The sequence below is a fragment of the Rattus norvegicus genome, chromosome 5 (assembly GCF_036323735.1).
Source record: "Rattus norvegicus strain BN/NHsdMcwi chromosome 5, GRCr8, whole genome shotgun sequence".
In the NCBI taxonomy this organism is placed as follows: Eukaryota; Metazoa; Chordata; class Mammalia; order Rodentia; family Muridae; genus Rattus; species Rattus norvegicus.
Genome location: NC_086023.1, coordinates 163,030,616 through 163,102,704, shown reverse-complemented (window position 1 = coordinate 163,102,704; position 72,089 = coordinate 163,030,616). Strand labels below are relative to the sequence as shown.

The window sequence follows — 72,089 nt, the reverse complement described above, 5'->3', positions numbered from 1 at the left end:
TTCTGAGGCCTAGATACCATTGTACTCACTTTCTAGAATAAATGGGTAGAATGTGAAATGCAGAATTAATGGATGGATTAGATGTCAGAGGTTTTTCTTTAAACAGAAATGGACTGCAACATCAAGGCATACATAGAACATTCCATATTACATATAGAATCAAATAGTTTGGGAAGTTTATTTATGAGAATATATATTCAAAAGCATAAATAGACAGACAAGATTAAATAATGTTTTATGTAAGTTTGCATGAGCGATAACATAATAAGAATTTCATAAATTCCATATGGCCTTTCATTACAAAATGATTAGATAATTGTGTAAAAATAAATAGCATCTGTGACAATTCATTCCAACAAAGTAGAATTATTTTCTTTGAACAAATTTTGCTTTCAAACTGAACGGAGAATTAAACTAACACTCCATGAATATTTAATACATTATTTTTCAGGAGTTTTACTTAATTGAAGATTTCAACCTTCTAATATTAAGTTTCATTCCTTCAGAATTTTACCTCATTTAAGGCAAGGCTCAATATACATAGAGTGAGAGAAGGCTCAGAACAATTTCAATATACTTATGAAGTTCCTGGGGCAAAATAGACAGTAGATGATAATGCAAACTCTGTACATCATGAGAACAGAAGGAACACCCTCAGTCCAATGTAGATAATAGCCAACATGCTAAATTTATCGTTATGAAAATGGAAGACAGCTGTCCTCATTCTACTCATTTCAGAAGAGAGACAAAGAATTGCAAAACTGCCACAGTAACTTATCACAGTGTAACGGTGCTTATAAATATCAACTAAAACCCAGACTATTTTCAATATATCAGAAAGGGATACATGGAAGCCAAGTTTTCTCACATTATAAGAAATATAATTCTTCAACTCAAGAATTTCAAATATACCAAGAAAAAACTAACATTTGATAATACACTTAATAAGTTATTAAAATAAAAGAAAACATTACTTGGTTTTACACATTCCTGAAAGATAGTCTGAGAAGTCAGAAGAGTGCTGAGTGTCTTCAAAGGTCTTGGAAATGCTGATGTTGCATGCAAATTGGAAAAAGGGCTATGTAGGTTGATGGGCATAAGGAATCACCAAAGGCTGTCACCAGATGCTGACACCTTTTCTGCAATTCCAACCTGTCTGGCAACTTATGTCCATCAGTGTAATAGTGACAAGGATATTTTTTAGGTAACAGAAATTTTATCACTTTGAACTGAGGTCAACCTACAAGGAAATACATAGATGGCATTGGAAGCTGGTCAAAAGTCACACTAAAGATCATAAGGAAAATGGAATTTATAACTGACACACTGTTACATGTAAAATACTAGAAATGCCTGTAAATGGTTCTCTCTCTACAAGATAGCATTGTGGTGCCTTCAGGCTAAATAAGACAATCATGGTTTCAATGCACACCTGCCAATTCAGAGACTGCTGGGTCAAAATCTGGAAGTGTGGGAGAAAAGGGGAGACAATAAAAGATGGAGGAAGGGGAGGTATGGAAATCCATACTGTCATGTACAGTGGCATATAGAATTATGAATCCAAGAGAGCATGGCTGCCCATCAAAACCCTGCCTCAGATCTCACATGAAACAGAAAGATAGGATTAAATTGTGATAACAAGGAAAGAGAATGAAGTGAGGGTAACTGTGCAAGTGTTTTGGGGGCACTTTTTGAAGAAAGGCCATTCACCTGAAAAAGCAAGGGATTTAGAAAACACAGATTAAAGTAAACTCCAGGAGCTTTGTGATATCTGCAATAGCAAAGCAAAGGGATCATGCAAATACTCTAACAAGTTTTTTTCTAATATTTTCAATATTCTAATAATTATAATATGCAAAAATGAGGATAATCCCTAGTCTGTGTGATAGAAAATTTAGTGACAAAAGGACTTTATGTACTTTGAAAGACATCAAAAAATAAAATGCAGTCACAAAGTTACAATATTTAAAACTCAACCTCTAGGGCAATAGTGGACAGCACCAGGTAGGTATGAAAAAATAAGTATAGAAAGGGATAAATGTTCAATGGAATAATCAGGACAGTTGTTTCATACCATGTTACCTTATGATTCTCATCTGTAATAACAGGCTGAGTAATATTGTCATCTTTGTAAGCAACAGATCACAAAATCCTGCTCCACGTACAAATGCTATGCTTTAATGTTAGCAGTAGTTAACATATAAAATGTGTGTGTATCATGACATTATTCCGTCCATGTCTATTACTAAAGAAATACACCTGCTATTTTATCAAGATGGAGCAACAAGTCACTCTAGGATGGAGAATATCCCATGGTTTTACATGCTTCCACCATGAAGTTACCATGAACACTTTAAAGAAGCTTCTACTTTAAAACTTGGAACTGATATTTCCTCAAACATATACCTACTTCTGAATGGCAATAAATCTGAACGTTGAGTCTTCCAGTCTAAGTTTGTTATCACATGTTAAAGCAAATCTTTTTTACAATAGACAAAATTCAAATAGCTATGTGTAGTGTTCAGACACAGAAAATCTTGATTAGTGCAAGTCCATAGCATTTTAATCTAGTATTTCCTAGGAAACCCTTTCAGAGATTGGTTTCCTCAACTTCAGATGTGTCCAGCCATTCTCACATTTATGTGCTATGACAGTGCGCATCTCTATTCCAGGTAATTTTTCCTATCCCTTACCAACAAAGAGGCTACACAATAATAACATACAATAACAATAGATACCCACAAATTAAAATCAGGAGAGTATGGAATGATATTTTTAAAGCCATGAAAATAAACAACTGCCAACTTTACTATTGTGTCCAGAAAAAGTGGGTATTAGTATTAATGGTGTTTAATACACATTTGAATGTAGTAAATCATTAAGAAACGTTTTTAAGTCAACAACCAACTTAGATAATAAATGGATGAAAATATGCACAATAGAATGAAATATGAAATATCCATGAGGTCACAGATAACAAGGTAGTTCTTGATGCTCAGGTCTGATTGTGAACCATCCTCATCTAGACTTCAGTCCTACACCATACCTTAAACCTGCACAGAGAGAGGTGGTCTCACAGGAGCAGTAACACACCTAAGAACAAATGCTAACAGGCTCAGAGGCTTACAGACTCACAGGAAGGACAAGTGCCTGTCAGAGACAACAGAACCAGCTATCACCAGAGATAACAAGATAGCAAGAAGCAAGTGTAAAACATAATCACCAGAAACCAAGGTTCTCTGGCATCATCAGAAACCAGTTCTTCCATCACAGCAAGCCATGGACACCCCAACACACTTGAAAAGCCTGATTCTTATTATAATGATGGAGGAATTTAGGAATGACATAAATAACTCCTTTAAAGAAAAACAGAAAACACAGGTCAATAGGCAGAAGCCATAAAAGGAAACACATAAGGGCCATAATGATATCGTGGAAAACACACACAAAAATATACACAGAATGGAACAAAATCATCCAGGATCTAAAAATGGAAATAGAAGCAATAAGGTAATTACAAAGGGAGACAACCAAGGAGATAGAAAGCCTATGAACAAAATCAGAACTCATAGATACAAGCATGATGAACAGAATACAAGAAAAAGAAGGGAAAATCATAGGCATATAATATACCACAGAAAACATTTGACACAAGAGTCAAAGAAAATGCAAAATGCAAAAAGCTCTTAACCCAAAACATCCAGGAAATCCAGGACACAATGAAAAGGCCAAAGTAAGTATCATAGGTATAGAGAGAGTAAAGATTCTCAACTCAAAGGACCAGTAAATATCTTCAACAAAATCATAGAAGAAAACTTCCCTAACCTAAAGAAACAGGTTAGAATAAATACACGAGAAGCCTACAGAATTTGAAATAAGTTGAACCAGAAAAGAAATTCTTCCTGTCATATAATAGTCAAAATGCCAAGTGCACAAAGCTAAGGAAGAACATTAAAACAGTAAGGGAAAAAGGTCAAGTAACATATACAGCAGACCTATCAGAATTACACCAGACATCTCAACAGAGACCTAAAAACCCAGAGGTCCTGGACAGATGTCACATAGACCTTAAGAGAACAAAAATTCCCTAAAGCTGCTTGATTAATATATTGTCACTGATAGAAGACAGTTGGTTCTACAAACTGAAATGATTGTCGCAGACAGTGTTTCCTTTTACTCGTTGGGGTTGCTGATTTGTGAGCATGCTTTCTGATTACAAAAGTGTGAGTAGCGACCTCTGTCAGGCAAGGCATCAGTGTGCACTCTTCTGTCCTGATTTAAGCTGTCTCGTGTAGTGCTATTACAGTTTGGTTCAATTAACTTTGTTTTTAAAAAAGTTGTTCACACATTTTTAGGGTGTCCTTACTTTAGTAAAGGAGAGGGAGGAGGAGAGACTTAGAACTTTTGAGGGGAAAATAAAAATCTATAACATACAACGTACAGTATCAAACTATTTTCCATGAATGACACAAGTATTCTGAATCAAAAAAATTGAACATTGTTTAAAAAAAAAAAAAAGAGAGAGAATAAAAATTCCAGACCGGGGGGGGGGGGGAGTCCCACACCCGTGGATCCCGGCCTGCAGCAGCTCTCTGCTCCCAGACCCCATGGGAGAGAGACCTCACCGCCTGGTCAGGTGGGCACTCCTGAGGCTGCAGAGCGGAAGAGACCACCAACAATGCCCACGCCTGAACACATCCCTGGCCTAAAAGGAAACTGTATAAGGCCTCTGGGTTCCCGTGGAGGAGGGCCCAAGGGCAGCAGGACCGCTGTGTCTGAGACACCACCAGAACCTGAAGAGATCTACCGGATAAACAGTTCTCTGCACCCAAATCCCGTGGGAGGGAGAGCTAAACCTTCAGAGAGGCAGACACGCCTGGGAAACCAGAAGAGACTGCACTCTCCACATATCTCGGACGCCAGAGGAAACACCAAACTCCATCTGGAACCGTGGTGCACTGAAGCTCCCGGAAACGGCAGCGCAGATCTTCCTGGTTGCTGCCGCCACAGAGAGCTCGTGGGCAGCACCCCGTGAGCGAACTTGAGCCTCGGGAACACAGGTAAGACCAACTTTTCTGCTGAAAGTGACCTGCCTGTTGAACTCAAGACACAGGCCCACAGGAACAGCTGAAGACCTGTAGAGAGGAAAAACTACACGCCCGAAAGCAGAACACTCTGTCCCCATAACAGGCTGAAAGAAAACAGGAAAACAGGTCTACAGCACTCCTGACACACAGGCTTATAGGACAGTCTAGCCACTGTCAGAAATAGCAGAACAAAGTAACACTAGAGATAATCTGATGGTGAGAGGCAAGCGCAGGAACCCAAGCAACAGAAACCAAGACTACATGGCACCATCGGACCCCAATTCTCCCATCAAAACAAACATGGAATATCCAAACACACCAAAAAAGCAAGACCTAGTTTCAAAATCATATATGATCATGATGCTGGAGGACTTCAAGAAAGACGTGAAGAACTCCCTTAGAGAAACACAGGAAAACATGAATAAACAAGTAGAAGCCTACAGACAGGAATCCCAAAAATGCCTGAAAGAATTCCAGGAAAACATAAATAAACAAGTAGAAGCCCATAGAGAGGAGACACAAAAATCCCTGAAAGAATTTCAGGAAAACACAATCAAACAGTTGAAGGAATTAAAAATGGAAATAGAAGCAATCAAGAAAGAACACATGGAAACAACCCTGGATATAGAAAACCAAAAGAAGAGTCAAGGAGCTGTAGATACAAGCTTCACCAACAGAATACAAGAGATGGAAGAGAGAATCTCAGGAGCAGAAGATTCCATAGAAATCATTGACTCAACTGTCAAAGATAATGTAAAGCGGAAAAAGCTACTGGTCCAAAACATACAGGAAATCCAGGACTCAATGAGAAGATCAACCTAAGGATAATAGGTATAGAAGAGAGTGAAGACTCGCAGCTCAAAGGACCAGTAAATATCGTCAACAAAATCATAGAAAAAAACTTCCCTAACCTAAAAAAAGAGATACCCATAGGCATACAAGAAGCCTACAGAACTCCAAATAGATTGGACCAGAAAAGAAACACCTCCCATCACATAATAGTCAAAACACCAAACGCACAAAATAAAGAAAGAATATTAAAAGCAGTAAGGGAAAAAGGTCAAGTAACATATAAAGGCAGACCTATCAGAATTACACCAGACTTTTCGCCAGAAACTATGAAGGCCAGAAGATCCTGGACTGATGTCATACAGACCCTAAGAGAACACAAATGCCAGCCCAGGTTACTGTATCCTGCAAAACTCTCAATTAACATAGATGGAGAAACCAAGATATTCCATGACAAAACCAAATTTATACAACATCTTTCTACAAATCCAGCACTACAAAGGATAATAAATGGTAAAGCCCAACATAAGGAGGCAAGCTATACCCTAGAAGAAGCAAGAAACTAATCATCTTGGCAACAAAACAAAGAGAAGAAAAGCACACAAACATAACCTCACATCCAAATATGAATATAACAGGAAGCAATAATCACTATTCCTTAATATCTCTCAACATCAATGGCCTCAACTCCCCAATAAAAAGACATAGATTCACAAACTGGATATGCAACAAGGACCCTGCATTCTGCTGCCTACAGGAAACACACCTCAGAGACAAAGACAGACACTACCTCAGAGTGAAAGGCTGGAAAACAACTTTCCAAGCAAATGGTCGGAAGAAGCAAGCTGGAGTAGCCATTCTAATATCAAATAAAATCAATTTTCAACTAAAAGTCATCAAAAAAGATAAGGAAGGACACTTCATATTCATCAAAGGAAAAATCCACCAAAATGAACTCTCAATCATAAATATCTATGCCCCAAATACAAGGGCACATACATACGTAAAAGAAACCTTACTAAAGCTCAAAACACACATTGAACCTCACACAATAATAGTAGGAGATTTCAACAGCCCACTCTCATTAATGGACAGATCATGGAAACAGAAATTAAACAGAGATGTAGACAGACTAAGAGAAGTCATGAGCCAAAAGGACTTAACAGATATTTATAGAACATTCTATCCTAAAGCAAAAGGATATACCTTCTTCTCAGCTCCTCATGGTACTTTCTCCAAAATTGACCATATAATTGGTCAAAAAATGGGCCTTAACGGGTACAGAAAGATAGAAATAATCCCATGCGTGCTATTGGACCACCACGGCCTAAAACTGGTCTTCAATAACAATAAGGGAAGAATGCCCACATATACGTGGAAATTGAACAATGATCTACTCAATGATAACCTGGTCAAGGAAGAAATAAAGAAAGAAATTAAAAACTTTTTAGAATTTAATGAAAATGAAGGTATAACATACCCAAACTTATGGGACACAATGAAAGTTGTGCTAAGAGGAAAATTCATAGCGCTGAGTGCCTGCAGAAAGAAACAGGAAAGAGCATATGTCAGCAGCTTGACAGCACACCTAAAAGCTCTAGAACAAAAAGAAGCAAATACACCCAGGAGGAGTAGAAGGCAGGAAATAATCAAACTCAGAGCTGAAATCAACCAAGTAAAAACAAAAAGGACCATAGTAAGAATCAACAGAACCAAAAGTTGGTTCTTTGAGAAAATCAACAAGATAGATAAACCCTTAGCCAGACTAACGAGAGGACACAGAGAGTGTGTTCAAATTAACACAATCAGAAATGAAAAGGGAGACATAACTACAGATTCAGAGGAAATCCAAAAAATCATCAGATCTTACTATAAAAGCCTATATTCAACAAAACTTGAAAATCTGCAGGAAATGGACAAATTTCTAGACAAATACCAGGAACCGAAGTTAAATCAGGAACAGATAAACCAGTTAAACAACCCCATAACTCCTAAGGAAATGGAAGCAGTCATTAAAGGTCTCCCAACCAAAAAGAGCCCAGGTCCAGACGGGTTTAGTGCAGAATTCTATCAGACCTTCATAGAAGACCTCATACCAATATTATCCAAACTATTCCACAAAATTGAAACAGATGGAGCACTACCGAATTACTTCTATGAAGCCACAATTACTCTTATACCTAAACCGCATAAACCCAACAAAGAAAGAGAACTTCAGACCAATTTCCCTTATGAATATCGACGCAAAAATACTCAATAAAATTCTGGCAAACCGAGTCCAAGAGCACATCAAAACAATCATCCACCATGATCAAGTAGGCTTCATCCCAGGCATGCAGGGATGGTTTAATATACAAAAAACCATCAACGTGATCCATTATATAAAGAAACTGAAAGAACAAAACCACATGATCATTTCATTAGATGCTGAGAAAGCATTTGACAAAATTCAACACCCCTTCATGATAAAAGTCCTGGAAAGAATAGGAATTCAAGGCCCATACCTAAACATAGTAAAAGCCATATACAGCAAACCAGTTGCTAACATTAAACTAAATGGAGAGAAACTTGAAGCAATCCCACTAAAATCAGGGACTAGACAAGGCTGCCCACTCTCTCCCTACTTATTCAATATAGTTCTTGAAGTTCTAGCCAGAGCAATCAGACAACAAAAGGAGGTCAAGGGGATACAGATCAGAAAAGAAGAAGTCAAAATATCACTATTTGCAGATGATATGATAGTATATTTAAGTGATCCCAAAAGTTCCACCAGAGAACTACTAAAGCTGATAAACAACTTCAGCAAAGTGGCTGGGTATAAAATTAACTATAATAAATCATTAGCCTTCCTCTTCACAAAAGAGAAACAAGCCGAGAAAGAAATTAGGGAAACGACACCCTTCATAATAGACCCAAATAATATAAAGTACCTCGGTGTGACTTTAACAAAGCAAGTAAAAGATTTGTACAATAAGAACTTCAAGACACTGAAGAAAGAAATTGAAGAAGACCTCAGAAGATGGAAAGATCTCCCATGCTCATGGATTGGCAGGATTAATATAGTAAAAATGGCCATTTTACCAAAAGCGATCTACAGAATCAATGCAATCCCCATCAAAATACCAATCCAATTCTTCAAAGAGTTAGACAGAACAATTTGCAAATTCATCTGGAATAACAAAAAACCCAGGATTGCTAAAACTATCCTCAACAATATTAGGACTTCAGGGGGAATCACTATCCCTGAACTCAAGCAGTATTACAGAGCAATAGTGATAAAAACTGCATGGTATTGGTACAGAGACAGACAGATAGACCAATGGAATAGAATTGAAGACCCAGAAATGAACCCACACACCTATGGTCACTTGATTTTTGACAAAGGAGCCAAAACCATCCAATGGAAAAAAGATAGCATTTTCAGCAAATGGTGCTGGTTCAACTGGAGGTCAACATGTAGAAGAATGCAGATCGCTCCATGCTTATCACCCTGTACAAAGCTTAAGTCCAAGTGGATCAAGGACCTCCACATCAACCAGATACACTCAAACTAATAGAAGAAAAACTAGGGAAGCATCTGGAATACATGGGTACTGGAAAAAATTTCCTGAACAAAACACCAATGGCTTATGCTCTAAGATCAAGAATCGACAAATGGGATCTCATAAAACTGCAAAGCTTCTGTGTGGCAAAGGACACTGTGGTTAGGACAAAATGGCAACCAACAGATTGGGAAAAGATCTTTACCAATCCTACAACAGATAGAGGCCTTATATCCAAAATATACAAAGAACTCAAGAAGTTAGACCGCAGGGAGACAAATAACCCTATTAAAAATGGGGTTCAGAGCTAAACAAACAATTCACAGCTGAGGAATGCCGAATGGCTGAGAAACACCTAAAGAAATGTTCAACATCTTTAGTCATAAGGGAAATGCAAATCAAAACGACCCTGAGATTTCACCTCACACCAGTGAGAGTAATGGATTTAGCTCAGTGGTAGAGCGCTTACCTAGGAAGCGCAAGGCCCTGGGTTCAGTCCCCAGCTCCGAAAAAAAAAGAACCAAAAAAAAAAAAAAAACAGACTGAAGGAACACCCATTCAGAGCCTGCCCCACATGTGGCCCATACATATACAGCCACCCAATTAAACAAGATGGATAAAGCAAAGAAGTGCAGGCCGACAGGAGCCGGATGTAGATCGCTCCTGAGAGACACAGCCAGAATACAGCAAATACAGAGGCGAATGCCAGCAGCAAACCACTGAACTGAGAATAGGACCCCCATTGAAGGAATCAGAGAAAGAACTGGAAGAGCTTGAAGGGGCTCGAGACCCCATATGTACAACAATGCCAAGCAACCAGAGCTTCCAGGGACTAAGCCACTACCTAAAGACTATACATGGACTGACCCTGGACTCTGACCTCATAGGTAGCAATGAATATCCTAGTAAGAGCACTAGTGGAAGGGGAAGCCCTGGGTCCTGCTAAGACTGAACCCCCAGTGAACTAGACTGTTGGGGGGATGGCAGCAATGGGGGGAGGGTGGGGAGGGGAACACCCATAAGGAAGGGGTGGGGGGAGGGGGATGTTTGCCCGGAAACCGGGAAAGGGAATAACACTAGAAATGTATATAAGAATTACTCAAGTTAATAAAAAGAAATAGCATGCACAAAAAAAAAGAAAGAAAGAAAAAAGAAAAAAAAATTCCAGTCCGGGACACTACACCGAAGAAAATTCTCAATTACCATAGATCGAGAAACCAAGATATCCTATGACATAATCAAATTTATAAAATATATTTCTACAAATCCAGCCCTACAAATTGCAATAAATGGACAATTTTAACACAAGGACAATAACCACTCACAAGGTTACATAAAGAGGACACTGAATTTTAATTCATACAGGAAATGCACCTCAGTGACAAAGACAGACCCTACCTCAGATTAAAAGGCAGGATATTTTTTTTCAAGTAAACAGTTCCAAGAAGCAAGCTGGGGTAGCCATTTTAATATTGGAAAAAAGTTGACTTTAAAAGAAAAGTTCTAAAAATAAGATGAGGAAGGACAATTCTTACTTATCAAAGGAAAAAATCTACCAAGATGAGCTCTCAATACTTAACATCTATGCCCCAAAAACTTGGGCAGCTGCATTCATAAAAGAAACTTTACTAAAGCTCAAAGCCCACGTTGGACATCATACAATAGTAGTAGGAGACTTCAACACTTCTCTGTCACCAATGGACAAATCATAGAAACAGAACCTAAATGGAGACACAGAGAAACTAAAAGAAATTATGAACCAAATGCATGTAACAGATATTTTTAGAAAATTTCATTCCAAAACAAAAGGATATACCTTCTTCTCAGCACCTCATGTTACTTTCTCCAAAACTGACCATGTAATCAGTCACAAAACAAGCTTCAACAGATACAAGGAGATTGAGATAATCCCATGCATCCTACCAGATCATCACACACTAAAGCTGATCTTCAAGAACAACAAAAACAACAGAAAGTGCACAGACACAGGGATGCTGAGAAGAAGGTACATTCTTTTGTTTTTGAATGAAATGTTCTTAACAACTCTCTATTCGTTGATAATTGGATCAGGGAAGAAAAAAGAAAGGAATTAAAGGCTTTTTAGAATTTAAAGAAAATTAAGGCACAAGATTCCTAAACCTATGGGACACAATGAAAGCAGGTCCAACAGTAAAACTCATAGCTATAAGTGACTCCATAAAGAAACTGGAAAGAGCATATACTAGAAGCTTAACAGCACATCTGAAAGTTCTAGAACAAAAGGAACAAATGTAATCAAAAGGAATAGACAGCCAGAAATAATCAAACTCAGGACGGAAATCAACCAAGTAAAAACAAAGAGAACTATACAAAAAAAAAGAACAAAACCAGGAGATGGTTCTTTGAGAAACTCAAGAAGATACATAAACCCATAGCCACACAAAAAGAGGGCACAGAGACAGAATATAAATTAACAAATACAGAAAGGAAAAGGGAGACATAACAACCGAAACCAAAGAAATTGAAAAAATATCAGATTTTTCTACAAAAGCCATTATTCAACAAAATTTGAAAATCTGGATGAAAAGGATCACATTCTGATCAAGTACCAAAGTTAAATCAGGATTAGATAAATCAATTCCTTATGCCCTAAGATTGGTAAATGGAACCTCATAAAATTGAATAGCTACTGTAAGCCAATGGAGACTGTCAATAGGATAAAACAGCAAGCCACAGATAAGCAAAAGATCTTTACCAACCCTACATCTAATAGAGGGCTAATAACTGACATATACAAAAACTAAAAAAAAATAGATTCTGGAAAACGAAATAACCCTATTAAAAATGAGGAAAGTAACTAAAAAGATAATTCTCAATTGAGGAGTTTCACATGGCTGTTAACACTTAAAAATGTTCAACATACTTAGTCATCAGGGAAATGCAAATCAAAACATTTCTGAGATTCCCCCTCACACTAGTCATAATTGCTAATGAGTCACTCAAGTGACAGCAGAAGCTACAAAGGATGAGGAGACAGAAGAAAACTCCTTCATTTCTGGTAGCACTGCAGGTTGGTATAACCACAGTGAAAATCAGTCTGGCAGTTATTCAGAAAATTGGACATAGTACTACCTGAGCAAACGGCTATACTAATGCTGGATATCTATCCAACATAAAACAAGAATGTATTCTCCACTATTTTCATAGCAGCCTTACTTATAATTGCCAGAAGCTGGAAACAACCCAGATTTCCCTCAACAGAGGAATATATAAAGAAAATGTGGTAGTTTTACACAATAGAGTCCTATTCAGCCATTAAAAACAATGACTTGATGAAATCAGCAGGCAAAGGAATGAAACTAGATAATATCCTGAGTGAGATAACATCACAAAAGAACAAACATGGTTATGTATTCACTGATTAGTCAATATTAGGGAAAAAAAGCTCAGAATATTCATGACACAACATAGACTATATGAAGATCAAGAAGAGAGAAGACCAATATGTTGAATTTCAGTCCTACTTAGAAGTGGTAATGAAATAATCAAAGAAGGCAGAGGCTCAATGGGACTTGGAAAGAATGTAGGAAGGAGAGAGGAAAAAAGGGAAGCAGGATCAGATGTGGAAGGAGATTGAGAAGATTACAGAGGATCAGAAAAATGAACAGAGTTGTGTAGCAATTGCGTATGGGAAATTGGGTGTAACCAACAGTAATTCCAAGACACCAGGAAAAAGAGGCTTCTAGTACCCAATGGGGATGACATTAGATGAATTACCCAACAAAGGGGAGAGAGACCCTATCCAGAGGTTAGGAATGACTCCCAGTTGAGGGATAGGGGCACATTCTCTTCACAAATTTTAGCTCAGAATTTCTCCTGTGTAAAGGAAATAAAGGGACAAAGAGGGGAGCAGAGACTGAAGGAAAGACCAACCATAGACTGCCCCACATGGGGATCCATCTCGTATACAGCCGGCAAACCCAGACAGTATTGTTGATGCCAAGAAATGCTTGCCGATAGTAGACTGCTATGGATATCTCCTGAGATGCCTTCCTGGTACTGATGGGGATGCTTGAAGCCAGCCATCAGACTGAACAGGGGAAACCCAGTGGAAGAGTTACAGAAAGGAATAAAGGAGCTGAAGAGGTTTGCAAGCCCACAAGAAGAACAATATCTCCACAAACCTGGCAGCCTCCCCCGCAGAGGTCCCAGGGACTAAACCACCAACCAAAGAAAACATGGAGGGATCCATGGCTCCAGCTGTATATGTAGTAGTTGATGGCCCTGTCTGGCACCACAGGGGTGGGAGGCCCTTGATCCTGTGAAGCCTTGATGCTTCAATATAGGGGAATTCTAGGTCAGAGGGGCAGGAATGGGTAAGTGAGTTGGGGGAGCAATGTCATGGAGAAATGGGGAGGGGTAGGAGAGGGCATTTGCAGAGAAGAAAACAGGAATGGGGATAACATTTGAAATGCAAATAAGCAAAATAATCAATAATTTAAAAAAGACAGTTCTCGTGAGGAATAAATGAATGCAAGAAAACTCTGTACAACACTGGAAAGCAATATCAGAACAAAAGCAATAGCCTTAGGTTACATTAAAGCAGCCCTATCTGCGCCTGCACCTACACTTCTGGTTTAATTTTTAATAGATAGAATAAATCTGGTTGTCAGTTCACTGAGTACAGATGGTCAGGCACTGGTGGTCAGGCCACTAAGCAACCCACCATACTGTTCTCCCTGATTGGCCGATTTACCCAGCCAATAACTTGGTCATTGAGTCAGGCCTATTCTTTGGTGGTTACCTAACCCCTCCCTTCATTTTGCTTCAACTAGTATATCTTCTGCCTGAGAAAAATTAAAAATTGTCAGCTTGATCAGACTTCCTGACTTGCTGTCTGTTCTTTGAGTCTCTTGTCCCTCATTCTCTCCTAGGGGAACCCCAGACCCAGGTCAACTGTCCTGCTAGTTGGGGCATTTGTCTATCTTTGTAGATTTTCTCAAAAAACAAGCTCATGGGTTCTTTGATTCTTCTGTTGTTTCTGTCTTCTTTTTTGCTTTTATTAATTTTATTAATTTTTTATATTAATCATTTTATTTATTTACTTTCCAAATGTTGTCTATCTCCTTGGTCTACCTTCCATGAATTCTTCACTGCATAACATTCTTCCCTTTGCATATGACAGTGCTCATCCACCCACCCACTCCTCTCTCACCCTGCTAGCATCCAACATAGCTGGAGCATCAAGTTTCTACAGAATTAAGATAATTGCTTCCCACAGAGGCCAAAAAAAGGCAGTCATAGTTTACGTATTTATTGAGGAAACTAGACCAGCCCAAATATTCTCTTTATTTTGTGGCTTAATTTCTGGGAGTTCTGAGGGTCTGGGTTAGTTGATACTGCTTTTCTTCCTATGGTGTTACAATCCCATTCATCTCCTTCAGTTCTTCTTCTAACTATTCCAGGTGGGACCCTGACTTCAGCTCAATGAACGGCTGTATCTGCATCTATCTCTTTCTGCTGCTGGTAAAGACTCTTGGATGACAGTCATGCCAAGCTCCTTTCTAAAAGCAACATGACATCAATTACAGTGTCATTGTTGATGCCAGCCCATGGAATTTGTCCCAAGGTGGGCCAGTCAGTGGATATCCTTTTATTCAGTGTCAGATCCACTCTGACACTGCATTTCCTTTGACTTGAACAATTCTGGTCAAGATTTTTGAAGATAATCAGGTACCCCCATTCCACAAAGGGGGCCAACTCTTTCTACTGGACGTGTTCTATTTATATCCCATCTACCTATTGTTGTACATTTTGGCTAAGGTCATCACCACTGGTTCCTTGGATCCTCCTACATCAATTGTGTCTGGAACTTTCTAGAGTTTTGCCCTGTCCCACACTCCAACACTGTTGCATACGTCTATTTAGTGCACGGCCCTCTGGGCTTCTCTCCTCTCCCCCCATACCTGATTTTTGCTCCATTTCCCTCCTTTCTCCCTCTTTCAGCTTGATCCCTCTCTTCTTTTGCCTCCTGTGATTATTTTCCCTCTTTTAACTGGGATTGAAATATCCATAGTTGATTCTTTCTTCTTATACAACATATGATCTATGAGTTATATTATGTGTATTGTGAACATTTTGTCTAATATCTGCTTGTCAGCGAGTGCATACGATATACATTCTTCTGTCCTGCGTTTCTCACTTGGGATATTCTCTAGTCTTATCTATTAGCATGCAAATATCATGATGTGCCAATTTTTCATAGTGAGTAGTGCTCCATTGTGCTGAAAAATACTATTTTCTCCAACCATTCCTTTGCTAAAGGACATCTGGGATGTTCCCATCATCTGACTATTACAAATAAGGCAGCTATGAACACATTTGACATGTGCCATTGTGGTATGTTGAGAATTTTTTATGTATTTGCCCAGGAATGGTACAGCTAGGTCTATAGGTACAAGTATTTCAAATTATCTGAGGAGCTGCCAGATTAATTTCCAGAGTGGTTGTGCCAGTTTGCAATCCTACCAGCAATGAAGGAATGTTCCTCTTTTTCCACAGCCTCACCAGCTAGAGCATTTAGACAACAAAAAGAGTTTAATGGGATACAATTTTGTAAGGCAGCAGTCAACATATCATTATCTGTGGTCGCTATCCTTGTATATAGGAGCCACCACCAAAATTCTACCAGAGAATCCCCACAGGTAATAAATAACTTCTTCAGAGTGACTGGATACAAAATTAACTCAAACAACTCATTAGCCTTACATTATACAAAGGGTAAATGGACCATGATAGAAATTAGGAAAACAACACCATTAACAATAGTCACAAATAATGTAAAATATCTTGGCATAACTCTACCCTAGGAAGTCAATGGTATGTACGACAAGAGCATTAAGTACCTGAAGAAAGAAATGGAAGAAATCCTCCAGAGATAGATCTCCCATGCTCGTAAATCATTAGACTCCACATATTAAAAGCAGCCATGTTACCAAAATAAATCTGCAGATTAAATGAAATCCCCATCAGAATCTTAACTCACTTCCTCACAGACATGGAAAGAGCAGTTCTCAACTTCATGTGGAATAACAAAAAAACCTAGGATAGCAAAAACAAATTTTCAGCAATAAAATAACTTCTGGGTAAATCACCATCTGACCTCAACCTTACTACACAGTAATAATAGTGGTTAAAAATTCATGGTATTGGTACAGAGACAGAACACTTAGGTCAGTGAAATAGAATCAAAGAACCAGAAACAAACCCATAAAACTATGGACACTTGATATTTGAAAAAAGAAGCCAAAACAATACAGTGGAAAAAAAAGAAAGCATCTTCAACAAATCATGGCAGTTTAACTGGTGATCTGCATGTTTAACAATACAAATTGATTCATATTTATCACCATGTTCAAAGCTCATATTCAAATAGTTCAAGGGTCTTAATGTATAACAAGATACACTGAATCTAAAAGGAAAAAAAGTGTGAAAGTTCCTCAAACATATTGGCACAGGGCAAAAAATTTCTTGAACACATCACCAATTTGTTAGGATCTAAGATCCACAATGGGCAAATGAAACCTCATGAAACAGAAAATGTTCTATAAGGCAAATAGTCTCTGAGTAAGAGAAATTTGCAACCATAGAAATGGGAAAAGGTCATTCCTAAGCCTACATCCAATGTGGCACTAATATAGAAAAATAGAGCAAAATATAATAAGAATTCAAGAAGTTAAATCCAAAAAAACATGTAATACAATTTAAAATGGGATCCAGAGTTAAATAGATTTCTTAAAAGTGCAATCTTGACTAGTCAAGGAACATTTAAAGAAATATTAAACATGAACAAGGTGAGGAATTCATGCTTCAAGGACCACATATCACCATGGACTTCTGCCACCACATACCGTGCCTCACGATTAGCTACAAGGTCTCAAAAAAAATTACTTAAATTTGCTGCCGTTCTACAAGCTATCTGGATAGTTTGCCATCCCATATGTAAGCTTAACCACTAGTAGTAGGAAGCATTAAACTGCTCTTATTGTCACAAGGAGAAAGCCACACAGAAACTCAACAAAACTGAAGATTCCACATAAAAAAGGAAATTTTTAATATCCTTGGTTATCCTTTCAGCAATATTTTAATATTTATTTGAGTAATAATTTCAAATTAAGTTTTAATCATTCCCTTTAAAATGTTGCCCTATCTCCTGGTCCTCTTTCCCAGATTTCTTCATTTCCTTACTCCCCCACTGCGATTTGAGAGAGGGCTCCCTCCTTCTTCCCTCAACCCTCCAGGTGTCCCCATTCTCTTACCTTCAAGTTCCTCCATGATTATGCACATCCTCTTTCACTGAGACCAAAAACGTAGGTCCTCTTTGACATATGTTCAGTGGGCCTGTATCCAACCTCTCTAAGATCTTTAGTTGGCAGAGTAGACTTTGGGAAGTCCTAGGATTCTGGGTTAGTTGACAGCATTGGACTTTGTTTTGGACTTCCATTCCCTACAGCTCCTTGAAGCTGGGTCATTGACACTCTCTCCACATCGAGTCCCTTTTTTCTGTCATGCATGGTCTCTTCAGGTTTCATCTTCAGAATGTTGAGCATGAGTTTGTTTATCTCCTGCTGTGTATCCCTCCCAGTTGTTTTTGCTTCTGTTTTTTAAACAGAACCTTCAGATAGACTTTTAATTTGTTAGTGTGAGAACTACCAAGTTCTATATGATGGCATTTAGTGCTATGAACTCTCTTCTTAGCTCTACTTTCTTAGTGCCTCAAAAGTCTGGGTGTGCTATGCCCACATTTTCATTGATTTCTAGAAAGTCTTCAATGTCTATCTCTATTTCTTTCCTGACCCAATCAGTGATCACCTGAGGTTTTCTCTTCCATCTCCTGGATTCTCTTTGTGATGCTTACAACTGTAGCTCTTGTTCTCTTTCCTAGGTTTACATTTCTAGCATTGTTGCAGTTACATTTCTTTATTGCTTCCATTTCCCATTCAGGCCTTGGACAGTTTCTTCATAGCCTTCTCCTGTTTGTGTTTTTCTTTACATCTTTATATTTATTTGTGTCATCTCTTAATGTGGCTATCTGTTTGAATGTATTTTCCTGTGCTTAATGATAGGAGCCCAGTATAGCTGTGCTCTGAGAGGCTCTGTCAGTCCCGGAAAAATACAGATGGGGATATTCACAGCCAAATATTGGAACAAGAATTGGGACCCCAATGTGGAAGTTAGGACAAGGACTGTAGGAGCTGATAGGGGTTGCAACCTCAAAGGCAGAACAACAATATCAACCAAACGACCCCCCACATCTTTCAGGACTTAAACCACAAACTAAAGTGTACAGATGGGGTACCTATGGCTTCAGCTGGATATGTAACAGAGGATTGCTTTATTTGGTATCACATGCTAAGGAGCCCTTTGGTCCTTTGGTGGTTTGATGACACATGATAGAAGAATGCTAGGCCACTGAGGTAGGCGTGAGTGGACTATAGGGGGAGCAAGTCATGTGGATGGGGGAAGGGAGTAAGGTATACAGGGCTTATAGAGGGAAAACTGGGAAGGGGGATAATATTTGAAATGTAAATAAAATAAATCATAAAAAATAAATGCATCTGAGGAAAGGCTTTTATTTCTTTCCTTAACTAATCTCAGATGAATTATTAATGGCAATTATGTTTAATGTATTCACATATGCAGAATCAGTTAGCTGTTGAAGTTATTTTGTGTGTGTGTGTGTGTGTGTGTGTGTGTGTGTGTGTGTGTGTGTACCAGTCTTATGTGGGAAAGAATAAAACTCACCACAACGGAAAACATGTACCTCTGCCCTTTCACATGTGTCCATGGGCTCAGAACCCTGTAATTTAAGGACAGACACCCGAGTCTGTGGTTGTGTTTCTGAGCTCTCTCTCCCATGCTTAGCTGGAATCCATTTTAACTTGCCATAATCATCACAACAGTTTTTGAATGACAGGAGTCTTCTGAGAATCCTAGAACTCATAATAATCATGAAAAGTGTTGATTTCTTAGCTATATTCTCTAAAGAGACTTGGATAATTCTGGAGTCTCTTTTCCCCAGCATATGCAGATGTGGACGGGTGTACATAATGAATTGTAGGGACCAATCTAGAAAGTATCTATGACCAAATGGTTAAAGAATGCATTAGTCTCACAATGTGAGAAGTTAGGCGGACGACCTTGGATGTAAGTGGGTCAGAACCCAGGCGCAGTGTCCTACTACATCCACTTCTGGTCTAGACTGGCAGCAAGCTTGATGAGAAGCTGTGCAGAGTAGGTCCTGCGCTCCTGACAGCTGCAGTTGTGTGGAAGGCAGCCTGCAACAGAGTTGGGGGAGTGGTTCCGATCGGGAGCGGGGACACACCTGCCTGATCGGAGGAGATTAAGAAAAAGACAAAATAAAAACAAAGGAAAGATCAAGGCAGCAAGGACACAAAAATCCAAACCGATAAAAAAGTATCTATGAAGAATTAGGACGGGAAATAATTAAAATGTTCCAAAGTAGGTGGGCTTAGAAGAAGTATGTAACCGGAAGCTGCTGAATGTTGGGCGGGTCCAGAAGGAGTTGCTCTGTGAAACGCGCGGAAGTGACAGGAAGTTCCGCCCCTCAAACTTTCTCAGTGTCTTTGCTGTCTCCCTTTCAGGAAGTCCTGGTGGGAGACTCGTCCCAGAGTCCTGGAGGTACCTGAAAACTTCCTTAAGCTGCAGTTGCTGTGCCGGCTTCCTAGGACATTCATCAGCTGGTCCTGTCACCCTGCCAGGTCAGAGGAGCTGATGCGACCGGGAAACAGGCAGGAGCGGAGCAGCGGTGTGGAGCGGGGGTGCATTTTCTGCCTCCACTCTTATAATTCTGTCGTGGATATCTTAGCATTTCAGGAAGTTTGAGATTCTGTGAACTGGGGTTGAAGGTGATGCTTTAATTAGTTTTGTGGTCGCCAGAATATTTTTCTAAAATAACCTCGTAGATCCTTGGCCGCATCTGTAGTTTGTACAGCAGGGTTTTCTTTCAAAAGCCTTAGTAAAGTTCTTCGAGTTCAAATTCATGGATGCTTTCTTAACTCCCCTGTTCCTCCGTTTGCCGTTCCATTTCCCTTTCTCTAGCGGACCGAATAGGTATTCCAAGAGAGCTTTGTAGATCTTTGACATATGAGGAACCAGTGCAGATTTGATTGAATTAGAAAATATTTGTTATAAAGCCGTTTCATATGGCTGTAAATGTAAACATTTCCTGAGTTAAGTTATAGTCTCCATTAATTTTACACTGAGGTATATGCAGGCTGTGATGTAAACACAGCATTCAGAAGTGTGACTTCATAGCCTTCATAGGTATATTTATAAATGGAAATCTTACTCTAGATTGAGACAGAATTAGACAGCACCTTTTGAATTACCCACTTAAGTTAAATGTCTCCTTGGTTCATGAAAAGCTCTCTGACCATGCACATTCATGGTTTGTTGAATTCTGCAATGTTCGTTCACTTCTTGCCGGTGTGGGAATGCTTAGACCCTGCACTCGGCTTTTTTCAGAGCCCTCTGGTTGGAGGAGTTCAACAGTCTGGATTCTGTGGGACACAATAGTTTTCTTGCAGTGTTTCTTTCTCTTCCTCAGTGCTGCTTGGAAAAGAACTGTGCATGAATGTTAACTGTGTGACTACCTGTTACATCTCATAGGGAAAACTGAAATCCTCAGAGAAAGAGGCATTTTCATGATATCTTCTCTTTCCTTCATACTTATCCTTTTGCTACTTGTTCATATCTTTCATGTTTGTCTCATGAAAAGTTCCAGGTTCTTTCTCAACAATATTTTCCCATTTTCAGGTCTCTATATGCTCAGCCAATCTCCATAATTGCAAATCAAAACTAGGAGCCCTGGTCGGTAAAGGCCAAAGAGACTTCTAACAAAGGATCCAGGTATCACCACAGAATACACTGTCAGTTTTTATGTCACCAATTTATGCTGCATAATTTCTTCTTCCTGATCTGAAACCCAAGATTCACAAATAACACTCTTTATTGTGAAGAAATATGTTTTCATCTATTCTGACTTCTACAAGGATTTTATTGTGAACTCCTTTGAAGATTATTTGATTAAATTTTGTTCTTTTTGTGATTGTATTTCTTAGGATTTTTAATTTGGAAGGTTTTGCTGGCCTCATGAGCAGCTATGTGTGGTTCAGATTGTTCTCCATTGATTGTGTGAGTAGAGACTTACTGTGTTCATGAGGAATCATTCCTACTTTTCAGGTACTCATTCATTCTTCACAAGAAAAGTTTTATTTCCTATGACCTCATGAAAAATGTATGTAGTGTTCTCTTGTGCATGTTTCATTCAGTTTATTGTCTACATATGATTTTGACTAAAAAACATGTTTTAATGAATAGTGACATTCAACTTACCTGTACTACTGTAAATACTAGTAGCTACTTTTCTGAATTCATCACTACAGTTAGCAATTATTTCCCTCAGGGCCTGAGCAATATTATTCCATGCTCTCCTGATTTTAATCTATGGATAAATATTTTTACTGCTAGGCTAGAATGCTATGTTCTTAAGAGTCCCAGTATCTGAACACTACATATTGCTATTTGAGTTTATCTACTTTAAAAAGACTGGGGTGAAACAAGTGTCAGTAAACTTTGACTGAAAGGCTCGAAAATACAGAATTATGTCTTTTCAGAATCAGGTGTGTATTTGAGGAAAAGTCAGTTCCAAGGGTTAAAGTTGAAGCCCTAGTGTTGATGATGACTTCATGATGGAAGGATGCAAAACCATGGGCTGTCCTTCCCATCCTAGAATGAGCTCTTGCTCTGTCTCCATGAAATGGAAAATGTACTTTTCCTGTTTTACACATAGACAAAATAGTTCCATGACACACATTCATTTTCTGTATTCACTATTGTTGGAGCTAAAGCCCAGCGTCTATCACTGGACCAGGAATTTATGATCTATTGCTGTTAGAAATGAAAACCATGCTCAGCCTGTGTCACAGGCTCAAATCATAAAGTAACATGCTTTGCAAAAATTCCCTGAGTACTCCATGGAAATTCATGTATTCCTCTGCCCACCTTTTATTACCCACTCAATGCTGTCCTCAAATGCCCGGGGCCTCAATTCTTACATATTTTAAATTTATGACAGCATTATTTTTTCCCTGCATCTCCATTTTCTGTGGTACATAAAATCCTGTTGTCAGTAACTTTTCTATCATATAAACTAGGGATTAGGCTCATTTTTTCATCCTTATTACAATTGTTCACAATATTTAGAGAGAAACATTCTGGTACTATATTTGCATTATCTGTTTTCTTTGCTATTGTTGGTATTTAGAGCTCTTAGAGTTTACTTTAATCTGTTGTCTAAGTCCCCTAGAACTTGCATTTTTAGGGGAACGGCTTTTGCACATGAAGTGCCCTAGTGCACTTCCACAGTTAACCTGTCTTCATTCTCTGTGCCATCTCTTGTTATTCATGTTTTCATTATATCCTTGTGTTTCATGTATGTTCTGAGGCAGGTTTTGGATGGGTATCCACACTGTCATATATTCATAATTCCAACTTCTATGGTAATGACCGTGTGTGTTTCCACACCTCCACTTCCTCCAATTTTTTCAGCCTTACCTGTTTCCCCAGTGCATGCTGTTTCCTCAGCACTCTCCTAATTGGCATCTTCCCTTTACCAACCACATGTGTCTGACTTAGCCTGAAAGCATCACCGTGCTGTGGTGTACACAGAACGATATAAATGATTTCCTAGTATTTCTACATATAGCCAGTGTGTCAGGTATAAATTCACTTTTGGGCCTATGTATCTTTAGAGTGACTTTTGACAGCTTCCAGTGCCATGTGTGTATTTCCTTATTAGACTGACTCTGTTCAAATCAGTAAAGTTTCTGTTACCTACTTGTCCTTTTACACTGGCAGACATCCACTGTCAGAGAGGTTGGTGTTTCAGCACAAGGGTCAGCACCTAGGGAGAGCCATTGGTGACTCTTACACCCAGGAGCCTACAGAGCCCTTGTTAGCAGTTTGTGTGCTAAACCAGCATATCCAAGATCCTTTTAGAGATTGAGTGGTCTTCTTACTTCTCAGGTTATTGTTTAGGAATGTAGAAACAAAGTGATATTTTCTTGTATTTTTTCTATAGATTATCAAATGAATTATCAGATTGGTGCATTCTTTTGGGATATTTGTCGCTCCTGAGTTGAAGAATTCTGTTTCTTGTAATTTGAGAAAACTTGCCTTCCTCATATCCTTATTTGAACATTGAAAATATTGTAAATCTTACTCGCCCTTTGTAAGCACTGCTGTTGTGTGAAAGGTTAGTGTGCAGGCTGTGCACACTAGTGTGGATGACAGTACCACATTCCCTTCCTTGTCTCTTTCTCTTTTTAAGATTTATTTATTAATTATTATGTATAAGTACACTATTGCTATCTTCAAACACAGCAGAAGAGAGCCTCAGATCTCATTACGGAAGGTTGTGAGCCACAATGTGGCTGCTGGAATTGAACTCAGGACCTCTGGTAGAGCAGTCAGTGCTCTTTACCACTGAGCCATCTCTCTAGTCCCCTGTTTATCTTCTGAGTAGAGTAGAATAATGACAGCTGTCTTCCGTTTTTGTAAAGGTAGGTTTTGGATGTTGGTTATTATCTTCATTAGTCTGAGGGATCCTCCTTCTCTTCTACATTCTTTTTTTTTTTTTTTTTTTTTTTTTTTTTTTTTTTTTTTGGTTCTTTTTTTCGGAGCTGGGGATTGAACCCAGGGCCTTGCGCTTCCTAGGCAAGCGCTCTACCCCTGAGCTAAATCCCCAACCCCTCTTCTACATTCTTTAGAACTTTCTTCGTGATCCACTGTGATATTTTGCCTTTGGGTCTTTGTAGATTTATTGACATGGTTGTGAGCCTTCTCTCACTGAGTGTATGTAGATTGTGCCGTGAGTTGTGTGGTTTGTTCTGGTTGAAACTGTCTTGCATATCTGTCATGAAATCAAGTCCAGTTCCCTTTTTGCAGCAATTGGTGAGAAACTTTTTTCAATGTACACTGGAGCTCCTGGACTGCTATTATTTTCTTTGTGCATATGTTTATGTTCATTTGCTTTTGGATCCAGGTAAAGTCAGCTTTGTGTGATGACTGTATCACATTCCCTTTCTTTCTGTATTCTGTAATATTCACTGTGCAAGATTACTGTGGGATTTTCTAAAGAATTCAGTGCTGCATCTGTTTACTTCTAAGACAGTGTTAGAAGGAACACTGAGGGCCTGGGTTTCTGCACTTGATTATTGTTTGGCCTAGTATTATGACATAGAATGTTTACTTAGTTGTTCCTTAGGAAATTACTATTTTCTTCATCAATTCTTATTAATTATATATGATTTTCCTGACACTCCATCATCTGCCTTTTCCCAGTATCAGTCTAATCTTCTGAGGCAGGGGCATTGAAATAGACTATTCATATATCAATTAAATGCCAGGATGTCTAACGTGGTAGACATAAGGTCAATGCCATACATTAAAAATGCTGAATATTTGCTGAATCCAGGGTCATGAGAACTTTGTGTACTAATAGTATCTCGATATGAAGGGTGAATTCTTATGTGTTTATCTATACATAAACATATGTATGTATATTTGCATGTATGTGTATGTATATGTATTGGTATATATACCAGAAGACCCATGTCACACATTCTTTAACCTACAGGAATGTTTGCCAGAAAGGAAATCCTTAACAGCAAGTCTCCACGATGCAGATATATGCATGCTCGAGAAGATTTTCCAACAGTGATATTATATTAGCAGATTTGGTATAATGAGGGAATCATTCCAAGAGCATGCCCTTAAATGGTTCATCTTATCCCTGTGTATATGTATTTTCCCTGGCAGCCATCACTGAAGTCTACCAGACCTCCTTCTTGATCTTATTTTGACATTGCCTAGAACCCTTGTTCTTAAGCTTTGAGTTGTGACCTCTTTGTGGTCCATTCACACTTTCACAGGGTTTGACAAAGACTGACCATCATAAAACCCATATTTTTTATGGTCGTGGGAACTGATACACCACTCTTGTTATCAATCTGCATGTGGGTCTGAAACATGTAGATATAGCAACTTTTGAATTCCTGGAACTATAATAAAGGTTTAGCACACCATTAAAAGTGGAGAACAAATGGCTTAAAGTTTCAGAATAGTAAATTTTAGTTGAAGACATTTCTGGCTTTAATCACAATACTCTACATAATAATGCATTCATGGAGATGTCAAGGGATCAAGATCAGTGCATCAAAATGTGTCACGGGCATTAGGAAACAGGGCCATATTGAAAGGAAAAGAAAGTTGGAAATTGAAGTTTTATGTCATGAACTATTGAAAGCCTTCGTAGATGCTGATGAAAATGGCTATACCTAAATCTGATGACAACTTATTCTTTTGTAGAACCCATGATATTTGGCAGATAGAATCTTTGTACTCCAAGACTATAGGATACATATGGAAAATAGATGTACTGTATCTGCTTGGTAAAAAGAAGTCGAACTTCACCAACGTGTCAGGTATTGTGTTTGATTGTAATGGCTAATGAAACACCATTCAAATCTAGGTCATCAATCAGGGTAGCCATTAGCCATTCATCCTTGACTCTAGACCCAGGGAGATAAGTTCTCAGTAATAACCCTGAGTAGTCGTGTTTTACAGCAGGTGTTCATGTACTCTATGTTTGTGCCTGGTGCCTGCTGATGTTACAATAGACCTCAGATTATACTCATATTCCTACACAGTAATTTGTGACTCCATGCACACGTTTCTGTAGAAATGTTGACAAGATTCTTCATATTTTGTTTTTAATATCCTTTTATGTGGGTAAGCATTGTCCGTAACTAAGTTGTATTAATTTCAGCTTTTAGTTTTCAAACCTGGTTGTGAAATTTCAAGAAAACTTCCAATATTTGAATCTGTGAGAAGAACAGCAAAAAGAATGAGTGTGGCTCTGGGAAACACTCTACAGGTCAGTGTGTTGCGCACCTTTCTTTGAAAAATCTTTTTTTATTCAACCATTTAATAATTTTATTATCTCTATGTTGTAATATTATCTAAAGGACTTATTTTCTATAATCTTCATTTTCTTCTGGGATAATGAAAATTTAATGTTTAGGTCTTTCACTTTTACAAAACCATTAATTTTTTACTGAGGTTTCTACTGTGAGGACGTACTATTTTCAAGGACTGAAGACATGCAGATCTCAAAGAGAATCCATTGTTAATGATTCTCAAAAACTATATTGATGCCTAATTTGTACATTAGATGGGTTTCTGTGCTATTATATTAGTGTTGAAGGAAGGTCCCATGTGTCACATAAGTTACATTTCAGAGATGGTCAAGGCTCCAGACAAAAGCTTTTTAATGTGGATATGGAATTATGTGGAGTCTGATATCACTGAGCAATATATGGAAGAGAGGAATTTGGAGAAGGATAAAATTATTCCCAATAGTAAATACATTACCTCCTTAGAGTCATAGGTGATAGAGGAATGTACATTTTTTTGTGTGTGCAAATGCAGAATTCACTATGCAATTTTTTTGGAATTTTATGTCAAATAATGATTATGGGTGTGTTAGACATGAAATCTGTCTTCCAAGTCTCATTCCAAGAGACATACTGCCCATTGTGGTGCTATGTGGTAAATTCTCAATGTAGAATTTGTTATTTCCCTTTGTTTTTTGTTGCACAGTTAGAAGTAGTGTATGTCCTGTATTCTCCACATTTCTATTTCTTCACATGGAATGTATTAGTAAATATTTTCTGGGGCATATAGACTTGGTATTGTGTATGATCTATAAATTTTCAATCCTTAATAAACGTCCTTTCTACCTTGTGTTCTTTAGAAGGAAGAATGCTTTATCTACTCTTTGTTTCCTGTTCTACCAAACTCTGTGTCACATAGGGACATAATGAAGGGTTGTGATGATGTTTCTACATTTCTTTATTTATTGGTTATTGTCTTTATTTACATTCTAAATGTTCTCCCAATTCCCAGTTCCCTATCCCCTTCTTCTATAGGGATGCTACCCCACTCTCAAATCCATTCATTGCTGACTGCCCTAGCATCCTCCTATGCTGGGACTTCCTCTCTTGCTGACTCTTCATGGGCCTCCTCTCCTCTTTATGCCAGATAAGAAAATCTGCTACATATGCTGCTGTGGACTTGGGTCCCTCCATGTGTACTCTTTGGTTGCTAGTTTAGTCTCTGGGAGCTCTGGGGATCTGGTTAGTGGATACTGTTGTCCTACCTATAGGGTTGCAATCCCCTTCATCTATTTCAGTCCTTCAGCTATCTCTTCCATTGGGGTCTCCTTGCTCTGTCCAATGGTTAGCTGTGAGCAACTGATCAAACTCTGCCATGGCCTCTCGGTGGATAGCTGTTCCAGCATCCTCACAGTAAGGGCTTCTTGGCATCAGCAATAATGTTTGGATTTGATATCTAGAGATGGTATGGATCCCTAGGTGCGTAGTCTCGGGATGGCCTTGAGTCTCTGTTCCACTCTTTGTCCTTGCTTTTTATTTAGATAAGAACCATTCTGGGTTAAAATTTTTGAGTTGGGTAGTTGACTGCATCCTTGATCTGAGAGCTGTGCCTTACCAGTGGATATGGTTACTACAGATTCTCTCTCGCCTTTTTTTATTTTTTAAACTAATATCATCCCTATTGTGTTCTGTGAACTTCTTGCTTATCAGGTATCTGGATTTTGTAATGGCTATTTCCAGTTTCCCATCATCCACTGGTACACACATCTGTTAACTATCCTCCCCTCTATACATCTCCCCTGTCTCCTCCCACACCTGGTTCTACCCTCCGTTTTTCCTTACACTCCTCTCTCCCTCCTAGGTCCCTCCTTCCTTTTCCGTGCTGTGATTTTCTTTTATTCCTTTTAAGTGGGATTGAAGCATGGTTTGGGCAGAGGCTTCCATGGTTTGAGCTTCCTGTTCAGCTTCATATGGGCCGTGAGTTTTATCATGGGTATTCACAAGTTTTGGTCTAATATGAAATCATCACTGAGTTCATACCGTGTGTGTTCTTGTGTGAATGGTTACCTCACTCAGGATGATATTTTCTCATTCCATCCATTTGCCTTCTAAGCTCATGATGTCCTCATCCTTAATAGCTGAGTTGTATTCCACTGTGTAAATGAACCATATTTCCTGTATCCATTCCACCTTGGAGGGACATCTAGATTGTTTACAGATTCTGCCTATGATAAATGTGGCTGCTATGACCATAGTACATTTATATTTCCTATGTGTTGGACCATCTTTTAGGCATATGCCTAGGAGTGGAATAGCTGGATACTCAGGTAGAATTATGTTCAATTTTTTGAGGAACCACCATACTTTTCGAGTGGTTGTAGCAGCTTACATTTGCACCAGCAATGGAGGAGTGTTCCCCTTTGTCCATATCCTAGGAATCATATGCTTCTCCTGAGTTTTTGATCGTAGCCATTCTGACTCCTGGAAGGTGGAACCTAAGATTTGTTAATTTGTGTTTCCCTGATGACTAAGGATTTGAACATGTCTTTAGGGGCTTCTCAGCTATTACAGATCTCTCAGTTGAGAATGCTTTCTTTAGCTACCCCAATTTTAATAATTTTATCTTATTATCTGTAGTCTTTACTTTTTGAGTTATTTTTATACATTGGATATTAGCTCTCTGTCAGATATAGGCTTGGTAGAGATCTTCTCCAGTCTGTAAGTTGCCGTTTCGTCCCATTAACAGTATAGTTTTCCTTACAGAAAATGTTCAGTTGTATGAAGTCCCATTTGTCAATAGTTGATTTTATAGCCTGAGCCATTGGTATTCGGTTCAGGAAATTTTTCCATTTGCTGGTGTATTTGAACATTTTTATCCCACTTTCTCTTCAATTAGATTCAACATATCTGGTCCTATGTAGAAGTCGTAGATGCATTTGCACTTGAGCTGTGTATAATGAAAAACGAATGCATCAATATCCATTATTCTAAATGGAGCCTGTCACTTGAACCAGTGCCATTTGTTGAATATCTTGTTTGTTTTCCACTGGATGGTTTTGGCTTTTTAGGTAAAGATCAGATGACTGTATGTGTCTGAGTTTATTTCTGCTTCTTCAATCCTATCTCATTAATCTACCTGCATGTGTCTTTAGCAAAACCATACCTTTCTTTTTTACTACTATTGCTCTGTAGTAGGACTTGTGGTCAAGAATGATGATTGCTCCTAAAATCCTCATATCGTTAAGAATAATTTTTGCTATGCTGAGGTTTTTGCTATTCCAGATGCATTTGAGAATTACTATGTGTATCCCTCTGAAAAATTGCATTGAAATTTAGATGGGTATTCCATTGAGCCTGTCGACTGCTTTTGATCAGATGGCCATTTTTCCTCTGTTAATCCTGCTGAACCCTGAGCCTGGGATTTCTTTCCATCTTCTGCAGTCTTCTTTTTATTCTTTATTCAGATATTTGAAGTTCTTGTCAAAAAGATCTTTTACTTATGGGTTAGTCACACTAAGATATTTATGAATATTTGTGACTATCTTGAACTGTGTCATTTCTCCATTTCCTTTCCCACCCTCCTATCTTTTGAGGAGAGGAATGCTACTGATTTTTTGGAGTTAATTTCACACCCAGATATTTTGCTTATGTTATTTTCCAGCTCTAGCAGTTCTGATTGATGTTTCGGGTGACCTAGGTACACTGCCACATCAGTGGCAAATAGTGATATTTTGACGTCTTCCTTTCTAATTTGTATTCCTTTGACCTCCTCTTTATTCTAATTATTATGGCCAGAACTTTGGGTGCTATATTGAATACATAGCAGAAAGTGGGCAACCTTATCTATTTGTTGATTTTAATAGGATTGCTTCATGTTTCCCTCCATTTAGTTTTATGGCTGTCTTTTGGTTTAGTGTTTATTGCTTTTATTAAATTTTTGTATGCACATTGAATTCCTTATCTTTCCAATGTTTTTAACATGAAGAAGTGTTGTATTTTGTCAAAGCCTTCTTGAACATCCAATGAGGTAATCATGTGGTTTTTTTTCTTTGAATTTGTTTATATAGTGGATTACGGTGATGGTTTCCTATATATTGAACCAATTGTGCTCCCTGGGATCACCTATTGGATCATAGTGGATGATCCTTTTGATGTGCTATTGGATTCAGGATGCTATAATTATAATTATATTGAATATTTTTCATTTATATTAATAAAGGAAATTAGTCTGAAGGTAGCTTTCTTTGTTGGGTCTTTTTGTGGTTTAAATATGAGCATAACTGTACCTTCATAGAATGAATTAGGTACTGTTCCTTGTGCTTCAATTTTCTAAGTATTTTGAAGGGTATATTTGTATTAGCTAATCTTTGAAGGTTTGATAGAATTCTGCAGTATCATCATCTGGTCTTGTTTATTTTTGGTGGGGGAATCTTTTAATAACTTATTCTATTTCTTCAGGGATTATAGAACTGTTTATATGGTTTATCTGATCCTGATTACCTTTGCTATCTGGCATCTGCCTAGAAAATCATCCATTTCATCTAGATTTTTCAGTTTTGTAGAGTATAGGATTGTGCTGTAGAATCCCATACGTTTTTTAATTTCTTCAGTTTCTATTGAAATTTTTCTATTTTCAGTTTGGATACTGCCTCTCTGTCCTCTGGTAAGGCTGGCTTAGGATATATACATCTTGTTATTTTTCTCAAAGAAGTAACTCTTCGTTTTGTTGATTCTTTGTATAGTTCTCTTTGTTTCTTCTGGGTTAACTTTTACCTGATTTGATTATTCCCTGCAGGCTACTCCTCTTAGGTGTATTTGACCCTCTCTGTTCTAGAACTATCAGATACACTGTTATGCTGCTAGTTTATGACCTCACCAATTTCTCTATGGAGGCACTTAGAGCTCTGAATTTTGCTGTTAGCAGTGCTTTCTTCTTTTTTATTAGATATATTTTTTTACTTATATTTCAAATGTTCTTCCCTTTCCTGGTTTCCTATCCATAAGCCCCCATTTCCTCTCCCTCCGCAATATGGGTATTTGCCCCATCCATCCACCTAACTCTCCCCCCCCCATATTTCCATGCACTGGTGATCCAACCTTGGCAGGACCAAGGTCTTCCTCTTCCACTGGTGCCCCAACAAGGCTATTCTCTGCTACATATGCTTCTGGAGCCCTGGGTAAGTCTATGTACAGACTTTTGGTAGGGGTTTAGTCCCTGGATGCTCTGGTTGTTTGGCATTGTTGTTCTTATGGGATTTCAAGCTTCTTCAACTATTTCAATCCTTCCTCAATATTTTTCAATCCTTCCTTCAATATTTTCCCCAAGGACGTCCTATTCTCAGTTCAATGGTTTGCTGCTAGCATTGACCTCCGTATTGGACATGCTCTGGATGTGTCTCTCAGGAGAGATATATATCTAATCTCTTTCAGCAAGCATTTTTTTTAGCTTCATCAATCTTGTCTAGTTTTAGTGGAGATAGATAGATAGATAGATAGATAGATAGATAGATAGATAGATAGATATGGCACATGAGGAACAGGCTCTGAATGGCCGTTCCTTCAGTTGTTGCACTAAACTTTGCTTCCATAACCCCGCCTATGGATATATTCCCCCTGTTAAAAAGGAGTAAGAACATCTGCATTTTGGTCATCCTTCTTTTGAGCTTCCTGTGGTCTGTGAATTACATGTTGGTTAATTCGAGCTTTTGGGCTAATATCCACTTATCAATGAGTGCATTCCAAGTGTGCTGTTCTATGACTGGGTTGCATCACTCAGGATGATATTTTCTAGTTCTTTCCATTTGCCTATGTATTTCATAAAGTCATTGTTTTTCATAGCAGAGTAGTACTCCATTGTGTAGATGCACCACATTTTTTAAATCCATTCCTCTATGGAAGGGCATCTGGGTTTTTTCCAGTTTCTGGCTATGATAAATAAGGCTGCTATGAACATAATGGAGCATGTGTCTTTGTTGTGTGTTGGAGCATCTTTTGGGTATATGCCCAGGAGAGATCTAGGTGGGTCCTCAGGTAGTGGAAGGTCCAATTTTCTGAGCAGTTTCCAGACTGAGTTCCAGAGTGGTTGTACCACTTTGCAGTCCCACCAACAACGTAGGAGTGTTCTTCTTTCCCCACATCCTCGACAGCATCTGCTGTCACCTAATCTTAGCCATTTTTACTGGTCTGAAGTAGAATCTCAGGGTTTTTTGTATAGCATTTCCCTGATGACTAAGGATGTTGAACACTTCTTTAGGTGCTTTTCTGCCATTCGATATTCCTCAGCTGAGAATGTTTTTTTTAGCTCTGTACCCCATTTTTAATAGGTTTATTTGGCTCTCTGGAGTCTAACTTCTTGAGTTCTTCGTATATTTTGGATATTAGCCCTCTATCTGTTGTGGGATTGGTAAAAATCTTTCCCAGTCTATTGGTTGCCATTTTGTCCTAATGACAGTGTCTTTGGCCTTACAGAAGCTTTGCAATTTTATGAGGTCCCATTTGTCAATTCTTGATTTTAGAGCATAAGCCATTGGTATTTTATTCAGGAAATTTTCCCCAGTCCCCATGTGTTCGAGACTCTTCCCCACTTTTTCTTCTATTAATTTGCATGTATCTGGTTTGATGTGGAGGTTCTTGATTCACTTGAACTTAAGCTTTGTACAGAATGATAAGTTTGGATTGTTTTGCACTCTTGTACATGCTGACCTCCAGTTGAACCAGCACCATTTGTTGAAAATGCTATCTTTCTTCCATTGGATTGCTTTAGCTCCTTTATCAAAGATTAAGTGACCATTGGTAGGTGGGTTCATTTCTGGGACTTCAGTCCTCTGCCACTGATCTATCTTCCTGTCTCTGTACCAAAGCTGTACAGTTTTTATGCCTATTGCTCTGTAATACTGCTTGAAGTCAGGGATAGTGATTCCCCCAGAAGTCCTTTTATTATTGAGTATAGTTTTCACTACATATATGGGTATTTTGTTACTGCAAATGAATTTGCAAATTGCTCTTTTTATCTCTATAAAGGATTGAGTAGGAATTTTGATGGGGATTGCATTGAATCTGTAGATTGCTTTTGGCAAAATGGCCTTCTTTACCATATTAATCCTGCCAATCCATGAGCATGGAAGATCTTTCCATCTTCTGATATCTTCCTCAGTTTCTTTCTTCAGAGACTTGAAGTTCTTGTCATACAGATCTTTAACTTGCTTGGTTAAAGTCACAACCAGATATTTTATATTATTAGGGACTATTGTGAAGGGTGTCATTTCCCTAATTTCTTTCTCAGCCTGTGTATTCTTTAGGAGAGGAAGACTATTGGTTTGTTTGATACTCCGACACTTTGCTGAAGTTGTTTATCAGGTTAAATAGTTATCTGGTGGATCTTTTGGGGTCACAAGTATACCATAATATCATCTGCAAAGAGTGATAGTTTGGATTCTTGCCTTCCAATTTGTATCCCTTTGACCTCCTTTCATTGTCTGATTGCTCTGGCTAGGACTTACATTGAATAAATAGGGAAAGAACAGGCAGCATGTCTAGTTCCTGATTTTACTGGGATTGCTTCAAATTTCTCTTAATGTAGTTTGATGTTAGCTACTGGTTTGCTGTATATTGCTTTTACTATGCTTATATATGTGCCTTGAATTCCCAGTCTTTCCAGGACTTTTATCATGAAGGGGTGTTGATTTTTGTCAAATGCTTTCTCAGTATCTAATGAAATAATCATGTTGTTCTTCTCTTTAAGTTTGTTTATGTAGTGGCTTACATTGATGGATTTCTGTATATTAAACCATCCTTGCATTCGTGGGATGACGCATACTTGATCATGATGGATGATCGTTTTGACGTGTTCTTGGATTTGGTTTGCAAGACTTTTATTGAGTATTTTTGTTTCAATATTCATAAGGGAAATTGGTCTGAAGTACTCTTTCTTTGTTGGGTCTTTGGGTGGTTTCAGTATAAGTGTGATTGTGGCTTCATAGAGGGAATTTGGTAGTGCTCTGTCTGTTTCTATTTCGTGGAATAGTTTGGACAGTATTGGTATGAGCTCTTCTATGAAATCTGATAGACTTCTTCACTAAACACATCTGGTCCTGGGCTTTATTTGGTTGGGAGACTTTTAATAACTGCTTCTATTTCTTTATCAGTTATCGTGTTCTTTACTTGGTTTCTTTGTACCTGATTTAACATTGGAACCTGGTATCTGTCTAGAAAATTGTCCATTTCCTCCAGATTTTCCAGTTTTGTTGAATATAGACATTTGTAGTAGGATCCAATAATTTTCTTGTATAATGAAAGTTGGTAACATTTGTCTGAAATTATGCATATGTGCCATATATTCCTCCTGCTAGAAATCTTTAGCAGAGATTCTTGGATTCTAAAGAAATGGGTATAAAAGTCCAGTTTGTAGTACCATGGGGTTGCAGTTAAATAAATTTCATAATAGAGGACTTTATATGAAATTATCCAATACTAACTGTGCAAAAAATTCAAATGTAGTGATGGTGGCAAATCTTTCTTCTGCTGCTAAAGTCTCAGAAAACCACCAAAAATTCATAAATGTGAGAGACTTCATGAATGAGAGCATTATTGTAAATCATCTGTAGATTGTCTGTGGAAGAGCAGCAATTTATAACTTTAGACTCATATCCAAGAAACTTTGAGAACATATTTGTCTTTCGATAATTTCCTTTCCTAATCTGTATTACAAAGATTCTCCAATTCGTTAGTGCTATTCTTAATGTAGGAAAGCAATTTTGTAAAGTAAGAAGTACATACTTTAATATTACAGGGTTTCTTAACCTTCAAAGATGTGGCTCCAGAGTTCACACTAGAGGAATGGGAAAGTCTCAATTATGCTCAGCGGGCACTGTACATGGACGTGATTTTGGAGACGTACAACAATCTATTGTCTGTGGGTAAGAATGCACTTTTTTTTTTTTTTTTTTGGTTCTTTTTTTCGGAGCTGGGGACCGAACCCAGGGCCTTGTGCTTCCTAGGTAAGCGCTCTACCACTGAGCTAAATCCCCAGCCCCAAGAATGCACTTTTTAGAATTCTTGATTCTTACTTTGAATTTTCCTACATTGTGTATATGTAAACTCTCTGAAATGTCTGGAAAGCACTAGGATAAGGGGCGTTCCTCTTAACATGATAATTTTTCTATGGCATTTCCTTTACATTTCTGCACTTTCTTTGGAGGTATAACTAGTGTTATATTCTCCAAGATCTTTCCAATATCTCTTATCTAGCATTAAATGCAAATTTCTGAGTTAAAAAAATAAAATGTTCAGAAAAAGGAATTATATTTCTGGACATATAATAATTGGAGCACATTGATTTTATTATTACATTAATCTCTTTAATTATGGTTTTTAACAACGAAAAATGTTTTATGTAGATATAGAGCTGTTGGTTTAGAGAAATTTCATTTCCCCTATTTCTTTGCAGTTTGATATGTGGTCTCTGAGTTTAGTATTCATACAGCATGCTCTTTATCTTCAGTATTTTGGATGCTGACACAAGCATATATATAGGATTCATTTGTGATTATGAATTTCTAGCTGACACAGGTATACAATATCTCTTTGAATCAAATTATAATAAAAAATTAGAGATATGTTATTCAGAGATCTAATTTATGTATGTTCATTATTCATTGATGATTAATTTTTCTTAGTTTCTGCAAGGTACCATTTTTAAGATAATATTTGAAATGTATTATCATTCCTTTCAGTTGATATAGATCAGAATTTATCATCCAAGTAATGATTATGAAAAGAGTAAAACCAATTTTAAGAACATAAATCCTTGAGATGGTCTAGTTTACCAGACAATTCAGCAAACACCCATTATTGAACCTCTTTCTCTCCAGTTCAGTAACCCCTGTCATCCCTAATTGCACTTTTGTTTTCTAGAAAATAATCTAATAGGTGGAAAACATGGGAATGTCTTAGAACAAGACACAGAGTGCATTGTCCATGAGCATATGAATATCCAAAAGAACTTTTGTAAATGGGATGAAATTAGCAAAATGACTCTTGAATCCACCCAAAGTACACCTTATAAAACTCATCTCCGAGATTCCTCCCTTCAGTCCTCAAACCTGAAAAGACATAGAGCTGGGAAAATGAGAGAAATTTACAAATATAAAGACTGTGTACAATTTTCAAATGAATGTGCTATCCTTGGTGTAAATTCTGGAATCCACATAGAGAACAAAGAACACAAAAATACAGAATTTGATAAGGAATTTGTCTATAAACATAAACAGATGCTGAAACAAGACATTAATGGTAAGAACCTTCACCAATGTAGTACATGCGATAAATGCTTTGCCAGAAAAAGGAATCTTCATTTGCATCAAAGAATTCATTCAGCAGAGAAACCTTACAAATGTAGTCAATGCGACAAATATTTTGCCCAACAATCGTGTCTTATGCGTCATCAAAGAAGCCATTCAGGAGAGAAACCATACAAATGCAACCAATGTGACAAATTCTTTGCCCAAGTGTCCCATCTTAGTATTCATCAGAGAAGTCATACAGGAGATAAACCTTACAAATGCAGTGAATGTGACAAATGCTATACTCAGAAAGGCACTCTGAGAAGCCATATGAGAATTCATACAGGAGAGAAACCTTACAAATGCGATAAATGTGACAAATACTTTGGCAGAAAATCCCATCTTAGAGTGCATCAGAGAATTCATACAGGAGATAAACCTTTCAAATGCAGTGAATGTGACAAACGCTTTACTGAAAAAGGCCCTCTGAGAAACCATATGGGAATTCATACAGGAGAGAAACCTTTCAAATGCAGTAAATGTGACAAATGCTTTGTCTACAAATGCAGTCTGAGGATTCATCAGAGAATTCATACGGGAGAGAAACCTTACAAATGTAGTCAATGTGACACATATTTTGCCCGACAATACTGGCTTATGTGTCATCAAATAAGCCATACAAGAGAGAAACCTTACAAATGTAACCAATGTGACAAATCCTTTGCCCAAGTATCCTATCTTAGTATTCATCAGAGAATTCATACAGGAGATAAACCATACAAATGCAGTGAATGTGACAAATGCTTTCGCTACAAAGGCAGTCTGAAAATTCATCAGAGAATTCATTCAGGAGAGAAACCATACAAATGCAGTGAATGTGATAAATACTTTAGCCAGCAAGCCAATCTTAGTATTCATCAGAGAATTCATACAGGAGATAAACCTTACAAATGCAGTGAATGTGACAAATGCTTTGGCTACAAAGGCAGTCTGAGGATTCATCAGAGAGTTCATACAGGAGATAAACCTTACAAATGCAGTGAATGTGACAAATGCTATACTCAGAAAGGCACTCTGAGAAACCATATGAGAATTCATACAGGAGAGAAACCATACAAATGCAGTGAATGTGACAAATGCTTTCGCTACCAATCCAATCTTACTATTCATCGGAGAATTCATATAGGAGATAAACCTTACAAATGCAGTAAATGTGACAAATGGTTTGGCCACAGAGTTAGTTTGAGAATTCATCAGAGAATTTGTACAGGAGAGAAACCAAACAAATGTGGTTAATATGACAAATGCTTTACCCAAAACTACGGTGTTCGTGTACATCAGAGACTTCATACAGGAGAGAAACTTTACAAATGTGAATGTGACATATGCTTTGGCCGACAGTCTCATCTTAGTATTCATCAGAGAATTTATTTAGGACAAAAACCTTTCAAATTTCCTTTATGTGGGAAATGCTTTACCCACTAAGTCTTAATTCATCAGAGAATTCATACTGGAGAGAAACAATGTAAGTGAACTGAATGTGACAAATCTTTTACTCACAAAGTTACTTTGACGATTGTTCAGAGAATTCATCCAGGAGAATAAATTTACAAATGTGTGACAAGTACTTTACCCATAAATGCAGTCTTCAAGTACATTAGAGACTTCATAGAGGAGAGAAACCTTACAAATGCAGTGAATGTGACAAATGCTTTACCCAAATGTTAGCCTAGAAAGGCATCAGAGATTTCATACATGAGATAATACTTGCAAGTGTGATGTACATGAAAAATGCATTAACTACAATGTAAGTCTGACAGATTACATACAGTGGAGAAACATTATAAATTTAGTCAATAAAACAATTCTTTACCTGCAAATATCGTCTTAAAATTCATTAGATAATACTTAAAGTAGAGAAAATTTCAAATGTTTTAGAGATGTGAACCTTTTAGCCAATCTTTTAGAATCAACAAAATATGTACAGGTGACAATCTGAAGAAATATAATGTATTTGGAAATATCTTTGACTTCATTTCAGATCAGAGAAAACGTTTTAAATTTTTTTTGTGCGGAAGTATATCTTGCAAAAATTGAGCTTCCGCACTAGAGAATTTGTATGATTATGAAAACTTCAGAAACCTTCATGCAGTGTTCAAATCTTAGAAAATGTCAGGTATTTATGGTGAGAAAAACTCTGAAAATATGACAATGTAGGAAAGTCTTCATTAAACTTTTACCTGTTCACCCTGAAATATTACAAGATGAAGACATGTGGGGAAGTCAGAATAATATAGTGTTGTGTAACACTTTCATGGCAACAGAAATTATCTATTTCAAAGGAACTTCACCTCTCAAAATGTCTAATAAAACTGTCAGGATTCTGTATATTCAAGTGATCAATTCAGACAAATTATACTTAAAAAGGTTTATTTGACAAACTCAGATACCAAAACTGTTTGTTCTTTATCCTATAAATATGTCTACAGATGTTAAGTCTCCTTTGACAATCCAGTACTCATAATTCTTATTAAATGCTGGTTTCATGTTTGAGGATAACGACTGAGACTGATTATGTGTCCTTGTGCTGTGTGGTCAACAACTCCTTCCCCTTTGTTGTGTAAATAAATGTGAATGATTCCTCAAGTTTGATGTGGTTGTTTTAAGTTCATACTTGGGATCCTTAGATGAATATATGTTCCATCTTCCTAGGAAATGTCTCTGATAAAATATATGCTGAAGTCATGAATATTTTCTACAATCCATAACATAAACGTTGTAGTAGTGATTTTCATTGGGTGGATATCAACCACTTTGGTTGCAGTAATCGCTCTGTCATAGGGGTTGCTTAAGATCATAGAAAACATGTACTTATGATGGTCTTAGAACTGAGAAATTATTCAACTCCAAGTTATTGTGCCCACATTAGAATTATTTGAATTGTATGTCAGTGTTTAGCATCAGAAAAGTTAGAAACACTGTATTAGAGATTATGATTTGTGTTAACTAAAGTAGGATGATTCTGTTCAATATCCAGGTTTACTGCCATAGTATTACTAGGTTAATTTAAAAAGACTTGAATCAGAAAACCTGTAGAGGCTTACAGAGACTCAACAGTTTCTGGACTCTTTCCTGAATACAAGAAAATATGAGAGAAAAGTCAACAAGAAAGTAAATGAAAATATGGCTTCATCATCTTCAGGTATAGCCATCCAGACTGTGATGTGTCTCTGCATGGCTCTGAAGTCATTAGTACCCCTTAATTGAACAAAACTCCAGTAACTTTCAGAACAATGCTACACACTGACACATATTACAGATCATTGTTATCCTATCCTGTTGCGCCTGAATATTCCACTGTACCAAAAGGAACAAATCAGATTTTCATTCTTTTTTTTTTAAACTACCTTTATTTAACCTTTTTCAGTTAAATTCTTTTAAACAAGGCTGTGTTTAAAAGACATTCAGGCAATGTTGATTTCATTAATGGTGCCAGAAAATAAACATAAAAATACAAAACATAGATGCCTTAACCTGAACATACCTGCATTACCTAATACTGACCAGTCCGTGCCAAAAATTTATTCTCTGGCACTAAAATGGAGCACTTAAAAATATTGCTAAAAAGCAAATGTCTACACACTGGCCTTTGCAGCAAATAAAGTTATTCCTGCTTTAAAATATTTAAGTCCATAATTGGATGAATATACACGCCTTCTTACATATAAGGAGTTCAGATCATAAAAACACAATACAGTCCAAAAAAAAAAAAAAAACCCTACTTAGAATAAAACTAAATAGTTTTATGATAAGAAATACAGATATCGCATATGTTTACAAATATAGACACATGAATTTGTTCAAATATTGTAAAGAAGTCGTTTTACATTATAAATGTTCCAAACATCCATTTACCTTGCTCAAAGCAAACAAAGTAAAACTCAGTATTTAACTCCTGCAGTTCAGATATCATAACAGTATACATATAGAATGGAAACTTGATCATTATACAGTGAATGTTATCTCAGTTGAGTGTAGCTTTTCAAAAGCAAGAAAAAAGATAAACAACGTCCTCATCTGCTATGTTCATGGGGGTGCCCAGTTTATCAAAACAACACATTGAACTTTTGGCTAAGAAGAAAAATAAATTACAAAATACAATTAAATACCTGTGAATTCAATAATGACGTAAAAAAATGTGGACTCATTTCACATACTACATATTTTAAATGTTACCTCAAGACAAACCAAAAAAATAAATAAGCACACCTGTAGGCTCACACGTAAAACAGAAGAGAGAGTGTGTGAAAGGAGTAACAACTTTCCAAGTAAAAGATGAATGTGTGGTGTGGTCAACAGCATCTTTCTAGCCAGTCTTTAACTCCTGAAAAAGAAAGACAAGGACAAATCAGATGACAGAATGGCATGGCCCAGTGGTCGGTCAGGGCACAGCACTTGAGCAACTGGGTTTTCTTCATCTGGAGTTTTAATGGTTGGACCTAACTTTAGAGGTGGAAAAATTTGGATGTGGCAATTTTAGAGAATTACGATTAGGGAAAAGTTTATATACAAATGAATATGTGGCGATTAAACTGGAGCCCATGAAATCCAGAGCACCAAAGCTGCATTTGGAATACAGATTCTATAAGCAGTTAGCATCTGGACGTGGTATACCTCAAGTTTACTGTTTTGGCCCTTGTGGTAAATACAAACGGTATGGTGCTTGAACTGCTGGGACCTACTTTGGAAGATTTGTTTGACCTCTGTGATAGAACACTTTTTCTTAAAACAGTTCTCTTGATAGCTATACAACCGATTTCTCGCATGGAGTATGCCCACTCAAAGACCTTGATATACAGAGATATGAAGCCTAAGAACTTAATAGGATGGCTAGGAAACAAAGCCCAGCAACTCATTCATATCATAGATTTTGGTTTGGTAAAGGAATATATTGATCCAGAGACAAGGAAACATATACCATACAGAGAACACAAATCCTTACTGGAACAGTCAGAACATGAGCATAAACACACATCTAGGAAAAGAACACAGTAGAAGAGCTGATTTAGAAGTTTAAGCCATATGTTCATGTACTTCCTGAGAGGCGGTCTTCCTTGGCAAGGCTTAAAGGTGCATATGTCAAAAGAGAGTTCAGAGAATTGGAAACACGAAATTTGCCACAACGTTAGAAGTGGTTTGTGAAAACTTGCCAGAAATGGCAACATATCTTTGTTACATAGGAACGCTAGATTTTTTTGAGAAGCCAGACTATGATTACCTAAGAAAGCTTTTTACTGACTTGTTCAATTGCAAAGGGTATATGCTTGATTATGAATGTGACTGGATTGGTAAACAGTTGCCTACTCCTCTAGGTGCAGTTCAGCAGACGCCACTCTGTCATCAAACAGAAAAGCACACCAACACAGAGACAAGATACATCAGTCTAAAAACCAGGTTGTAAGTTTTACAAATAGAGAACTAAACATGGATGACCCCATGGTGGGACGGTCAAATGGACCAATTACAGCCTCTATGGAAGTAGAAGTAATGGATGAAGCCAACTGCCAGAAAGTTTTGAATATATGGTGCTGCTGCTTTTTCAAACAAAGGAAAAGGAAAACCATACAACGTCACAAAGGACTGGACACAGATATATCCTGGGGAGTTATTTACATGTTCATATGCTGACTCGTGATTAAAATCATCTCTATAGTGAACACATATATTGTCAAGGACTCACTCTTGAAACAAAAACATCATACTTTCATATTTCATTTCGTGGTTGTCTTACATTCATTCCCCCATCCCTGATTTTATGGAAGATTTAGAATCTTGTCAAACATGAGTGCTTTCCCATCCTTGAATGGAATGGACGAATGAAGTGTATTGATGAACACAGTTCCAAAGGAAAACAATACAGGTGTCCAAATGTCAATTAACTGTAATCCAATTTGATTTCTTTATGTCTTCTATAAAAGCATAATCAAACAGGAATTTTCCTCTCACTGGTTAGTGCAGCAGAGAAAACAGTTGCCCAAATATTAAAAACAACTCTTGTAAACAATTCCTGTTTTGTGCCATCTGCATTTATTTCAGTATGTCTGATGGTACTGTTATTCATGAATCATATTGGCCTTTTCTTTGTGAAGTAATGGTACAGTCATTGCCTAGAGGTACTGAGGATAAAGTACTATGGGATTGGCAAACTCTGGCGGTCAATAAATTGGCAGTATTGGAAATATGAGCTCAGCTTCTGTGGCGCCACTGTGTTAGGTGCAACTGCAGAAGAAGAAGCGCCAGGAACATTTGCTTAATGTCACTCTGCTTTCAGATGATAATATATGATAGATGGCAAGAAGTGAGTACTGGAGAAGTACTGTGTGAGTTTAACAACACACTGAGGATAGGATGAAAATGGGAACATATTTTCAGTGTGTAAGGTTGGAGCACCATTAAGAGCCTACTTACTGCCCATGGCCACATTTCTCTCAGAAGCAGAAACCCGACGACGTGCCATACAGTGGTGGCTGCCTGTTATATTGTTCTTCAAGTACGGAAAGAATCATACTCCCAGCAACAAACACTGGGCTACTCTGCTGCCCTCTGTGCTCATGAGTCTGTATTCAGCTTGGCTAAGTCTCTGGAATTCCCTGTTTACAGCACAATGGTGATGAGTGGAGAATATTCTGAAGAGAGAGTGGGCAGTGTGCTTTGCCTCCATAGCTTTCACAGTGCCTGCATATGAACAGTGTAACAGTTCTGTTGCTAGCCAAGTCCATTCCACTTCGCAAGCCAGTTTTGTAAGGACGTAAGGACACAGTCATGCATTTTGTCCCATCCAGATTTCCATTCTTAAATAATTTATGGAATTCTAACATCTTAAACATCTAAGAATGTACATTCTGAAGAAGAAAAAACTCACTATTAAGATAGTCATCTTGAGACCCGGTGAGAGAGAGACCCAACCGCCTGGTCAGGTGGGCACTCCTGAGGCTGCAGAGCGGAAGAGACCACCAACACTGCTCACCCCTGCCCACATCCCTGGCCCAAGAGGAAACTGTATAAGGCCTCTGGGCTCCCGTGGGGGAGCGGCAGGACCCCTGCCAGAGACACTGCCGGACCCTGAAGGAAACAGACCGGATAAACAGTTCTCTGCACCCAAATCCCGTGGGAGGGAGAGCTAAACCTTCAGAGAGGCAGACAAGCCTGGGAAACCAGAAGAGACTGCTCCCTGCACACACATCTCGGACGCCAGAGGAAAAAGCCAAAGACCATCTGAAACCCTGGTGCACTGAAGCTCCCGGAAGGGGCGGCACAGGTCTTCCTGGTTGCTGCCGCTGCAGAGAGCCCCTGGGCAGCACCCCACGAGCAAACCTGAGCCTCGGGACCACAGGTAAGACCAAATTTTCTGCTGCAAGAAAACTGCCTGGTGAACTCAAGACACAGGCCCACAGGAACAGCTGAAGACCTGTAGAGAGGAAAAACTACACGCCCGAAAGCAGAACACTCTGTCCCCATAACTGACTGAAAGAGAGGAAAACAGGTCTACAGCACTCCTGACACACAGGCTTATAGGACAGTCTAGCCACTGTCAGAAATAGCAGAAAAAAGTAACACTAGAGATAATCTGATGGCGAGAGGCAAGCGCAGGAACCCAAGCAACAGAAACCAAGACTACATGCCATCATCGGAGCCCAATTCTCCCACCAAAACAAACATGGAATATCCAAACACACCAGAAAAGCAAGATCTAGTTTCAAAATCATATTTGATCATGATGCTGGAGGACTTCAAGAAAGACATGAACACACTTAGGGAAGCACAGGAAAACATTAATAAACAAGTAAAAGCCTACAGAGAGGAATCGCAAAAATCCCTGAAAGAATTCCAGGAAAACACAATCAAACAGTTGAAGGAATTAAAAATGGAAATAGAAGCAATCAAGAAAGAACACATGGAAACAACCCTGGATATAGAAAACCAAAAGAAGAGACAAGGAGCTGTAGATACAAGCTTCACCAACAGAATACAAGAGATGGAAGAGAGAATCTCAGGAGCAGAAGATTCCATAGAAATCATTGACTCAACTGTCAAAGATAATGTAAAGCGGAAAAAGCTACTGGTCCAAAACATACAGGAAATCCAGGACTCAATGAGAAGATCAAACCTAAGGATAATAGGTATAGAAGAGAGTGAAGACTCCCAGCTCAAAGGACCAGTAAATATCTTCAACAAAATCATAGAAGAAAACTTCCCTAACCTAAAAAAAAGAGATACCCATAGACATACAAGAAGCCTACAGAACTCCAAATAGATTGGACCAGAAAAGAAACACCTCCCGTCACATAATTGTCAAAACACCAAACGCACAAAATAAAGAAAGAATATTAAAAGCAGTAAGGGAAAAAGGTCAAGTAACAAATAAAGGGAGACCTATCAGAATCACACCAGACTTCTCGCCAGAAACTATGAAGGCCAGAAGATCCTGGACTGATGTTATACAGACCCTAAGAGAACACAAATGCCAGCCCAGGTTACTGTATCCAGCAAAACTCTCAATTAACATTGATGGAGAAACCAAGATATTCCATGACAAAACCAAATTTACACAATATCTTTCTACAAATCCAGCACTGCAACGAATAATAAATGGTAAAGCCCAACAGAAGGAGGCAAGCTATACCCTAGAAGAAGCAAGAAACTAATCGCCTTGGCAACAAAACAAAGAGAATGAAAGCACACAAACATAACCTCACATCCAAATATGAATATAACGGGAAGCAATAATCACTATTCCTTAATATCTCTCAATATCAATGGCCTCAACTCCCCAATAAAAAGACATAGATTAACAAACTGGATACGCAACGAGGACCCTGCATTCTGCTGCCTACAGGAAACACACCTCAGAGACAAAGACAGACACTACCTCAGAGTGAAAGGCTGGAAAACAACTTTCCAAGCAAATGGTCAGAAGAAGCAAGCTGGAGTAGCCATTCTAATATCAAATAAAATCAATTTCCAACTAAAAGTCATCAAAAAAGATAAGGAAGGACACTTCATATTCATCAAAGGAAAAATCAACCAAGATGAACTCTCAATCCTAAATATCTATGCCCCAAATACAAGGGCACCTACATATGTAAAAGAAACCTTACTAAAGCTCAAAACACACATTGCACCTCACGCAATAATAGTGGGAGATTTCAACACCCCACTCTCATCAATGGACAGATCATGGAAACAGAAATTAAACAGTGATGTAGACAGACTAAGAGAAGTCATGAGCCAAATGGACTTAACGGATATTTATAGAACATTCTATCCTAAAGCAAAAGGATATACCTTCTTCTCAGCTCCTCATGGTACTTTCTCCAAAATTGACCATATAATTGGTCAAAAAACGGGCCTCAACAGGTACAGAAAGATAGAAATAATCCCATGCGTGCTATCGGACCACCACGGCCTAAAACTGGTCTTCAATAACAATAAGGGAAGAATGCCCACATATACGTGGAAATTGAACAATGCTCTACTCAATGATAACCTGGTCAAGGAAGAAATAAAGAAAGAAATTAAAAACTTTTTAGAATTTAATGAAAATGAAGATACAACATACTCAAACTTATGGGACACAATGAAAGCTGTGCTAAGAGGAAAACTCATAGCGCTGAGTGCCTGCAGAAAGAAACAGGAAAGAGCATATGTCAGCAGCTTGACAGCACACCTAAAAGCTCTAGAACAAAAAGAAGCAAATACACCCAGGAGGAGTAGAAGGCAGGAAATAATCAAACTCAGAGCTGAAATCAACCAAGTAGAAACAAAAAGGACCATAGAAAGAATCAACAGAACCAAAAGTTGGTTCTTTGAGAAAATCAACAAGATAGATAAACCCTTAGCCAGACTAACGAGAGGACACAGAGAGTGTGTCCAAATTAACAAAATCAGAAATGAAAAGGGAGACATAACTACAGATTCGGAGGAAATTCAAAAAATCATCAGATCTTACTATAAAAACCTATATTCAACAAAATTTGAAAATCTTCAGGAAATGGACAATTTCCTAGACAGATACCAGGTATCGAAGTTAAATCAGGAACAGATAAACCAGTTAAACAACCCCATAACTCCTAAGGAAATAGAAGCAGTCATTAAAGGTCTCCCAACCAAAAAGAGCCCAGGTCCAGACGGGTTTAGTGCAGAATTCTATCAAACCTTCATAGAAGACCTCATACCAATATTATCCAAACTATTCCACAAAATTGAAACAGATGGAGCCCTACCGAATTCCTTCTACGAAGCCACAATTACTCTTATACCTAAACCACACAAAGACACAACAAAGAAAGAGAACTTCAGACCAATTTCCCTTATGAATATCGACGCAAAAATACTCAATAAAATTCTGGCAAACCGAATTCAAGAGCACATCAAAACAATCATCCACCATGATCAAGTAGGCTTCATCCCAGGCATGCAGGGATGGTTTAATATACGGAAAACCATCAACGTGATCCATTATATAAACAAACTGAAAGAACAGAACCACATGATCATTTTATTAGATGCTGAGAAAGCATTTGACAAAACTCAACACCCCTTCATGATAAAAGTCCTGGAAAGAATAGGCATTCAAGGCCCATACCTAAACATGGTAAAAGCCATATACAGCAAACCAGTTGCTAACATTAAAATAAATGGAGAGAAACTTGAAGCAATCCCACTAAAATCAGGGACTAGACAAGGCTGCTCACTCTCTCCCTACTTATTCAATATAGTTCTTGAAGTTCTAGCCAGAGCAATCAGACAACAAAAGGAGATCAAAGGGATACAGATCGGAAAAGAAGAGGTCAAAATATCACTATTTGCAGATGACATGATAGTATATTTAAGTGATCCCAAAAGTTCCACCAGAGAACTACTAAAGCTGATAAACAACTTCAGCAAAGTGGCTGGGTATAAAATTAACTCAAATAAATCAGTTGCCTTCCTCTATACAAAAGAGAAACAAGCCGAGAAAGAAATTAGGGAAACGGCACCCTTCATAATAGACCCGAATAATATAAAGTACCTCGGTGTGACTTTAACCAAGCAAGTAAAAGATCTGTACAATAAGAACTTCAAGACACTGAGGAAAGAAATTGAAGAAGACCTCAGAAGATGGAAAGATCTCCCATGCTCATTGATTGGCAGGATTAATATAGTAAAAATGGCCATTTTACCAAAAGCAATCTACAGATTCAATGCTATCCCCATCAAAATACCAATCCAATTCTTCAAAGAGTAAGACAGAACAATTTGCAAATTCATCTGGAATAACAAAAAACCCAGGATAGCTAAAGCTATCCTCAACAATAAAAGGACTTCAGGGGGAATCACTATCCCTGAACTCAAGCAGTATTACAGAGCAATAGTGATAAAAACTGCATGGTATTGGTACAGAGACAGACAGATAGACCAATGGAATAGAATTGAAGACCCAGAAATGTACCCACACACCTATGGTCACTTGAGTTTTGACAAAGGAGCCAAAACCATCCAATGGAAAAAAGATAGCATTTTCAGCAAATGGTGCTGGTTCAACTGGAGGTCAACATGTAGAAGAATGCAGATCGATCCATGCTTATCACCCTGTACAAAGCTTAAGTCCAAGTGGATCAAGGACCTCCACATCAAACCAGCCACACTCAAACTAATAGAAGAAAAACTAGGGAAGCATCTGGAACACATGGGCACTGGAAAAAATTTCCTGAACAAAACACCAATGGCTTACGCTCTAAGATCAAGAATCGACAAATGGGATCTCATAAAACTGCAAAGCTTCTGTAAGGCAAAGGACACTGTGGTTAGGACAAAACGGCAACCAACAGATTGGGAAAAGATCTTTACCAATCCTACAACAGATAGAGGCCTTATATCCAAAATATACAAAGAACTCAAGAAGTTAGACCGCAGGGAAACAAATAACCCTATTAAAAAATGGGGTTCAGAGCTAAACAAAGAATTCACAGCTGAGGAATGCCGAATGGCTGAGAAACACCTAAAGAAATGTTCAACATCTTTAGTCATAAGGGAAATGCAAATCAAAACAACTCTGAGATTTCACCTCACACCAGTGCGATTGGCTAAGATCAAAAACTCAGGTGACAGCAGATGCTGGCGAGGATGTGGAGAAAGAGGAACACTCCTCCATTGTTGGTGGGATTGCAGACTGGTAAAACCATTCTGGAAATCAGTCTGGAGGTTCCTCAGAAAATTGGACATTGAACTGCCTGAGGATCCAGCTATACCTCTCTTGGGCATATACCCAAAAGATGCCTCAACATATAAAAGAGACACGTGCTCCACTATGTTCATCGCAGCCTTATTTATAATAGCCAGAAAATGGAAAGAACCCAGATGCCCTTCAACAGAGGAATGGATACAGAAAATGTGGTACATCTACACAATGGAATATTACTCAGCTATCAAAAACAACGAGTTTATGAAATTCGTAGGCAAATGGTTGGAACTGGAAAATATCATCCTGAGTGAGCTAACCCAATCACAGAAAGACATACATGGTATGCACTCATTGATAAGTGGCTATTAGCCCAAATGCTTGAATTACCCTAGATCCCTAGAACAAACGAAACTCAAGACGGATGATCAAAATGTGAATGCTTCACTCCTTCTTTAAATGAGGAAAAAGAATACCCTTGGCAGAGAAGGGAGAGGCAAAGATTAAAACAGAGACTGAAGGAACACCCATTCAGAGCCTGCCCCACATGTGGCCCATACATACACAGCCACCCAATTAGACAAGATGGATGAAGCAAAGAAGTGCAGACCGACAGGAGCCGGATGTAGATCGCTCCTGAGAGACACAGCCAGAATACAGCAAATACAGAGGCGAATGCCAGCAGCAAACCACTGAACTGAGAATAGGTCCCCTATTGAAGGAATCAGAGAAAGAACTGGAAGAGCTTGAAGGGGCTCGAGACCCCAAAAGTACAACAATGCCAAGCAACCAGAGCTTCCAGGGACTAAGCCACTACCTAAAGACTATATATGGACTGACCCTGGACTCTGACCCCATAGGTAGCAATGAATATCCTAGTAAGAGCACCAGTGGAAGGGGAAGCCCTGGGTCCTGCTAAGACTGAACCCCCAGTGAACTAGTCTATGGGAGGAGGGCGGCAATGGGGGGAGGGTTGGGAGGGGAACACCCATAAGGAAGGGGAGGGGGGAGGGGGATGTTTGCCCGGAAACTGGGAAAGGGAATAACACTCGAAATGTATATAAGAAATACTCAAGTTATTAATAATAAAAAAAAGATTGTCATCTTACTTTTATTTTTGAGTCCATTTATACAACCATCTTGAATCTGTAAATCTTTTAAGAAATGTCCTTTGTATAGTACATGAGGCAGATGTTCATACACAGTTTAGAAACACAAACATCCTGGAAATAGATTGGGAAGTAATGGAGAAAGATGAAAAAATTGCTACTCCAAGTGAAACATTATTTTAGAATATTTATACAAAATTCAGGAAGGCTCAGAAACTTAATTTCCTAGACAAAATTGTATATTACTATGAGCAAATCGATGACTTTACATATTTTGATCTTCATTTACAAAATAAGGATATTGTTCAGCTTGTGAGACACTAATGAGTATTGGAATTTGCTGAAAGAGGGCATCATTGACAGTAGAATATAACTACTAGTAGAAGCAGTAGAGGCCTTTTCTTTCAAATGATCATAGGTGATTTCTGTCAATTACTGCGTCAGGGAGAGATGTTGAAGCTCACACACTAGGCAATTATTAGGTGTCTAGAATATCCATAACACTCTGGAAATTGCAACCACTTGGAGAGTCTCTGTTGATTCCATGTTCACATATCCAATATATCCAGGCACACTGCTTGATGACTTAGAGATCATCATACCAAATATGCAAAGATTACCAATGTCATAGAAAATTTAAATTGTGCACAATGAAAACCCAGGTTACCATTTACCCCTCCCACATTATTATTTTTTCATTCACCATTCTTCATTATACACACACTTCTTGTCTATGGTACAGCAAGCATATTGTGAGGGTGGATAAAATATCTCCAGGTGTACTCATTGATGGAGTTATTGGGGAGAAAGCACAAACAACTTGAGAAAGTCTTGCCGTTTCTACTGAGATAGTAAAAAGGCTATTTACTTGCTACTTTGATGATTTAGAAAGAGGTGCTAAGTGCCAGAGAGTGTAGTTTCTGGCCTGTAACGAACACAGGAGGCGGGTCATCTACAGTGGCACAGTAATTTAGACTTAGATTAGTAAACATTTATCATGACACAGCAACCCTAAATATCTCTTAAGACAATGCCTTTCCACATATCCCATCAGAAAAAGTCATATTCTCAACTGACACTTTCTCCTCTGATTCTTCAAGAAGAACCAACCAGAAAGAAGACCCCCACCAAGGCTGGCTCCTAGCACTTACTCTTTTCAAGATTTTCTTCATGTACATATTATTTACTTTCTATTTAAGAATTAATATTAGAGCTATTATAATTTAGTACACTGTTTATGGCATTGATGCGGCCACAATTCTATTCATAACTCCATGTATGTTAATAGAAGTATTGAATAGTAGTTACAGTTGTTGTGTATTGTAAAATTAGGAAACTCCATGTTTCTAGATTTCTTTGTCGAAAACTATTTGGAGAATTCTTTAGACACTCTTCATTTTGTGGTACTAGCAATGTGGGCATTTTTTTTTTTTATTGACATGAGTATTTCTTATATACATTTCGAGTGTTATTCCCTTTCCCGGTTTCCGGGCAAACATCACCCTAATCCCTCCCCCTCCCCTTCTTTATGGGTGTTCCCCTCCCCATCCTCCCCCCTTTGCCGCCCTCCCCCCAACAATCGAGTTCACTGGGGGTTCAGTCTTAGCAGGACCCAGGGCTTCCCCTTCCACTGGTGCTCTTACTAGGATATTCATTGCTACCTATGAGGTCAGAGTCCATGTATAGTCTTTAGGTAGTGGCTTAGTCCCTGGAAGCTCTGGTTGCTTGGCATTGTTGTAATTGGGGTCTCGAGCCCCTTCAAGCTCTTCCAGTTCTTTCTCTGATTCCTTCAACGGGGGTCCTATTCTCAGTTCAGTGGTTTGCTGCTGGCATTCGCCTCTGTATTTGCTGTATTCTGGCTGTGTCTCTCAGGAGCGATCTACATCCGGCTCCTGTCGGCCTGCACTTCTTTGCTTCATCCATCTTGTCTAATTGGGTGGCTGTATGTGTATGGGCCACATGTGGGGCAGGCTCTGAATGGGTGTTCCTTCAGTCTCTGTTTTAATCTTTGCCTCTCCCTTCCCTGCCAAGGGTATTCTTATTCCCCTTTTAAAGAAGGAGTGAAGCATTCACACTTTGATCATCTGTGTTGAGTTTCGTTTGTTCTAGGCATCTAGGGTAATTCAAGCATTTGGGCTAATAGCCACTTATCAATGAGTGCATACCATGTGTGTCTTTCTGTGATTGGGTTAGCTCACTCAGGATGACATTTTCCAGTTCCAACCATTTGCCTACGAATTTCATAAAGTCATTGTTTTTGATAGCTGAGTAATATTCCATTGTGTAGATGTACCACATTTTCTGTATCCATTCCTCTGTTGAAGGGGATCTGGGTTCTTTCCAGCTTCTGCCTATTATAAATAAGGCTGCGATGAACATAGTGGAGCACGTGTCTTTTTTATATGTTGGGGCATCTTTTGGGTATATGTCCAAGAGAGGTATAGCTGGATGGTCAGGCAGTTCAATGTCCAATTTTCTGCTGAAGCTCCAGACTGATTTCCAGAATGGTTGTACCAGTCTGCAATCCCACCAACAATGGAGGAGTGTTCCTCTTTCTGCGCATCCTCGCCAGCATCTGCTGTCATCTGAGTTGTTGATCTTAGCCATTCTCACTGGTGTGAGGTGAAATCTCAGTATTGTTTGATTTGCATTTCCCTTATGACTAAAGATGTTAGGTGTTTCTCAGCCATTTGGCATTCCTCAGCTGTGAATTCTTTGTTTAGCTCTGAGCCCCATTTTTTAATAGGGTTATTTGTCTCCCTGCGGTCTAACTTCTTGAGTTCTTTGTATATTTTGGATATAAGGCCTCTATCTGTTGTAGGATTGGTAAAGATCTTTTCCCAATCTGTTGGATACCATTTTGTCCTAACCACAGTGTCCTTTGCCTTACAGAAGCTTTGCAGTTTTATGAGATCCCATTTGTTGATTCTTGATCTTAGAGCATAAGCCATTGGTGTTTTGTTCAGGAAATTTTTTCCAGTGCCCATGTGTTCCAGATGCTTCCCTAGTTTTTCTTCTATTAGTTTGAGTGTATCTGGTTTGATGTGGAGGTCCTTGATCCACTTGGACTTAAGCTTTGTACAGGGTGATAAGCATGGATCGATCTGCATTCTTCTACATGATGACCTCCAGTTGAATCAGCACCATTTGCTGAAAATGCTGTCTTTTTTCCATTTGATGGTTTTGGCTTCTTTGTCAAAAATCAACTCTCATAGGTTTGTGGGTTCATTTCTGGGTCTTCAGTTCTGTTCCACTGGTCTATCTGTCTCTGTACCAATACCATGCAGTTTTTATCACTATTGCTCTGTAATACTGCTTTAGTTCAGGGATAGTGATTCCCCCTGAAGTCCTTTTATTGTTGAGGATAGTTGTAGCTATCCTGGGTTTTTGTTATTCCAGATGAATTTGCAAATTGTTCTGTCTAACTCTTTGAAGAATTGGATTGGTATTTTGATTGGGATTGCATTGAATATCTAGATCGCTTTTGGTAAAATGGCCATTTTTACTATATTAATTCTACCAATCCATGATCATTGGAGATCTTTCCATCTTCTGAGGTCTTCTTCAATTTCTTTCTTCAGAGTCATGAAGTTCTTATTGTACAAATCTTTTACTTGCTTTGTTAAAGTCACACCGAGGTACTTTATATTATTTGGGTCTATTATGAAGGGTGTCATTTCCCTAATTTCTTTCTCGGCTTGTTTCTCTTTTGTGTAGAGGAAGGCTACTGATTTATTTGAGTTAATTTTATACCCAGCCACTTTGCTGAAGTTGTTTATCAGCTTTAGTAGTTCTCTGGTGGAACTTTTGGGATCACTTAAATATACTATCATATGATCTGCAAATAGTGATATTTTGACTTCTTTTCCGATCTGAATCCCCTTAACCTCCTTTTGTTGTCTGATTGCTCTGGCTAGAACTTCAAGAACTATATTGAATAAGTAGGGAGAGAGTGGGCAGCCTTGTCTAGTCCCTGATTTTAGTGGGATTGCTTCAAGTTTCTCTCCATTTAGTTTAATGGTAGCAACTGGTTTGCTGTATATGGCTTTTACTATGTTTAGGTATGGGCCTTGAATTCCAATACTTTCCAGGACTTTTATCATGAAGTGGTGTTGAATTTTGTCAAATGCTTTCTCAGCATCTAATGAAATGATCATGTGGTTTTGTTCTTTCAGTTTGTTTATATAATGGATCACGTTGATGGTTTTCCGTATATTAAACCATCCCTGCATGCCAGGGATGAAGCCTACTTGATCATGGTGGATGATTGTTTTGATGTGCTCTTGGATTCGGTTTGCCAGAATTTTATTGAGTATTTTTGCGTCGATATTCATAAGGGAAATTGGTCTGAAGTTCTCTTTCTTTGTTGTGTCTTTGTGTGGTTCAGGTATAAGAGTAATTGTGGCTTCATAGAAGTAATTCGGTAGTGCTCCATCTGTTTCAATTTTGTGGAATAGTTTGGATAATATTGGTATGAGGTCTTCTATGAAGGTTTGATAGAATTCTGCACTAAAGCCGTCTGGACCTGGGCTCTTTTTGGTTGGGAGACCTTTAATGACTGCTCCTATTTCCTTAGGAGTTATGGGGTTGTTTAACTGGTTTATCTGTTTCTGATTTAACTTCGGTACCTGGTATCTGTCTAGGTATTTGTCCATTTCCTGCAGATTTTCAAGTTTTGTTGAATATAGTCTTTTATAGTAAGATCTGATGATTTTTTGAATTTCCTCTGATTCTGTAGTTATCTCTCCCTTTTCATTTCTGATTTTGTTAACTTGGACACACTCTCTGTGTTCTCTGTTTAATCTGGCTAAGGGTTTATCTATCCTGTTGATTTTCTCAAAGTACAAACTTTTGGCTCTGTCGATTCTTTCTATGGTCCTTCTTGTTTCTACTTGGTTGATTTCAGCTCTGAGTTTGATTATTTCCTGCCTTCTACTCCTCCAGGGTGTATTTGCTTCTTTTTGTTCTAGAGCTTTTAGGTGTGCTGTCAAGCTGCTGACATATGCTCTTTCCTGTTTCTTTCTGCAGGCACTCAGCGCTATGAGTTTTCCTCTTAGCACAGCTTTCATTGTGTCCCATAAGTTTGGGTATGTTGTACCTTCATTTTCATTAAATTCTAAAAAGTCTTTAATTTCTTTCTTCATTTCTTCCTTGACCAGGTTATCATTGAGTAGAGCATTGTTCAATTTCCATGTCTACGTGGGCATTCTTCCCTTATTATTATTGAAGACCAGCTTTAGGCCGTGGTGGTCTGATAGCACGCATGGGATTATTTCTATCTTTCTGTACCTGTTGAGGCCCGTTTTTTGACCAATTATATGGTCAATTTTGGAGAAAGTACCATGAGGAGCTGAGAAGAAGGTATATCCTTTTCCTTTATGATAGAATGTTCTATAAATATCTGTTAAGTCCATTTGGCTCATGACTTCTCTTAGTCTGTCTACGTCTTTGTTTAATTTCTGTTTCCATGATCTGTCCATTGATGAGAGTGGGGTGTTGAAATCTCCTACTATTATTGTGTGAGGTGCGATGTGTGTTTTGAGTTTTAGTAAGGTTTCTTTTACGTATGTAGGTGCCCTTGTATTTGGGGCATAGATATTTAGGATTGAGAGTTCATCTTGGTGAATTTTTCCTTTGATGAATATAAAGTGTCTTTCCTTATCTTTTTTGATGACTTTTAGTTGAAAATTGATTTTATTTGATATTAGAATGGCTACTCCAGCTTGCTTCTTCTGACCATTTGCTTGGAAAGTTGTTTTCCAGCCTTTCACTCTGAGGTAGTGTCTGTCTTTGTCTCTGAGGTGTGTTTCATGTAGGCAGCAGAATGCAGGGTCCTCGTTTCGTATCTAGTTTGTTAATCTATATCTTTTAATTGGGGAGTTGAGGCCAATGATGTTGAGAGATATTAAGAAATAGTGATTATTGCTTCCTGTTATATTCATATTTGGATATGAGGTTATGTTTGTGTGCTTTTCTTCTCTTTGTTTTGTTTCCAAGACGATTACTTTCTTGCTTCTTCTAGGGCATAGCTTGCCTCCTTATGTTGGGCTTTACCATTTATTATCCTTTGTAGTGCTGGATTTGTAGAAAGATATTGTGTAAATTTGGTTTTGTCATGGAATATCTTGGTTTTTCCATCTATGTTAATTGAGAATTTTGCAGGATACAGTAACCGGGGATGGCATTTGTGTTCTCTTAGGTTCTGTATGACATCTGTGCAGGATCTTCTGGCTTTCATGGTTTCTGGCGAAAAGTCTGGTGTGATTCTGATAGGTCTGCCTTTATATGTTACTTGACCTTTTTCCCTTACTGCTTTTAATATTCTTTCTTTATTTTGTGCGTTTGGTGTTTTGATTATTATGTCACGGGAGGTGTTTCTTTTCTGGTCCGATCTATTTGGAGTTCTGTAGGCTTCTTGTATGCCTATGGGTATATCTTTTTTTAGGTAAGGGAAGTTTTCTTCTATGATTTTGTTGATATTTACTGGTCCTTCAAGCTGGGAGTCTTCACTCTCTTCTATACCTATTATCCTTAGGTTTGATCTTCTCATTGAGTCCTGGATTTCCTGTATGTTTTGGACCAGTAGCTTTTTCCTCTTTACATTATCTTTGACAGTTGAGTCGATGATTTCTATGGAATCCTCTGTTCCTGAGATTCTCTCTTCCATCTCTTGTATTCTGTTGGTGAAGCTCATATCTACAGCTCCTTGTCTCTTCTTTTTGTTTTCTATATCCAGGGTTGTTTCCATGTGTTCTTTCTTGATTGCTTCTATTTCCATTTTTAATTCGTTCAAATGTTTGACTGTGTTTTCCTGGAATTCTTTCAGGGATTTTTGTGACTCCTCTCTATGGGCTTCTACTTGTTTATTTATGTTTTTCTGGAATTCTTTCAGGGATTTTTGTGATTCCTCTGTGTAGGCTTCTACTTGTTCTCTAAGGGAGTTCCTCACGCCTTTCTTGAAGTCCTCCAGCATCATGATCAAATATGGTTTTGAAACTAGATCTTGCTTTTCTGGTGTGTTTGGATATTCCGTGTTTGCTTTCGTGGAAGAATTGGGCTCCAATGATGCCGTGTAGTCTTGGTTTCTGTTGCTTGGGTTCCTGCGCATGCCTCTCGCCATCAGATTATCTGTAGTGTTACTTTGTTCTGCTATTTCTGACAGTGGCTAGACTGTCCTATAAGCCTGTGTGTCAGGAGTGATGTAGACCTGTGTTCCTGTTTTCTTTCAGCCAGTTATGGGGACAGAGTGTTCTGCTTTCGGGCGTGTAGTTTTTCCTCTCTACAGGTCTTCAGCTGTTCCTGTGGGCCTGTGTCTTGAGTTCACCAGGCAGGTCACTTGCAGCAGAAAAGTTCGTCTTACCTGTGGTCCCGAGGCTAAAGTTTGCTCGTGGGGTGTTGCTTACGAGCTCTCTGTGGCGGCAGCAACCAGGAATATCTGCGCCGCCCTTTCCAGGAGCTTCCGTGCACCAGGGTTCCAGATGGCATTTGGTGTTTTCCTCTGGCGTCAGAGATGTGTCCAGAGTGCAGTCTCTTCTGGTTTCCCAGGCGTCTCTGCCTCCTGAAGGTTTAGTTCTCCTTCCCACGGGATTTGGGTGCAGAGAACTGTTTATCCGGTCTGTTCCTTCAGGTTATGGCGGTGTCTCAGACGCAGTGGATCTGCTGCTTCTGGGCCCTCCTCTACAGGGACCCAGAGGCCATATACAGTTTCCTCTTGGGCCAGGGATGTGAGCAGGGGTGGGCAGTGTTTGTGGTCTCTTCCGCTCTGCAGCCTCAGGAGTGCCCACCTGACCAGGCAGTGAGGTCTCTCTCCCACGGGGTTTGGAGCAGAGAGCTGCTGCGGGCAGGAATCTGCAGGTTTGGGACTCCCCACCCCCACCCCGCTAAATACTGGAAGTGCCTGATCCTAGAGGAATTTTGCCTCTGTGTGTCCAGAGTTCACCAGGCAGGTCACTTGCAGCCGAAAAGTTGGTCTTACCTGTGGTCCAGAGGCTCAAGTTTGCTTGTGGGGTGCTGCCTTCGAGCTCTCCACGGCGTCAGCAACCAGGAAGATCTGCGCCACCCTTTCCGGGAGCTTCAGTGCACCAGGGTTCCAGATGGTGTTCGGTGTTTTCCTCTGGCGTCAGAGATGTGTGCAGAGTGCAGTCTCTTCTGGTTTCCCAGGCGTGTCTGCCTCTCTGAAGGTTTAGTTCTCCCTCCCACAGGATTTGGGTGCAGAGAACTGTTTATCCGGTCTGTCCCTTCAGGTTCTGGCGGTGTCTCAGACGCAGTATATCTGCTGCTCCTGGGCCCTTCTCTATGGGGACCCAATGTGGGCATTCTTACATGTCATGGTTCTATTCTGTGTAAGTGAATGTCTTTCTTTGTCATGTGTATCTTTTCAATTGAAGTTATTCACATTAAGACACAATATCAGCTCTTCCTCTTCTCCTAGTACCCATAACTGAATTCATTACCCCATTTCCCTTAACAGCAGAAGTCCCTGTCTATTGGATGTAATTAGTTAAGATCTTTTCTTCACCTATTGGTATCCTGAAGGTGGTGTTTTTTGACTTACAGAAGGTTTTCACATTCACAAGGTTCCATTTATTAATTCTTGACCTTAGTGCCAGAGCCATTGGTGTTCTGTTTTGGAAGGTGTCTCCTCCTGTTCCAGTAGGTTGAACTGTTCCCCATTTCTGTTTTCTTAGATTTTGTCTTGATTTGTAAAGAGGTCTTTGATCCATTTGGATCATAGTTTTGAGTATTTTGCATGGTGATAGATATTTTCATTCTTCTTCATGAAGACATCAGTTACACCAACTGCATTTGTATAAGATCCTTTCCCCTTTCCATTGTAAGGTTTTAGCTTCTTTTTCAACAAATCAAGTATTCATTGATACATGGGCTTACATTTGTATCTACAGTTGTATTCAATTGAACAACTTTTCTGTTTGTATACCAATAAAAGCAAATTTTTATTACTATTTCAGCAGTATTGTTTAAAGTCATTGATATTGATAACACCGGAAGTTCTTTATGGTTCACGATCATTTTATCTATCCTGTGTTTTATTTATTTATTTTCATTTTCTATATGAGGTGGAGGTTTTATTCTTTTAAGATATGTGAAGAATTGTGTGGAATTTTGATGGAAATTGCACTGAACATGTAGATTGCTTTTTGGCAAGATGGACGTTTTTAATATGATAATCCTCCAGGTACATGATCAAGGGAAGTGTTTCCCTCTTCTGATATCTTCCCAGGTTTTTTTGTTCTTTTTGCAAATGTTGAAGTTCGTTTTTTTTTGTTTTTTTGTTTTTTTTTCTTCTGGAGCTGAGAACCAAACCTTGACTTGCTAGGCAAACACTCTACCACTGAGCTAAATCCCCAACAACAAATGTTGAAGTTCTTGTCAGACAAGTTTTCACTTGCTTGGTGAGAGATTAATGAAGGTGTTTCATTTTGTTTGTGGCTATTGTGAAGGGTTCTGTTTCCATAATTTCTTTCTCACCCTGTTTGTTGAATTTGTAGAGGAGAGTTATTGATTTCTTCAAGTCAATTGTGTATCCAGCCACTTAGCTAAATTGTTTATCGACTGTACTTTTCTGGTAGAAATTTTAAGCTCATTTATATATACTCTCATGTCATTTGTAAATCATGGTATTTTGACTTCTTCCTTTCCAACTTTTATCGCCTTGATCTCCTTTAGTTGCCTTATGCTTGAGCTAGAATTTCTAGTACTATTTGAAGAGATATGGGGAGAGAGGGCAGCCTTGCTTTGTCCATGATTTTTGTATAAATATTTTAAGTTTCTCTCCATTTAATTTGATATTGGATATTGGCTTGCAGTATGTTTCCAATATTTTCTTTAGGTATGCCCCCTGTATCCCTTTTCTCGCCAAGAGTTATCATAAGGGGGTTTAGAGTTTGCCAAATATGTTTTTAGCATCTGGTGAGATTTGTTTTTCTTTTAAAAGTCTTTTTATTGAAAATATTTTTCTTTTCCTTTTTGTTTTTTAATTAGATTTATTTTATGCATTTACATTTCAAATATTATCACCTTTTCCATTTTCCCTTTAAAAACCGCCCATATCCCATACCCCATGCCCCTTCTTTAATGAGTGAGTTCTGCCACCCAACCGCCCACCCCTTCCTACCTCCCTGCCCTGAGATTCATCTACATTGGGGGGTTCAACTTTGGCCCGACCAAGGGCTTCTCCGTTTGGTTCCCAACAAGGACATCCTCTGGCACATATGCAGCTGGAGCCATGCTTGTGTCCATGGTAGACTTTGGATAGTGGTTTAGTCCTTGGGAAAACTGGTTGGTTGGTATTGTTTTTCTTATGAGCTTGCAAACCCCTTCAGCTCCTTAAGTTCTTTCTGTAACTCCTCCAGTGGGGACCCTGTTTTCAATCCTAAGGTTGGCTACTAGCATATGCCTCTGTATTTGTCATGTTCTGGCAGAAACTCTCAGGAGACTGCTAAATCAGGGTCCTGATGATATAATGGCTACTGTAGCTTGATTCTTTGGACCATTTGCTTAAAAACTTGTTTTCCAGGCTTTTATTGTGAGATACTGTGTTTTTGTCTCTGAGGGAGGTGTTTTTCCTGTACGCAGCAAAATGCTGGGTCCTCTTTATGTATCTAGTCTATTAGTTTTTCTTTTTATTGGGGAATTGAGTCCCCAATTAATGATGTTAAGAGGTATTAAGGAATAATGTTTTCCTGTTATTTTTGTTGTTAGTTGTACAATTATATTTGTGTGTCTCTTTTCATTTGGGTTGGGAACAAGGAGATTACTTTCAATGCTTTCAGCTCTTTATGTTTTTGGTTGTGAGCCTAGGCTTTAACGACTGATCCATCTAAGAACAGCAATGCCAACCAACCTGAGCTTCCAGGGACTAAACCAGTACCAGAAGACTATACATGGACTAACCCAGGCCTCCAACTGCATATGTGGCAGAGAATAGCCTTGTTGAATTACCAGTGGAAGGGGAAGCCCTTCGTCCTGCCAAGGTTGGACCCCCATTGCCAGGCAAGGTGAGGGAGGAGGTAAGAGTGATACATGGGGGAACACCCATATTAGGGAGGGGGAGAGGATAGGGTCTTATTGACAGGCAACTAGGAAAGGGAATAACATTTGAAATGTAAGTGAAAAAATATATCTGATAAAACATTTAAAAAAGCAACAACAACAAAAAAAGATTACTTCCTTGCTTTTTTCACAGTATCCTTTCCCTCCTTGTGTTGGAGACTTCAATTTTTTCCTTTGTCTAGGACTGGATTTGTGGAAAGCTAATGTGTAAATTTGGTGTTTGTCATAGAATATCTTGGCTTCTCCATCTATGTTAATTGAGAGCTCTGCTGCATATAGTAGCCTGGGCTGCCATTTTTGTTCCCTTCATGACTTGACTTTTTGCTATCTGCTCACGGTCTTCTGGCTTTCATAGTCTCTTGTCAATATCTGGTGTAATTCTGATAGGTCTGCCCTTATATGTTAATGAACTGTTTTCCCTTACTGTTTTTAATATTTTTCTTTGTTTTGTGCATTTAGTATTTTGACAATTGTTTGATAGGAAGAATTTCTTTTCTCATCCAATCTATTCAGAGTTCTGTAGGCTTATTGTATGTTTGTGGGCATCTCTTTCTTTATGTTAGGGAAGTTTCCTTCTATAATTTTATTGAAGGTAGTTACTGATCCTTTAATTGGGACTCTTCGCTCTCTTCTATACCTATTATCCTTATGTTTGATCTTCTTGTGTTCTGGATTTTCCAAATATTTTCTGATAGGAGCTTTTTGCATTTTACAATTTCTGTGACAGTTGTGCTAATGTTTTCTATGGTATATTCTGCCTCTGATATTATTTGTTCCCTTTCCTATATTCTGTTGCTGATGCTTGTGTCTATGACTCCTGATCTGTTTCCTAGGATTTCTATCTCCAGGGTTGTCTCCCTTTGTGATTTATTTATTGTTTCTATTTCCAATTTTAGATCCTGTATATTTTTGTTCCATTCCTTTACATGTTTGGCTGTTTTCCTGTAATTCTGTAAGGGATTTCTGTGTTTTCTCTTTAAGGCCTTCCAAATATTTACTGCTTCATGAAATTGCATGTTATCCTTGTGCAGAGGCCATGTTAATTTTCTCTGTATACTTCCAATTTTAGGATATGTGCTACTGGAGCGAGCACTAATTTAACTTTTTATTAGGAGCTTGACTGGTTTCATGGCCAGATTCTGAAACTCAGGGGTTATAGTTTTTTAACTTTCACTCCTGTAAGAGATCTCTTTCCCGTAAATAAATGGCTATATCAACCATGTATGGCCTCAATTTTCTCCCCAGACCTTCAGATCCTATATGTTTTATTCATTTCACTGTTTATTTTGTTTTTTTTTTTGTTTTTAATTTTTGGTAAAGTCCCAACTCCTTGAAATTGGATGTCTACTTCTTTTTTTTAATTTAATGTATATTTTTATTTACATTTAAAATGTTACTCCCTTTCCCAGTTTCCCTTCCATAGTCCCTTTATCCCATTCCCCTCCCTTCTGTTATGGGTGTTCCCCCTCCCCAACAACCCCACCTTCCTACCTCTACACCTGGATGTTCCTGTATAGCGTGTTTGGGGTAGGTGGTCCAGCCTTAGCAGGATCAAGGATCAAGGTCTTTTCCTCTCATTGGTGCCCAACAATGCCATTCTCTGCTACTTATGCAGCTGGAGCCATGGGTCTGTCTGTGTGTAGACTTTGGATAATGGTTTAGTCCCTGGGACCTCTGGTTGCTTAGTGTTGTTGTTCTTATGGGGCTGCAAGCTCCTTCAACTCCTTCAATTCTTTCTCTAATTCCTCCAATTGGGACCCTCTTCTCAGTACAGTGGTTTGCTGCTAGCATTTGCCTTTGTATTTCTCACGTTCTGGCTGAACCTCTCAGGAGACAGCTATATCAGTCTGCTGTCAGCATGCACTTCTTGGTTTCATCAATAATGTTTAGTTTTTTTGTTTTTGGTTTTTTTTTTTTTTGGCATTATATATATGGGCTGGATCCCCAGGTGGGACAGTCTGTGAATGATCATTCCTTCTTGTCTCCGTACTCTCTCTTATGAATATTTTGCCCCTTTTATGGAGGACTTAAGCAATCATACATTGTGTTTCCTTCTTCTTTAGCTTCATGTGGTTTATGGATTGTATGTTTGGTAATTGGAGCTTTTCCAATTCCTGAATTCTCGTGGTGATGCTTACTACCATACCTTTTGTTCTCTTTCCTAGGTTTTCCATTTCTAGCATTGCTGCAGTTACATTTCTTTATTGCTTCCATTTCACTTTCAGGCCTTGGGCAGTTTCTTCATAGGCTTCTCCTGTTTGTGTTTTTCCTTACATCTTGATATTTATTTGGGTCATCTTTAATGTGGCTATCTGTTTGAATGTATTTTCCTGTGCTGAATGACAGGAGACCAGTATAGCTATCCCTGAGAGGCTCTGCCAGAACCTGAAAAATACTGCTGCAGATATACACAGCCAAATATTGGACCAAACATTGTAACCCCAATGGTGAAGTTAGGACAAGGACCTAGAGCTGTTGGAGTTTACAAGCTCAAAGGCATAACAATAGTATCAGCCAAACAGACCCCCCCCCTTTCAGGGCTTAAACCACCAATCAAAGACTACAAAGGGGGTACCCTTGGTTCCAGCTGGATGTGTAGCAGAGGATTGCTTTATATGGTATCACATGCAAAGGAGCCCCTTGGTCCTTAGGAAGTTTGATGATCCAGGATAGAAGAACAATAGGCCATTGAGTTAAGAGTGGGTGGATGGGAGGTGGAGCACCGCATACGGGGAGGGGCAAGGGAGAAATGTATAGGGGGCTTATGGAGGTAAAACTTGGAAGGGGGATAACATTTGAAATGTAAATAAACAAAACTACCAATAGAAAACTAAATACATCTGAGGAAAGGCTTAATTTCTTTCCTTGACTAATCTTAGATGCATTATTAATGACTATTATGTTTAATGTATTCACATATGCAGAATCAGTAAACTGTGGAAGTAATTTTTTTGCGTGCCAGCCTTATGTAGGAAAGAATAAAAGTCACCACAATGAAAAACATGAAGCTCTGCCGTCTCACATGTATCCGTGGGCTCAGAACCCTGTAATTTAAGGATAGACACCCTGGTCTGTGCTTCTGTTTCTGAGCTCTCTCTCTCTCTCTCATGCTTAGCTGGAATCCATTTTAACTTGCCATAATCATCACAATCGTTTTTGAATGTGAGGATTCTCCTGAGAATCGTAGAACTCATTAGAATCATGAAAAGTGTTGATTTCTTAGCTATTTTCTCTAAAGAGACTTGGGTAATTCTGGAGTCTCCCCCAGCATATGCAGATGTGGACGGGTGTACATAATGAATTATTGACATCAATTTAGAAACTATCTGTGAACAAATTGCTAAAGAATGCAGTGTATACTGTAGTTCTATTTCTATCTTCCTTCACATTTTTCCTTTTTTGACAAAAATCTAGACAGGTTTCCAAAGGAATTTCTCTTTTTCACCTCACCCTTCAAGCAATAAGCAATATTGTGCCTTAACCTAACATCATTTTAATTCTTCATTTTCTTTGACTGAGGCATCCAGCTCCTCTAACTTTTCTTCACGTCTGATAATTTGTCTCCCAGTGCTTCTCTATGCATTATTATTATTATTATTCCTACTGCATTTTCCTTTCAGGGTCTTATGTTTGTTGTTTCTAACCTCCTATTGAACTTAACTTTCATATCCTATGTTGCTGTCCTCATTTCTTTCAGCTTTCATTTCTTTCATTTCATCTGCTATTATTTTCTGACTCACAAGTCATTTTGTTCATGTCCTCTTTGAGTCCATTTCCCGGGTTTACAAGCTTTGACTCTGGGTGTTCAATTCATTATCTTGGATATCATGTAAATCACCTTCATTAGGAAGCTCATATAAGGTTTCTGGATTCACCCAAGGGCATTTTAATTGCATCTTAGTTTTTTGGGGGTATTTGTTCTGAACATCAGAATTCAGAGGGATTGCTATCTTTTCTGTATCTTTAGCCCAGTGGACTAGACTAACAATGTGAGAAGTTAGGCAAACGACCTTGGATGTAAATGGGTCAGAACCCAAGTGCAGTGTCCTACTACATCCACCTCTGGTCTAGACTGGCAGCAAGCTTGATGCGAAGCTGTGCAGAGTAGGTCCTGCGCTCCTGACAGCTGCAGTTGTGTGGAAGGCAGCCTGCAACACGGTTGGGGGAGTGGTTCCGATCGGGAGCGTGGGCACACCTGCCTGATCGGATGAGATTAAGAAAAATACAAAATAAAAAGAATAGAAAAATTAGGTAAACAAGCAAGCAAAAATCCAAACAGATTTAAAAAAATATCTATGAAGAATTTGGACGGGAAATGATTAAGATGCTCCGAAGTAGGTGGGCTTAGAAGAATTAAGTAAGAGGAAGCTGCTACATATTGAGCGTGCCCAGAAGGAGTTACTCTGAGAAACCCCCAGAAGTGACAGGAAGTTCTGCACTTCCAGCAGATTCTTTGAGAATCTAGCCATTCTAGTGTTCAGGGAGTCCTGTTGGGAGAGTAGTCCTGAGTCCTGGAGGTACCTGAAAACTTCCTTAAGCCCAGTTGCCGCGCAGGCTTCCTGGGACATTCATCAGCTGGTCCTGTCACCTGCCAGATCAGAGGAGCTGCTGCGACCAGGAAACAGGCAGGAGCGGAGCAGCTGTGTGGCACGGGGGTGCATTTTCTGCCTCCACTCTTATAATTCTGTCGTGGATATCTTAGCATTGTCAGGAAGCATGAGATACTGTGAACTGGAGTTTAAGGTGATGCTTTAACTAATTCTGTGGCCGCCAGAATGTTTTTATGAAGTAACACCGTAGATCCTTGGCTGCATCTGTAGTTTGTACAGCAGGGTTTTCATCAAAAAGCCTTAGTAAAGTTCTTTGGGTTTAAATTCATGCATGCTTCCTTTTTTTTTTCTACATCTTTATTAACTTGGGTATTTCTTATTTACATTTCAATTGTTATTCCCTGTCCCGGTTTCCAGGCCAACATCCCCCTAACCCATCCCACTCCCCTTATATATGTGTGTTCCCCTCCCCACCCTCCCCCCATTACCACTCTACCACAAAAATCCTGTTCACTGGGGATTCAATCTTGGCAGGACCAAGGGCTTCCCCTTCCACTGGCACTCTTACTAGGCTATTCATTGCTGTCTATGCAGTTGGAGCCCAGGGTCAGTCCATGTATATAGTCTTTGGGTAGTGGCTTAGAGCCTGGAAGCTCTGGTTGGTTGGTATGTTTCATATGGGGTCTCAAGCCCCTTCAAGCTCTTTCACACCTTTCTCTGAATGCTTCAACTGGGGTCCAGTTCTCAGTTCAGTGGTTTGCTGCTGGCATTCTCCTATGTATTTATCAAATTCTGGCTGTGTCTCTCAGGGGAGATCTACATCAAGTTCCTGTCAGCCAGCACTTCTTTGCTTCATCCATCTTATCTAGTTTGGTGGCTGTATATGTATGGGTCACATGTGGGGCAGGCTCTGAATGGGCATTCCTTCAGTCTCTGTTCTAAACTTTGCCTCCCTATCCCCTTCCAACGTATTCTTGGTTCCCTTTTAAAGAAGGAGTGAAGCATCTGGATTTTGATCTTCCTTCTTGAGTTTCATGTGTTCTGTGCATCTAGGGTAATTCGAGCATTTGGGCTAATATCCACTTATCAAAGAGTACATACCATGTGCGTTTTTCTGTGATTGGGTTACCTCACTCAGGATGATATTTTCCAGTTCCACCCATTTGCCTATGAATTTCATAAAGTCATTGTTTTTGATATTACAGTAGTAATTCATTGTGTAGATGTACCATATTTTCTGTATACATTCCTCTGTGGAAGGTCATCTGGGTCTTTCCAGCTTCTGGCTATTATAAATAAGTCTGCTATGAACATAGTGGAGCATGGGTCTTTGTTATATGTTGGTGTATCTTTTGGGTATATGGCCAAGAGAGGTAGAGCTGGGTCCTGAGGTAGTTAAATGACCAATTTTCTGAGGAACCTCCAGACTGAATTCCAGAATGGTTGTACCAGTCTGCAATCCCATCAACAATGAAGGAGTGTTCCTCTTTCTCCACATCCTTGCCGGCATCTGCTGGCCCAGGAGTTTTTGAACTTAGCCATTCTCACTGGTGTGAGGTGGAATCTTAGGGTTCTTTTGATTTTCATTTCCCTTATGACTAAAGATGTTGAACATTTGTTTAGGTGCTTCCTCAGCTGTGAATTCTTTGTTTTCCTCTGAACCCCATTTTTATAGGGTTATTTGTCTCCCTGCAGTCTAACTTCATGAGTTCTTTGTATATTTTGGACATAAGCCCTCTATCAGTTGTAGGATTGGTAAAGATCTTTTCCCAATCTGTTGGTTGCCCTTTTGTTCTAACAACAGTGTCTTTTGCCTTACAGAAGCTTTGTAGTTTTATGAGATCCCATTTGTTGATTCTTTATCATAGAGCATAAGCCATTGGTGGTTTGTTCAGGAAATTTTCTCCAGTGGCCATGTTTTTGAGATGCTTCCCCACTTTTTCTTCTATTAGTTTGAGTGTATCTGGTTTGATGTGGAGGTCCTTGATCCAGTTGAACTTAAGCTTCGTACAGGGTGATAAGAATGGATCAATCTGCATTCTTCTATATGCTGACCTCCAGTTGAACCAGCACCATTTACTGAAAATGCTGTATTATTTTCCATTGGATGGTTTTGCCTCCATTGTCACAAATCAAATGACCATAGGTGTGTGGGTTCATTTCTGGGTCTTCAATTCAATTCCACTGGTCTATGCCTCTCTCTATACCAAAACCATAGATTTTTATCACTATTGCTCTGTAATACTGCTTGAGTTCAGGGATAGTGATTCCCCCAGAAGTTCTTTTATTGTTGAGGATAGTTTTAGCTATCGTGGGTTTTTTGTTATTCCAGATGAATTTGCAAATTGTTCTGTCTAACTCAATGAAGAATTGGATTGGAATTTTCATGGGGATTGCATTGAACCTGTAGAACGTTTTTTGTAAAATGGCCATTTTTACTATATTAATCCTGCCAATCCATGAGCATGGGAGATCTTTCCATCTTCTGAGGTCTTCTTCAATTTCTTTCTTCAGAGGCTTCAAGTTCTTATCATACAGATCTTTCACTTGCTTGGTTAAAGACACAGCAAGGTACTTTAAATTATTTGGGACTATTATGAAGGGTGTCGTTCACCTAATTTCTTTCTTGGCCTGTTTCTCTTTTGTGTAGAGGAAGGCTACTGATTTATTTGAGTTAATTTTATACCCAGCCTCTTTGCTGAAGGTGTTTATCAGGTTTAGTAGTTCTATGGTAGAACTTTTTGGATCACTTAAATATACAATCATATCATCTGCAAATAGTGATATTTTGACTTCTTCCTTTCCAATCTGTATCCCGTTGATCTCCCTTTTTTGTCTGATTGCTCTGGTTAGGACTTCGAGAACTATATTGGAATAAGTAGGGAGAGAGTGAGCAACCTTGTCTAGTCAATGATTTTAGTGGGATTGCTTCAAGTCTCTCTCCATTTAGTTTAATATAAGCTAATGGTTTGCAGTATATGACTATACTATGTTCAAGTATGGGCCTTGAATTCCTGTTCCTTCCAGGACTTTTATCATGAAGGGGTGTTGAATTTTGTCAAATGCTTTCTCAGCATCTAATTCAATGATCATGTGGTTTTTATATTTCAATTTGTTTATATAGTGGATTATGTTGATGGTTTTCTTATATTAAACCATACTGCGTCCCTGGAATGAAGCCTACTTGATCATGATTGATGATTGTTTTGATGCGCTCTTGGATTCAGTTTGCAAGAATTTTATTGAGTATCTTTGCGTCGATATTCCTAAGGAAAATTGGTCTGAAGTTCTCTTTCTTTGTTGGGTCTTTCTGTTGTTTAGGTATAAGAGTAATTGTGGCTTCATAGAAGGAATTCGGTAACGCACCATCTGTTTTAATTTTGTAGAATATTTTGGATAGTATTGGTATGAGGTCTTCTATGAAGGTCTGATAGAATTCTGCACTGAACCCATCTGGACCTGGGCTCTCTTTGGTTGGGAGACTTTTAATGAGTGCTTCTATTTCTTTAGGAGTTATGGGGTTGTTTAAATGGTTTATCTGTTCCTGATTTAACTTCTGTACCTTGTATCTCTCTAGGAAATTGTCCATTTCCTCCAGATTTTCAAGTTTTGTTGAATATAGATTGTGTAGTTGGATCTGATGATTTTTTGAATTTCCTCTGATTCTGTTGTTATGTCTCCGTTTTCATTTCTGATTTTGTTAATTTGGACACACTCTCTGTGTTCTCTGTTTAGTCTGGGTAAGGGTTTATCTCTCTTGTGGATTTTCTCAAAGAACCAGCTTTAGGTTCTGTTGATACTTTGTATAGTCCTTTTTGTTTCTACTTGGTCGATTTCTGCTCTGAGTTTGATTATTTCCTGCCTTCTACTCCTCCTGGGTGTATTTGCTTCTTTTTGTTCTAGAGTTTTTAGGTGTGCTGTCAAGCTGCTGATATGTGCTCTCTTCTGTTTCTTTCTGCAGGCACTCAGAGCTATGACTTTCCCGCTTAGCACAGCTTTCATTGTGTCCCATACATTTTCATTAAATTCTAAGAAGTCTTTTATTTCTTTCTTTATTTCTTCCTTGACAAGGTTATGGTTGAGTAGAGCATTGTTCAACTTCAATGTATATGTGGGCAGTCTTTCATTATTGTTATTGAAGACCAGCTTTAACCTGTGGCAGTCTGCTAGGATACATGGGATTATTTCTATCTGTTGAGGCCTGTTTTATGACCAATTATGTGGTCAATTTTGGAGAAAGTACCATGAGGTGATAAGAAGAAGGTATATCCAATTTTTTTTAGGGTAGAATGTTCTATAAATATCTGTTAAATCCATTTGGTTCATGACTTCTCTTAGTCTGTCTATGTCTCTGTTTAATTTCTATTTCCATGATCTGTCCAGTTATGAGGGTGGTGTGTTGAAATCTCCTACTATTATTGTGTGAGGTGCAATGTGTGCTTTGACCTGTAGTAAGGTTTCTTTTATGTAATAGGTTCCCTTGTATTTGGAGCATAGATATTTAGGATTGAGAGTTCATCTTGGTTGATTTTTCCTTTGATGACTATAAAGTGTCCTTCCTTATCTTTTTTGATGACTTTTGGTTGAAAATCAATTTTATTCGATATTAGAATGGCTACTCCAGCTTGCTTCATCAGACCATTTGCTTGGAAAGTTGTTTTCCAGTCTTTTAATCTAAGGTAGTGTTTGTCTTTGTGTCTGAGGTGTGTTTCCTGTAGGCAGCAAAATGTTAGGTCCTCATTGCCTGCCCAGTTTGTTAATCTGTGTCTTTTTATTTGGGAATTGAGTCCACTGATGTTGAGAGATATTAAGGAATAGTGATTGTTGCTTCCTGTTATATTCGTGTTTGGATGTGACATTATGTTTGTTCTTGTCTTCTCTTTGTTTTGTTGCAAAATGATTAGTTTCTTCCTTTTTCTAGGGTGTGCCTTGCCTCCTTTTGTTGGGCGTTACCATTTATAATCCTTTGTAGGGCTGGATTTGTAGACAGATATTGTGTAAATTTGGTTTTGCATGGAATATCTTGGTTTCTCCATCTATATTAATTGAGAGTTTTGCTGGATACAGTAACCTGGGCTGGCATTTGTGTTCTCTTAGGGTCTGTATGACATCTGTCCAAGATATTCTGTCTTTCATAGTCTCTGTTGAGAAGTCTGGTGCAATTCTGATAGGTCTGCCTTTATATGTTACTTGACCTTTTTCCCTTACTGCTTTTAATATTCTTTGTTTGTGCGTTTGGTGTTTTGACTATTATGTGACGGGAGGAGTTTCTTTTCTGGTCCAATCTATTTGGAGTTCTGTAGGCTTCTTATATGTTTATGGTCATTTCTTTCTTTAGATTAGGGAAGTTTTCTTCCATGATTTTTTTGAAGACATTTACTGGTCCTTTGAATTGGGAGTGTTCACTCTCTTCTATACCTACTATCCTTAGATTTGATAGTCTCGTTGTGTCCTGGAGTTGTTTGAGCAGGTCCCTTCAGATCTGGCTGGAGGCTAGTCTGCAGCGTTCCTGCAGCTTGAGTGCCCCTATCTTCCTGTTCCCCAAGGCCCTATCCAGTTTCCTCCTGGGCCACGGATCTGTGCAAGGGTGGTCAGTACTGGGGGTCTGTCCTGCCCTGCAGTCTCAGGAGTGTCCACCTGTCTGGGTGATGAGCGCTGTCTCCCACGGGGTTTTGGAGCGGGGAGCTGTGCACCACGATCAGTGAGGTTCAGGCCCTAGCTAGAAACCAGAAGTGTCTGGTCCCTGAGGAATTTTGCCTTTGTGTGTCCTGAGTCCACCTGGCAGGTCACTTGGAGTAGAAAAGTTGGTCTTACTTCTGGTCTCGGGCCTCAAGTCACTACTCAGAGCTGGGTTTCAGCTCTCCGAGTGGGCAGCAACCAGATGGGCCTCCCCTGCCTTCTCTCAGGACCCTCTGCACACTGGGCCCAGATGGCGCTAGGCGTTTTCCTCTAGAGTCAGAAATGTGGGCAGTGAGTAGTCTCCTCTGGCTTCCCAGGCATGTCTCTGTTGTGTTTTTGAGCAAGTGCAGATTTATTTCAGTGTTCTAAGTTTTCTTGTCATTTTATCTCACACCATGATAAATGGGTGTGCTCAGTATTGTAATCTAGTTGTCTCTAGAGCAATACTGCCCAGTGTGGTGCTCTGTGGTAAATTCTCAATATAGAAATGTGTATTTCCCTTTGAATTTTGGTGTGTGGGTTTATTTCTGGGTCACCAATTCTATTCCATTGTTCTACCTGCCTGTCTCTGTACCAATACCCTGAGGGTTTTATCATTCTTGCTTTGTAGTAAAGCTTGAGGTCAGGGATGGTGATTTCCCGTGCAAAATCCTTATATTATTGATAATAGTGTTTGCTATCTTTTTTTTTTCTATTCCAGATCAATTTGAGAATTGCTCACTCTCTGTGAAGAATTGAATTA

General features: G+C 38.7%; 1 protein-coding gene, 1 non-coding gene and 1 pseudogene across 5 annotated transcripts; 2 read left to right on the top strand and 1 right to left on the bottom strand.

The window, feature by feature from the left end:
* The first annotated feature begins 20,009 nt into the window (after positions 1–20,009).
* On the top strand, positions 20,010–39,362 carry Zfp534l1 (zinc finger protein 534 like 1). Of its 4 annotated transcripts, XM_063288652.1 has the most exons (7): positions 20,010–20,178; positions 21,236–21,328; positions 21,541–21,661; positions 25,850–25,965; positions 26,310–26,417; positions 35,225–35,351; positions 36,349–39,362. In XM_063288652.1, the coding sequence occupies exons 4-7, from the start codon at positions 25,915–25,917 to the stop codon at positions 38,010–38,012; spliced, it is 1,950 nt and encodes a 649-aa protein (XP_063144722.1). In that variant the 5' UTR covers positions 20,010–20,178; positions 21,236–21,328; positions 21,541–21,661; positions 25,850–25,914; the 3' UTR covers positions 38,013–39,362. The 4 variants fall into 4 exon arrangements, with proteins under 4 accessions (XP_063144722.1, XP_063144723.1, XP_063144724.1 ...); XM_063288653.1 differs by lacking the exon at positions 21,236–21,328; XM_063288654.1 differs by lacking the exons at positions 21,236–21,328; positions 21,541–21,661.
* A 137-nt stretch (positions 39,363–39,499) lies between these two features.
* Positions 39,500–42,780, top strand: Csnk1g3-ps4 (casein kinase 1, gamma 3, pseudogene 4; annotated as a pseudogene).
* A 19,324-nt stretch (positions 42,781–62,104) lies between these two features.
* LOC120103207 (U6 spliceosomal RNA) lies at positions 62,105–62,211 on the bottom strand. Its single transcript, XR_005505301.1, has one exon. It is a non-coding gene; the product is annotated as a U6 spliceosomal RNA (small nuclear RNA).
* Positions 62,212–72,089: the final 9,878 nt, after the last annotated feature.

Coding starts and splice junctions, on each gene's coding strand:
- Zfp534l1 (XM_063288654.1), top strand. CDS start 25,915: ATGTACTGTATCTGCTTGGTAAAAAGAAGTCGAACTTCACCAACGTGT. Junction 25,966..26,309: donor GAACTTCACCAACGTGTCAG/GTATTGTGTTTG, acceptor TATTAATTTCAG/CTTTTAGTTTTCAAACCTGG. Junction 35,352..36,348: donor CAACAATCTATTGTCTGTGG/GTAAGAATGCAC, acceptor TTTGTTTTCTAG/AAAATAATCTAATAGGTGGA.